This window comes from Strongylocentrotus purpuratus, unplaced genomic scaffold (genome assembly GCF_000002235.5).
Source record: "Strongylocentrotus purpuratus isolate Spur 01 unplaced genomic scaffold, Spur_5.0 spur5_scaffold_18, whole genome shotgun sequence".
Classification (NCBI taxonomy): Eukaryota; Metazoa; Echinodermata; class Echinoidea; order Camarodonta; family Strongylocentrotidae; genus Strongylocentrotus; species Strongylocentrotus purpuratus.
The window spans coordinates 22,019,803-22,091,891 of NW_022145603.1; the positions used below are offsets into that span (position 1 = coordinate 22,019,803).

Genomic DNA, 72,089 nt, shown 5'->3' on the forward strand with positions numbered 1-72,089 from the left:
GAACCCAGCATTAGATTTTTGTAATATACAGCTGTACATGTATGGCAAAATTTTCTTGCAACAAAAAATGGTTGAAATTGAGAAAATAATGTTACAAATATATCAGGTTTTACAACACTTCTAGCGTTCAAGGTTCCATTTAATACACCTGTGTGGAGAGTGGCAAATGTAGATTAATGTCATGCCGAAGGATATTAGAACCATAATGGGACTTGAACCATCAAGCATTTGATCTACAGTCCTGTAATTTTACCAATATACCACGGCACCTCTACACAATGCAGTTAAACCACAAACAATATTTATTTTATTTCAAGTCTGCTAGTGCCAGAAAAAGGTCTGCGACCACAGACTAAACGCCCAGCCTGTATCATAATTTCCCAGGGGTGTCTGCAATAGGACAAGAAGCCTATTCATGTTTCATATCACCAATTATTCATTGTGTGAAAATTAATCTTTGAGGGAAATCTGAGACATTTCCTGAAGGATCATCATCATTTATTATTGAATCCTCTCTGGTCTTGTAATGAAGAGGAGAACACAAAGAGGAAACAGGAAAGTCTTCAAGTGCCTGCTTTTCGTCAGAACAAAGGCCTAAGGATAACTTGAAACCTTCGATTTCATCTGTTAAGAGCCAGAAAGGTGCTAACTCCTTTAATTTTGTTGTATAGAGTTTAAACTTTCTTCTGGCTCTCTGGAGATGAGATGATAGTCATAAAAGTTTATTTCTTTCTCCTTGGGAGTGGTTATAGTTTTGATTGACAGGAAACAATATAATCCATTATGTTCCTGTTTGGCACAATACATAGAGGGAATATATTGAAGCGTGATGTAATTTTAAGATATTTCCACTTTAATAGGCATGACTACCGGTATTGATATTGAAAAGGCCTTGTGGAATTAACATTTTTTTCATTTAATTTTTTTTTTTTTTTTAATACACCAATGTACCATAAAGCCAGAATTTGATAGGCATGACATTTTTGCAAATTTAGTAACTGGTTGAGATTTGCTAAATTGTAATGTTCCAAAGATTTCTAAAACTCATGTTAGCTTTGACTTACACTGTATATGCTCTTTGCATAAAATTCTTGCAGTGAAAAGAGCTATCATGTAACAATGAGCAAACAAATTTGAACATTCAGAACAGTTGCTGGTCTAATAATAGCAAGAATCTGCAAATTTGTTTGTGTTTTTTATGAACCGAAAATCTGTACGTTGATATAAACATGTATCATTGATTCGTTGGTTCATAATATCATTTACGAATCGTGCATAGAATTCAGTTAGTGGGACTTGAGCTGTATGTTCAAATGACTTGCATCTTGCACACAAATCTCATCAGGGAATAAATTACCACCCTAAACAGACCTCAGAAACAGGCCTCATTTGCTTCATGCAATTAATTTCCAGACCTTCAATTTGTGACTTGGAATAGAACCAAACCAAAGATTTAGAGTATGTTGTCTTTTAATTTGTCAAGAACCCTTGACTCACGTGATTCAGGCTCTCATTGAATTAATGACACAGCATGCGGGAGACAACAGCTTTGTTTGAATATAACGTAACTTCATTACGACAGAAAAAACAACTAAAGATTAGGATAGAAACTTGGGGATCCGATAGGTTTTTTTTTGAAGGATTTGTAGATGTGAGACGATGAGCATATTGCATTTTAGAGGTGTTGTGATCTACAGATAAGTCACCCGACTGTGGATCATGTGGTTCGCATTTCGAGTCCGGCTGCGGCACCAATGTCCTTTGGCAAGACATTAATCTACATTTGCCACTCTCCACCCGGGTGAAGTAAATGGGTACCCAGTAGGAAATAATTTCTTGAATGCTTTAGCGCCTTATTATGGCAGCTCAGCTACAGCCGGGGTAATAATATGATACCTTGATACGTTGCAGAGTATATTCATAATTTCATATAGTGACTGCGCTATATAAATAAACCTTTTATTATTATTATGGACTGGGTTACCCAATCAATCATCCAAGCAATTCGTCGCTGTTTTCACGAAGTGACGGTAGTGAAAAAAAATGGCATTCACTTTGCGTTACGATTTTTCTCACTACCGTCACTTCGTGAAAACAAGGACTAATTAATAAGTAATAAGTCAGTATCATAAATAAACCTGTCAATGACAGACAGTCAATAACATTCTAGCGTTAATGAGAGTAAATTGACCCTATTCTAAAGAGTACAAGACATATATTTCCTCATTATTATAACTCTTTTATTAAGAATCATATTACATGACAGCTACATGTAAGGGCCCCCGAAGGCATATGTTCAGAAGAGGAATAGCATGAATTTTAATGTTCAACTTAAAGGCCCTAGTCATATGGAATTAAACTATCCTCTACCAGTAAATAAGATTTTATACAGCCATAGTAATAATAATATTCCACTTTTATATAAAGCATCAACAATGTGCTTTTATATTATTACCCAGGTCATAGCATTCAGGTTTACCCGCACACAATGTATGCACATTCTCCACTCCCTGGGGAACATTCCGGCCAGGCGCCATTTTACAAGCGCACACTTGCTCATTCAACCACATTAACTTTCGCATCCTACCGGGTAAAATATGAGTTTTTAAAATGTGATAATTTTTCATCTGGTTGCATTTTTAAAAAAATCTCTGCATATTCATTCATTTTGTTTTTCCTCTCATAATGAACGTAATAAATAATGCATTTTGATCCATTACAAGTACTAAATAGACTTTCACAAAAAATAGATGGAAAATCACTTCATAAAGTTGAGTTGAGTATCTCTTCTAATGTGGTTCTTTATGAAGGGAATTAAATTTAGTACCGGTAATAATTTGTTTTCCTATGAATATCACATGATATATGAAACTTTATTCGTAAAGACTACGGTACTTTTCTTGTCACCCTTGAGTGGTCTTTATATGGTTTCACTGTACATGACAGTACCAGCCCTTTTAATGTAATTTTGTTTAATACGTTCCCCTCTCGGCTTAACATTATTATTAACTCTCTGATAAGTTTAATCATAATAATGAGGTTTTAGAGATTATCAGCAAGCTTGCTTTCTCATTTGCGTGGCCTCATTAACTACCTATCAAAAAATGCCTCCAATATATCAGCTTTTTTATGACAAAACCGTGTGTTCCGTGAGTCAAGTACTTTTTCATGCCCTCTGCCTCTGGTTTGCTATGATTATGGCTGTACATGAATTTCACCCTGCAGATATGCACTTTCCCCATATATATATATATACATGTAATATGGTAGTACAATGTATGTTTACATTCATTATTTTGTAAAATATGCGATTTGATTTGATTTGATTGATTTATTTCTGTTTGATTTTCTTTTTCTTTTGCATTTCTACAAGTATGTAACAAACAAACATTGCAAATTTACACATGACAAAAGAATATATGTAGAATAAAGTAAGGCTGGCTGTAACTAATCAAAAACATCAAACAGGAGGGTTGACAAAGTAAGCAAAGCATGACTACCCTCAATGGATATATAATAATACAAACATGGAGGGAAAAATATTGGTAAAAGGGGAAAATGACAGAAAAAGAAGAAAAAAAGAAAGAGGGGATGCACATCAAGATTCACAGATGTATGTGGTACCGGGTAGTTGGATTTCAATTTGATATATATAGGAATTAAAAAAAGAAGATGCAAATATAAATATTGAGTTGTCAATTTTGTTCAAGAAGTCTCTGTTTGCATCGTTGATTTGCTTTTCCGAGTGATATATCCAGACAGAAATTTTAAATACTTTTATTGTTTTTGTATCACATCTCTTTTAATTTCTCAAAAGTACTTTTGGACCTTTCCAGAGCTGAATAGCTCTTAGGTAAAACAAACAAACAGACAAACAAACAAACAAACAAACAGAAAAACGATCAGACAATTTAACTGCTGATCATTTACTTTACATGGTCATATTGCCAATGTTTATTAAATGACAACAAAGATAAGAGTTGTGATTTGTGAAAATCTTTTTGGCTCGCACCCAGCAGATAACAGAGATCTGATTTATATTTGTCCTTTCATACTGGGTTGCAAATAGGCGGTACCTGACATGAACAGGTGCCTGGGATATATAGACTCCAAACCCAAAACTCTAGACCCCCAACAGGGACAAAATTACTTTACAAATTTGGGGGGGCTACTTTTCAAGCTTGCTTGCATGAAAATAACACTCTTTAATTTGTTTTGCATTAAACTCTATGCAAAATTTGGGGGCTCTTTTAAGACTTTTTTTTTGGGGGGGGGGGGGGCATTTCGGGGGCTAATTCGCCCCGAGCCCCCGTGTATTTTTTTCCCTGCCCCAAACTCCCAACATTTTATCAGGGGGCTCATTCACACATACCCTGAAATTTCCTGTCTGGACCCTGTTTCATAAAACTTGTTATCAATGATAAGTTACAATAACTGTTATAAGCTACTGAAATCGTGGCATTTGATTGGCTGAGAGCAAATTTGTCATAGAAATTTAGCATTTGTTATTGATAACAAGTTTTATGAAACAGGGCCCTGGTCCTCCTGCCCCCCCCCCCAAAAAAAAAAACAACAACAAAAAGTTAGTGTGGATACTGGAGCCCTGTTATAAATGGACTATAAAAGGTCTATACACTCACACATTACTTACATTCTGTGTGGGTAAGCCTGAATCCGATGACCGGGGTAATAATATATCTGTAAAGCGCTTAGGCACATCGTTTGATCAATGTATTGAGCGCTATATAAAAAACAGAATATTATTATTATTATTATTTTTATTTTTCTTTCTTTGTAGATACTTCGCAAGTTATAGCATCCACACAAGCTGAGGGCAAGTATGATAAGGTTTTGCCTGCTGTTACCATGCCAACCAAACTTTCAGCCAATCAGCATGCTTCTTACATGGCTAAGCTTCATCCATCTTCTACCCTGCTTGCTGTTTTGAGTGCCCATCATTTCAAACCATCTTACCTCTCCTATGATTGGCCTGATTCTGCTAGAGTTGCATCGCTTCAGCCAATGACTGCAGTTCTTTCACAAGTTTCTAATTTGCATGAAATGCTTGGCTTGGGACCTGTCTCTAAACCTGTTTTGCATGAAACTCTTAAGCAACCTTCTGCTTTTCAAACTGATTTGAGTTCATCATTTCAAACTGACTTCCATATTAAGACATTGAAGTATGACAGCCATCCAATCGCCTCAAGGCTACCATCCTCCCCTATGAACTATCCAATCAGGGCTGCTGTTACAAACCTACATTCTTCAAACCAGACAGTCACAACACCAATACAAGCTCATGCATATTCAACACCACATTCAAACATACACAGACACACACTCCTTCATGAATATTCATCACCAGTCTTCAGCAACACCAGAAAACAGAAAACAGCACTAGAAACAAACTCACTAACACATGACCCATCATTACCCTTCAGTATTGGTTTTACCTCTGATTTTTCATTAGATAACGTTCTATTTTATTCGTTAATGGAAGATAACCCAATGCTAACCCATTTTTCTATTTTTTCACCATCAAGTTCTGAATGCTATCATAACCAGTTTTCTGCTTCTTTTCCTGTGTGTGTTGCTGTTACTGCAAAAGGAACAATTGTATCTACTAACTTAATAACCTCACATAGTTGCTTTAGATTGTCTTATTCCACTAACCATCACCCTATCTTCAAGCTTACTAACATTTCACCTGCGGGTGCGTTACTCAACCCCCTTTATTTGAATTATTCTACCGGTAAAGTGGTATCTATTACCCCTATCTATTCTAAGAATACCCTCCTCCTCCTAGATCGATTGCAACGGAGCGCATCTTTCGTAGCTAGAGAGAATGGATGTGTTATCTGTAACTGTATCTTCTCCCCTCAGTCATTACCAGTCAGAGAGGTAATGATGGCGACCCTTGACCCCTTATTAGCGATAATTGCCGCTTCAATGACAAACCTAGATCACAGCCAATCAATCTATGTCGCAATCCAGACACCTGCTCTTCTCCCTACCGCTTTGGAGTCCCAGGGCAGTAGCTCTTCTCGGTTGTCATCAGCCACCACTTTGCTGCCCGACCTTTCATTGGATCTGTCACCACCTTTAAGCTTGTGCCTTTTGACTTCTGTAGTGTCCGGTCAAATCCTGCCACAAGCTCTCCAATCGAGTCTGTCTCGTTTGCCAAGTTTTTGTATGGATTTAGACCCTGTGCCCCTCGGATTGAGGTCGCACCTAAACACCAATTTGTTAGCTAATTTCAATTCAGGACAGAGTGTGACCCTGTTTCCTGAATCAGTGTCATCCCTTAAAAGGACTATTTCATTTGGAATTATCCCAGGGGACAGCTCATTACCCCACCCTAAATCCTGTCCTTCGTTAAAACTTACGAAAGTTCTGGGGAGTGCTAAAAAAACGGCGCCCCTTGGTTTTGAAATGGGATTAGAATCTAACCTTGTGGCAAAATCTGTCCAGTCATTGTTTTGCTGTTCTGACCAGGCCCAGGGAGTGTTGTTCCCTTTTGGTTCAGTCCAGACCCTCTCACCCAACCCATCCAAAGTTTCATGGCCATCCTCTAGAACAGATCACTCTATGATGTATCCCACTCCTGACGCCAACTTAATGACAAATCTGACTAATCCCACCGCTGCCACCGACTGTATGACATGCACCATGTCTTTGCATCTTATTACACAGAAAGTAATCAACCCCGATTGGCCAGTAGGTGTTCATAAAACTGCATTGCTCACCAAGTTCTGTGATCGACACGGCATAGTCGAGTCATTGACTTCAAGTACATTCACTGCGCCATCTTTTGCGAGATCTTATGCGCGTCTCTCGATGCCAAGGAACATGTCACGGTCAGGGCAGTCGGGTCTGTTATTCCAGTCACCCGATCCAATCCAAACTTTCCGGCCTCCAATCTCTCCCCCGTCAGCCCTATCTCTCTTCAATCAATCACTTTGGTATTATTTACCTGGAGAAGTTTCCGTGGCAACCGAAGCTGTAGTCGTTTGGGAAATCGTTCATTCCGTGTCAAGTGTATTCAGCAATGATGGGAGTTTGACAGATGCAAACCAGTTTGATAAAAGAGCCAAGAAGGAGATAAAAGTGTTCAACTCAAAGGACGACCATATATCTAGCTGTTTTGAACTTGATATTACCTTTAGCATATTAGCACTTTTTTTCTTCTTCTTAATAGTATACTTTCTGGCTCATTTGTCATCAAGTGTACCTTTTTCAATATTTTCTTCCTTATCTCCTCCCATGCCCTTGTCCTCTCTTTCTTTTCTTTCTCTTTTATTTCTCTCTCTTCCGATACTTTCTTGTCTCCCTCTCACTTCAGGTTCATCATCCCTGCATTTTGAGATTTCCACTTCATCTTCCCCAACCCCAGTCCCATGGTAGTAAATTCCAGTCATGTACCTTCTTCCCCTGTTTATTCCAACTCTTCTTCCACACCGACCCATCTTCTATCTCTATCCCCTTATTCATTACCAAGCGACCCTTCCACATCAGGTTACTCACCAACCCCTCACACGTACACGTTTCACACTCCAATCTCCTCATTGTCGAATTCTGGTGTGAACAAACCCCTGAGGAGCCACGGAATACCAAGCGACCCTTCCACATCTGGTTACTCACCAACCCCTTACACGTACACGTTTCACACTCCAATCTCCTCATTGTCGAATTCTGGTGTGAACAAACCCCTCAGGAGCCACGGATTACCCCAAATTACCTCCGTAATTGCAACACCTTCCCTCCGATACCCAGGTGGAAATTCAAGACCCTTGTCTATGTCGGCTTACACGTCGATAAGCCTCGTTTCCGCTCGGCTTGTAGGCAGAACCACAGAGACATCACTTTACTCATCCATGCGGGATTTTTCTCCATTATCTATTCCTATTTCGAGATTAAGTTTGGAATCCCCTGGCCCACTCGTCCATGAAACTTCTTCATTACATTTTGCTTCACCAGTCCCGAGTTCAAGTCGAGATGCGGCGTCTCATCTCTCGCAGCTGCCGGCCATCTCGATGTCCACGCCCCTAACATTACTAAGCAGCATAGCTCCTACTTCAACTCTCTCTTCCTCTTCTGCTTCGCTACATGCAAGCTTTAACAGTGACTTCTCTGTCAATAAAATACCTTCTTCTAGCTTAGTTGCACCATATCTTCCTGAAAGCTTCAATAATGTCTCTTCACCATCCCTTATGCATGTAGAAAATCAGATTTCCACGCCCCTAACATTACTAAGCACCATTGCTCCTACTTCTTCTCTCTCTCCCTCTTCTGCTTCGCTACATGCAAGCTTTAACAGCGACTTCTCTGTCAATAAAATACCTTCTTCTAGCTTAGTTGCGCCATCTCTTCCTGCAAGCTTCAATAATGTCTCCAATTCTGCTTATGTTGAACAAGACATATCATCTGCACCAATGAAACCACATACTGCATCATCTTTAATAGGGATGCCATCCCTATTAAGTGATGCACACTTTCCCTCTGCAGCTTATTCTGTCACACCAAGCAGTTTCTCTCAGTTTATATCAAAAGAAAATGTAGATGCATCACGGTCAATGCATCCTCCATCCTTCACACATAACGAGCTTTCATCCCTTGCTTCCTCCAAATATAGCATGCATGCAACATTTGTAGCATCATCCCTGTTGCCTAGCAAAACTTCTCCATCTCTCACCCTCTTTTCTTCATCATCATCATCATCATTGTATGCATCTATGGCAAGTAGTGAATATCTGTTGTCTTCATCTTCATTTAATCAGAAATCGTTTGTCTTGTCTATGTCTCCATTATTTACCTTGTCTACCTCGCCTCGACCTCACCCAACACCTACCAACTCCCCGGATCGCATCACTCCAGTTACTAGCTCTCCTTTCTCCTCTCTCCCCCCTGTAGGACCAGTTGCCACGCCCTCATCCAGTCTCACGTCCGCATCTCTCCCATCACCTTCACCTTCCTTTCAGACTGTATCTAACGTCGCCTTGGCAACCAGTACGTTAATACCAACATCCGCATCTTTTCGATCTACCACTCCAGTGGTTGCATCTGTCTTGAGCTCCCCAGCTTTTTCTAGAGCACTGTCCAGCATGGCTTCCGGTACGCCTAGTGCCATGTCAGAGCTCGATGTTGTAGGATCTAGTGTAAACTTGTTAGATGCATCTGCTTTGCTTGAAACCCTTCTGCATACTCAGACCTCTTATGACTTTGTAACACCTTCTGATAGTGCTAACACCAATTTGGAGAGTAGAGAAATGGATCTCACTAGTACAGATCTTCAATCGTTTGATATAATGACACATACTTCAACCATGTTGTATACCTCTTTTACACCTTCATTTGTAACACCTTTCTCTCAGACTTCATCATTAGTGCCTCAAGACCCTTCATTTTTTACCTTAACACAAACTGAACACCTTACTTCAGTGTATAACTTAGACACCTTGATACCAACACCTAATTCTGTAGAAACCATAACAATCAGTAATACGCTAACACAATATTTTGAAGTGTCAAATTATGACAGTGTAACATCTGTGCATTCTAATTCAATAGGAATAAATTCTACCCAACTTGTAAGACTAACACCAACACCAGTTAGTGAACAGACTCAAACAGCCTACACTACATCAATACCGATACATGAAACACTGTCACTTACACAAACACTACATGTATCTGCTCAGTCAACACCTTTGTCTCAAGTGCTTATCCAAACACCAACACCAGTTAGTATAAAGACACAAACACCTTACACTACATCAATACCGATACATGAAACACTATCACCTACACAAACACTACATGTATCTGCTCAGTCAACAGCTTTGTCTGAAGTGCTTATCCAAACACCTACGTCTGAAGTGCTTATTCAAACACCAACACCAGTTAGTATACAGACACAAACACCCTACCCTACATCAATACCGATACATGAAACACTATCACCTACACAAACACTATCTGCTCAGTCAACACCTTTGTCTCAAGTGCTTATCCAAACACCAACACCAGTTAGTATACAGACTCAAACACCCTACACTACATCAATACCGATATATGAAACGCTGTCCCCTACACAAACAATATTTGCTCAGTCAACACCTTTGTCTCAAGTGCTTATCCAAACACCAACACCTTCATTATCATCTTTCACAATTCAGTCCTCAACCCTGCTACCCCCCAGTGTTTCCTTAACGCAAAGCATGCCTGTCATCGTAGCATCCCCATCTGTTAGTGATGCTGCATCTATGCAAATGACTTTCACATCAACATTCCTTGACAGTTCCCTGCTGCTAACCAGCATGTTGACGGAGAATACGAGTATGTCATATGGAGTTACAATAACTAGCATGCCAATTGATGTGTCTGTCGATAAAACATCTTCATCTTCTGCTGTCAGCTTGACAGATGTTTCACGTTTTGACTCTTTGGATAATCTTTCATCAACAGATGGTAACTTAACCTCCACCTCCGTACTGTCACCGACGGCAACCGCATCACTGGTCCCGCTCCAGACATCAGCTCCCTCAACAGCTTTTCTTTCTTCTGTGGTATCAACAGAACTGCTGAACATGAGTGCTGAAGTTACGCGAACGTTGTATAGTACTATGTCGGCGATCGTTCAAACACCCATTCTTTCATCATCAGTGCAATCATTTTCGAGCAGCGTGCAAACAAATGAAAGTATGCCTTTATCATCATCATTGACGTCTAGTTCAAGTGCACATCAGGAAGTCATATCGTCAACCTATGCAATCATGTCAAGCGAATTTATCTCGCAGAGTATGATGGAAACTATGAGTAGCTCTTTTGTAAATTCATCTATTCAAAGTGTAATCATGCCATCTTCCTCGATTTACATACCAACAAAATCATCGGTTCCTAATTCAACAACAATGCAGTCATCATTAATAAAATCCTTGTCAAGTTCAGAAGCTAATGAAACTGGTACTATGCCAGTGCAATCATCAACTGTTGTAGTCGAAAGTGACTTTATCTCAAGTACAATCATGTCATCAATTGCCGTGTTGCCAACATCTTCTGCAGGTCAGTCGATTATGGCGAGTTCTGTCGTGACGGAGTCATCAATATCTCTTGTAAACCAGAGTGTTTCGTTGTTCCCTACGCTATCATCTGGTTTTGATTCAGTATCATCCGGTATAGTTCCCGTGACAACTGAAATGCCATCATCATCCTCTTCGTTGATGATTCTCCCAACTCCCAATAGCTCAATCTTATCAGACTCTCCTGGGGTTAGTTCAACAATGTCAACCCCAAGTCTTCCATTTATGCCATCTTCAAGCTTCATATCCTTGCCTCCCAACTCCACGCTCCATGCAGAGGCATCCGCAACCCCTGATACCTCTTCTGCCCCACCGGCAACTTCTATTTTGCTGTCTCCATCGCTCTCTCTTACTCCCTCAAGTGTCACAGAGACACAAGTTATGAATTCAACCTCTTCTTCACCTACACCTACAGTTTCTGTGGGCATTCTATCAACACCCCTGGTTTCCTTGAGCACCCTGTCCATGTCAGTTTCAATGAGTTCAGTGTTTTTGCCCACATCACCACCCTCCCAAGTAAATTTGTCCACCATTGCTACAACTCCTGTAGTTGTTTCTACGGCAACCTCATCTCTTTCAACAGAGCCAGCAACAAGTGCAATGAGCACATCACAGGTGACCCTTCCGACAAGTACAGCTGCAGCGGGTAATGCAACAGCTAACCCCTCATCGACAAGTGCAGGAGTGTCTCCGGAGACTTCCTCAGCCACTCCTGGACTGTCCACTTCGGCTTCCTTGAACCACACTATGGCACCTACTCCTGCAACCGAGGCAACATCTTCAGTGTCATCTGCAACACCAAGGACCACTCCCATGGTCACTACTGAAGCAACAACTACAGGAGCAACAGTTCCACCAACAACCTCTGCCACAACACCTGTAGAAACAACAACACCACCAGTGGTTACCAATGCTTCAACTGAATCCAGAACAACACAGACAATGACACCAACACCATTTGATACGTCTTTTGCTACAAGGCCTTACTGGCTTACAATGGGTAAGTTATTTATAATATTTGTTGTTGTTGTTGTTGGTTTGATTCACACATTAAATGGTCGGACATATTACTTCTCTAGAATCAAAGTTATTTCATGTTAAATTTAATCTAGAGGTCGTCTTTCCTTTGAGCCCTTTTGCCAAAAGATTGATATAGTATTTAATATTTATGGACAAAGAACAAAGTTGTCTTTTTTAGTGAAAAATGGCTCGTGAGTTTTGACAATGTTTCTGTTATGATGCATAAATCATCATATTTATGTTAATTTAATAATTGGTTGGAATATACGAAGGTAGGTACAACTAAAATAAATATGCTTATTTCAGAAACTTTTTATATAATATTGTTTGTTTAATAGTTTAATCTATAGTCTCATACTGATTCTAAGATAGAGAACCTGTCATTGCCTGTCCACTGATCGTATTGTCAACATTTGAAACATCAATTTCCTGAGTTTCTGTATTAGTTATAAATAATGGCTAATCAGTAGACCATCTCCAATTTATCTGCCCTCTCAAATTGTTAAACAATGATGATTTTAGAGATGTGAGTCAGGTATTATAGTCATTCAAGTTTCTTAAGAAAGTTTTAAGGTCATTTGCCAGCGGGAAGTCAAAAGGACAGGAAGTAATTCTTGCAAACAATCATGTCTCTTGCAGGGAGGGAGAGGGCAGGGGGCATAAGGGAGATGAGAGAGGATGGCAGACGGAGGGGGAGGGAGGACGAAAGGAGAAGAGAGATTTTTTTAAACTCCTCGTCAAAGAATAATTGTGTTTTTTACAGCAATCTTTTAATAGAATAATGATTCATTTTGAAACGTGACTTCACTTTGAAGTTCTGTGTCTGTCCAGATGGTTCTCTAGACTATTTTAAAGATTGCTTTATCTGTCAAGATAAGAAGACAGGTTAGCATTAAAGGGGAAGTCCATCCTGATATTAAGTTGGTTTTTAATAATAGAAGCAGAAAATGAGAGGGACAGGTCCATGAAAGTTTGAGAAAAATCAATGTAAAAAAAAAAAGAAACTTAAGAATTTAAAAATTGTCATCAGTGAAAAAACAAATTGTTAAACTTTCATTTTCTTTCTTATTGCTGACTTATTGCTATTAGTTTTGTACAGGGTTGTATAGTAAAATTTTTGCAATAATTTTATTCAGGGTGCATGTATGACTGAAATTTCACCAACCACGTTGGGTCTTAGTATCAATGAAGGCATTGACATCAAGACGCCCTCTTACCGCATATTGAGGAAATTGAGGGTAACTTACAGGTAGCAAGGAGGTAACTTGAGGCTAATCACCATAGCAACCAGATGAAAATGGAGGTTGAGGACGTGTTGGAGCAACTAGACCCAGAAAATCCTTGTTTCTGTTAAAAAAAAATTCATGTTGAGTATGGAAGGTATTAAAGCCCATCTGTACTTGTTTGGCCAGGAGGGATTAGACTGCCCAGCGTGGTCACTGACAGGTGGCTATCTCATCAACTCGGCTCTCAATTAACATAAGAAAAAGAGGATCATGGGGGACCAAGGAGCACCGCTTAGGCATTGTTTTCTATATAGAGGGAGCAAGTACAGTAGCTACAAGTAGTACAGTGGGGCTTTAAACCTAGGCGGGATGTTCTTTGAGGCAATCTTTGTATTAAAAATGTTGAGCCTAATCATGAGCCATCTCATCATTATCATTGATGATACTACTTTACATGTAGGTCTGGGCATAGATGAGGATGTCGACATCAAAGCGCCCTCGTATGTTGAGGAGATGGAGGGTAACGTGGCTAGGATGTACGTGGAGGCTAATCGCCGTAGCAACCAGAGGATGGTGGAGGTTGAGGAGCTGTTGGAGCAGCTGGATCCTAAGAAGAATCCCGCCGTGGATCCAGCAGCTGGGAGGAGAAGAAGATCAGTGACAGTGGACGCGATCACGGCACAGGTAATACAGTTAAATCTGGGGAGTGTTTCACAAAGACTAAGATCAACTTTAAGTTGAACTTAACTATGGCATATTTTGTCTTTACCCAAGCATTTTGCAAAGGTTGCGTGCATACTCTGATTGTTTTAGCCTTTGCATATTTCAGTGTGTATTCACCATTTTACGCGATTGCTCACCGCGAACCTTGAGATAATTGAAACAGTACTGCATGGTAATCTGGGGAAATGTTTAAAAACCATGAGATATTCTCAAATTGCAATTTTCGAACTATTGTTCTAAACTGTCAATTTCGTCCATATCTATGGCAAGCAATACTTTTTGAAAGTTTGGTCATACCTCATTTGATTTCCTTCTATCAGTCTTTCTGGTCATTTATTTTCTTTAGCCATTGTCCCATGCTCTGAACGTACCTGGGATCTGTCCTTGTCCAATTTGATGTCAGATATGATAATGATCAAGAAAAATTAAGTCTCCTCGAATTTGAAGATGTAATCTGATATCTGTGGCATGTTGCCAGTCATAAAAAAGAATTGACATTGATATGATTATAGGTATGAGGCATATATTAATTTAAAAGAAAGATGGTGGCCAGACACTTGCTCCACAGACCATTGCACCAGACTTTATTTCATCAAAGACATAGTTTTTAGGGTTTAGGATTAGGGTCATAAAAAAGGACCTATACCATGTACATGTAGGTACTATAGAAACATACATTGGAGAGGACCTGACATTTGTACTGTTTTAGACATTTACTCATTGCCTTGTTTTTTCAAAAATGTTAAAGTTACGGTTAAGATTTCAATTTGGTTTTAGGTTGGGTTTAGGATTAAGTAAGGCTGGGAATCAGGGATATCTTTTTAATTTGGGTACCCACCAATATTTTTGGTAGTTACCCGAATGCCTGTAAAATGTACAATAGAAAATACCTGCTTGATCTACTACATACTGTTGTTAGATCTAAATCTCTCTATAAACAAGCTTAGATTTGACCTTTCATAGCAGCCAAATACCTGTAAAGATACATGCATACCTTGGCTAATATCAGAATACCTAATGTGAAGTTATTTTCATCCATATTTGGCAATGTTTAGTGCTATCATCATGACTCTGAAAATAAAAAAAATTGGGGTAAAAATAGAAAGAAAACATGCAACTGCCATATTGATTCATACGGGATGAAAGAATAATTTTTATACAATTCCACGTTCAGACTATTGCGGGACCCTGATTCTTTATTGAGTTTTTGTTTGAAACGATGCTTAAGCCGTCGTTTTGCTATACAACACGACAGTCCGATTAGGAAAAGATTGATCACTTTGCGTATAGCTATGCGATAAATTCACTTCAATTTCAATTTATTATTCCATTAAAGACAGGATAATTACATAACAAATACATACAAAATATACATCAGAAGTACATGGACCCCTATGAGACACAAAGCTTACTTATTAGGAGGGCCACTTTACAAATGGACATACAATGAAATTTGAATAAAATTAATTAACAGGCAATAGTAGAAAAAAAAGCAAATTATATTGGTAGTCTGAACATGGTTAGTATTTGAAGACCACCCCCTATTGTATGAAGAACAGGTGGTGTTTCTAGGCGCCTTGCCAGAGCTTCCCCTGAAATTCGTCATCCTAAAAATACTTCCCAGAATAGACCTATCAGATGATGATTAATGGCATCATTAAGCTCTTTATCGCCACGGTAACTGGCTAAGCTCATAATGCTGTGTACTTGAAGTGAGGGATTAAAGGCTGTGTTGTAGTATTACGGAAGGACAAGAACTATTGTCCTTGCCAACTATGTTCCCTGTAGTGCCTCAGCATAACTTGGATGGGGTGTTCCTTCTTTCTTTCTTTTTTTCTCTCTCTCTCTTTCTCTCTCTCTCTCTCTCTCTCTCTCTTGTATCTTTTTTCTTTCTTCTTGATTTTCTTTCTATTTTTTATTTTTTTATCTCACTTTCTTTATTTCTCCTATCTATCGTCTATTTTTTGTCCTATTTTGCCTATATTTGTGCAGTTATGAATATATTGTGATTAGATGTGACAAAATTTAACCAATTATCCATTATCCATTCATCAGTAACAGTATTACATTATCAAGAGATAATGGTAGACTTTTCTCCAGTATGTTTCTATTTGTTTTTGTTTAATATCGCCCATACATCATGAACAAATCTTACTCACTGATAATATCCATCTTTCTATTTTCACCCCTCGTGCAGATAATCGACTTGACCAGACAAACCAACCCCTCTGATGTTGAACTGACTTTCTACATAGTGGAGGAAGGTACCAAACTTCTCTCGGGGGATGCCAAGATGGTGTTGGACGAGCTCACCCTCCAAGAAATGACCCTTTATCTTGATGAACCAGTGAACAGTCCTCCTATAGGTAATTGTAGGATTCTAGTCAGGAATTTTTGTTTTTTTTAAATCCTTTTTGGTTCAACTTGAGTGACATAGTAGGCCTGTCATCATCAGCTCGAGATTGCCAATTATCCCGCTATTTGAACTATCCCGATCGCAAATTAATTATCCAGTTAACTTGCGTCTTCATCAGCCTGAAGTTGCAATTAGCGGGATATTTGGTCGAGATAATCATCTCAAGATATCTTGGGCTAGTTTGCAAAATATCCTGCTATTTGTCAGTTGTGGCTTCACCAGCCCGAAGACTCGCACTATGCGTGAACGCTGAGCAAAATATCTGGAGCTTGAGTTTCAAGTTTCGAGGTCAAGTCTCGAGCTGATGAAGACGCGATTTGTAACTTTGGGATTTCCCAAATCAGAAATAGCAAGCTATTTGGCAATCTCGAGCTGATGAGGACAGACCTATTGTATTTTTTTTTTTTGGGGGGGGGTTTGAGAGGACCGCATCCAATTTTCAGGTTGAAAGTATGTAGAGTGAAACCTGTCTATAAAGACCAGTCAAGGGAAACAGGAAAAGTGGCCACTGTAGACAGGTGGTCCTTCTAGGCAGGTTCTATTACACAAGTTTCTTCCTTGAGGGAAACGTGATCATAGGTCACCACTAGACTTTAAAAAAATATATTTATTGATATTTCAAATGTAATGGTTGGCTGGCAGGTATGCGTAAAGCTAAGGTGGTGAGGAAAATTGCTTATAAGAACTTGGGCCTTGATTTCCCAAATCAAGAATTCAAGCTCGCCCGAGGCTTAGGCCTATCTGTGTATTACGCAGCAATTTTCATCACTTTGAAAACTATTTTCGATCAAGAAAAGGAGAAACTGAAACTATGTTATCCTCATTGGATTTCCCAAATACAGAAGTTGTGCCATCGACTACAGCCATGCCCACATCAGCGCCTCCGGCCCGCCTTTGGATCATCGCGGCAGTTCTCGTTCCATTGGCTCTACTGTTCTTCTGTTGCCTCTGCTGCTGCTGTTGCTGCTGCGGTCGCAAACCAAGGAAGGAAGACGGTCCCATGGATCCTGATACGTTCAAGATGCTCCAATTCAAGGCAAAAGTAAGCTACAGCCGATTGTCAATTTATATATTTATGAATATCTTTATACAGTCAAACCTGCTTTAGCGACCACCTTTCTACAAAGACCACCTTTTTTGTTTCCCTTGATAATGGTTTCTCATTGAAAAATATACTAATAGTCAGGTCATGTACTAATAAAGGAACCTGTCTACAAAGACCACTTTCCTTGTCTCCCTTGGGTGGTCGCTATAGACAGGTTTCGCTGTATCCTCATTCAGGGCAAATCCCATTTTTTTTCTCAATATTTTGTAAAACATATCCCTGAAAGTATGCCATATGAAACAGAAGGAGTAAAGCATGTTTGTCTTTTGTGCCTATTAGATTGCATTTGCACAGGAAATTAAAAACAAAAAATGGCTATTAGATTTGTTAATTTGGCTTTAAAGGGATCGTTTAACAATGTTAAATCTGAGATACACGGCCCTACGTGTTATCAGTGTCTGTGATATGGTGTAATATTGAAGCCCTAAAAAAATTGCGCTTCAAAATATCAAGAAGTGCCTCAAAAAAGTGAAAATCTTTGAGTGACCGGTTTTACCATACTCGTTTTCCCCAATAGACTGTAGTGTTATGAAAAACGTGAGGCAAACGGTTTTCAAAATTTGTAATTCCAATCATAAATATCTTGATAATCAGACAGGCGATCGGCTTGTAAAAGTCATGGGGTTCCTGACTGACCTAAAGGTTTATAATTATCATTGCATCATGAGCTAAATCCAGAATTTTGTTTCAGAATCTGAGACAAAGTTACTGGATCCCTTTAAGGGCTCTGTCAAGAAATACTCAGCCAGCGCACATATATGCAATATTCTCTCCATTTGAAAAAATAGAAATGCCTACAAAACTTCTCCTGCAAGAGTCGATTTATCTTTAAAGTCATCACACATTCACATGACTGTATCATTCATGTGAATGGTGAATGAATAACGCCCTCTATTTCAGTACCCTCACAGGCAAGCCACAGTGCATTCCCTTCTGTTTCATTGGAAAAGGCATAGAATATGAAACAACTCCTACATAAAGTGTACAGTCTATATACTGATCAAATAATAATAATAATAATGATAATAATATGTCTTGTTTACCCAGGGTAGCCTCATCAGTATTCATACTGTTCTCCCTGAGGGCCCTGCAATCATATCATTACCTCGGCTGTAGCCAAGCTACCATGAAAAGGTGCTCAAGCATTTAAGGAATTTCTTCCTATCGGGTACCCATTTACCCCACCTGGGTAGAGTATGGTAAATGTAGATATATGCATGTACCTGTATGACCCTTGCAAATAACAAATGACTGGCGCCCTCTATTTCAGTACCCTTACAGGCAATACCCCGCCAGCCCTCAGGACCAGCATCTGCAGCCTGTACCTCGGGGATTCGATGTGGTCAAACAGGATTACGCCAACAATGCGTTTGGTATGGAGGCAGGCACCATGGAGCGGAAGCAGCAAATTGAGGAAGAAGCCGAAATGATGATACAGAGAGAGCTGCCGAGAAGGTGTGGTTTGGTTTGATTTCATTTGATTTCATTTCATTTGATATGGTAGGATTTGATTCTAATGGTTCAGTAAAAATGTTTTCTCTCTAAACAAAGAAGAAGCTAACTAGAGTGAAAGTGAACATTGTTATTTTTTGTGATTCGGGGAGGGGCAAAGAAGAGAAACTTTATAACTTTTACAAACTTGATTTAAGATTTACATTTGTTTTGACTCTTACTCAGGTCATTTTAATAGATGATTGTGAAATGCACATGCCAGTCAGATTCTCTTTGATAGTTGTAATAGGACAAGTACATATATATGTGAATCCGCAGACACAGTGCTTGTGACAAAGAGTGAATTTTTAGGTTCTTTTCTCCAAGGACTTGATGATCCAACCAACAAGTAGAAAATGTAAATTAACTATTGAAACTCTCATTTTTCTTCTTTCCCTCTAGAACTGTTGAGGGCCACGTTTCGCCTGTTTTACACTCTTCAAGAAACCATTACCCTGTAGGTCAATCGCCCACCCCCAGCGGTTCATCAAGTTCTTCGCTAGTACCCCCTCTACCAGCAAAGGTACGTCTGGTCCAAGTGGCAACTCCCTACACTCTCCTTTTTCAAAATTCAAATTTACTTCAATACAAATTGGTTTTTATTTCCAAATCATAGCAACAAGCAAAGCTTGTTAGTGATGGAGCTATGTTTGCCTAACTGTGTATATGCATATAAATGAAGCACCCCCTCTAACAACAAAGGTGTATTTATAATGAGGAGCAATCCCCTGCTGCCAGGAGAAGAATTTATGAGTAGAAACAATGCATTCAGGGCTAATCTTTCGACGTCTCCTCCTCCTCATCTTCTTCTACCTTTTATTCTTCTCTTTCTCTGTCTCATTTCTCTTCTACTTTTACTCTTGTTATTTTAATTATCTTCATCATCATCATCAATCATCATCAATTCTGTCATTGTTATTGTTGTTACCTGCCGCAACCGAAAGGTCATCAGAGGGCAAGAGATGCGAGTGCAAGGGATAACGATACTCAATATGATATGTCAATCATCATTATAATTATTATTTTGTACTTTCGTCATGATACAGTCAAACCTGTCTATAGCGACCGCCCAAGGGAAACACAAAGATTGGTCTTTGTAGACAGGTTCCTTTAATACATGTTTCAATGAGAAACCATTTTCAAGAGAAACAAAAAATGTGCTTGTTGTAGACAGGTGGTCGTTGTAGACAGGTGGTCACTAAAGCAGGTTTGACTGTACATGTATCTATTATTTTGTTATCGTCATCTGCAGCAAACGAAAGGTCACCAAAGGGCGAGAGATGCAAGTACAAGTGGCAGTGATACCGGAGAGGAGCTCTACAAGCAAAGGAGAGACTACATGGCAGCCCAGGAGGAGATCACTAGAGTACTAGAACCAGAGCTATACTCATCACAGGGGAGAAAAGGTAAGTCACGGGGTAACACTTGGATCGTAAATGCCATTGGTTTTACTGGTCCTATTTGCCATTGGTCCTGTTGGGCCAAAACACCTGTGGTCCTATTGGTCCTACCCATCCCTCCTCTGTCAAGGCATATTATGTGCGTGAGAGGTCAGTAGAGTACTAGAACCAGAGCTATACTCGTCACAGGGGAGAAAAGGGTAAGTCAAGGGGTAACAAGTGATGGGTCTTAAATGCCAGTGGTCCTACTGATCCTGTTCACCTTTGGTCCTGTTGGTCAGAAGTACCTGTGGTCCCTTTGGTCCTACCTTCCATCAGTCCTGTGCATAATTGGTCCTTCAACAAGGCATATAGTAAGCATAAGAGATCAGTAAAGTACTAGAACCAGAACTATACTTATCACAATGGCAGTTGGTGACATTACTGACCCAATATTTGCCTTGATAATAGTCGCTCCGGGCCTGATTTTATCTAGATATAGGGTCAGAGTTATGCTGGAATATAAAGACCGCTAATGGCAGAAAAGAAAAGTGGTCTTTAAAGGTAGGTGGTCTTTACGTAAAGATTCCATAAGTTCAGGTTTCAATGAGAAAACATATCCAAGGGAGATTAAAAATGTGGTCTTTATAGGCAGGTGGTCTTTCTACACAGGTGGTAGCAAATCAGATTTGACTGTACCACCTTCCCTTTGAGCTGGAGTTTAGAATTCAACTTGAGAAAGAACAACATTCACTCGGGTCATTGTGAAGAAAAATTGTTAAATTTATTATTTTACCCAAAGCAGGAACAATCATAAAGGCATTATAGATCTATAAAGTACAATATTTCAAGGTTACAGTTAAAGAGACATATATATATGTATGTACAAGCATATAAACTACATTTATCGCCTTCTTGGTTTTCTTCTTTCTGAACATTAGTTTCTTACTAATTTTCCACTGTGAGACATGCACCCATTCTCCTCTGTGCTTGAACCATTTGAATTTTGACTCTCACGGTTTACCAAAGTTTTGATCAGAAATAATGATAAGAATACAATTTTTGGGAAATCAATAACAATATACAATGTTTTGTTTGAAAGCCGACATGTAATTAATTGAGTCCTGTGAGGGATTGAGACTTCATTTCATATGACGTTTAAAAGAATTTAAATTGATTAATAATTTTAGCTATCTAGATATAAAACATGCTTCAAGCGTCCCCTTCTCCCCCTCCTTCCTCATATTTTGTCCAAGTAGAAAATGTGTTTAATATGAGAAATATAGACTTTGTAATATACAGGTATATATACATAATATATTGATATTAGGATAGTTCACATATTTTACATTGCTTTTATAGATGCTCAATATGCATTGTAATTGCTACATTTTATTTCACAAAGCTATTTTGAAGAAGTGCACAATTCACCTATTAATTTCAGCTTTCATAATGCTATAAAAAATATCTTTGAAATTTGAAATACATTGTAGCTTATAGGGACTTTTTAGAAAAATAAACGTTGAAAAGAGCACACACAAAGAAAAAGGAACATGGGAAATCTTTTGAAAGTGATATGTTTTATGAAATAGAGGATGAATAGTAGAGAGGGGTAGAGAAGGGGAGAGAGGGAGGGAGGGAGAGAGAGAGAGGGAGGGAGGGAGGGAGGGAGGGAGGGAGGGAGGGAGGGAGGGAGGGAGGGAGGGAGGGAGGGAGGGGAAAGAAAGAGGGAGAATGAGAGAGAGAGAGGTAGTGAGATAGAGACAGGGAGAGAGAGAGAGGGGAGGGGGAGAGAGAAAAAGAGAGAGAGAGAGAGAGAGGGAGGAGGAGAGAGAGAAGAGGGAGGGAGAGAGAGAGAGAGAGAGAGGAAAGGAAAGAGAGAGGGGAGGGAGGGAGAGAGAGAAAGATAGAGGCGGAGGGAGATAGAGAGAGGTGGAGGGGAGAGAGAGAATGAGAGGGGGAAGGAGAGAGGAAGAGAGATATTGAGGGGGAGGGGAAGGAGGGAGGGAGAGAGAGAAAGATAGAGAGAAGTAACTAGGGTTTATATACCACCCCTATGGCTTTGAATGGCCCTGCTTATAATCAACTTTTGCACTAGTATTCTAGTACAATCCTTATGAGAGAATTAGCCTTTCCTCTTGGAGTAAAAATAGTTTCATTGGGTAACTGTAAGGCACGAAGTATTAGAGGAAATGCTTATACACATAGGTTATGTTTATACTTGAAATTTGTTAAAAACCTTCAACATGATCCGTCCAAAAGGTTATTGACTATATATATGTACATATAACAGGTGCAATGAGAAAGAAATTTTCAGCAAGGTTGTTTTCCTTAACTTGTACCTGCGTCCAGACTCTATGGCCCGAATTCACAAAGGCGGTTTGTAGACGAACCTAGGATTATGTGCGTCATATGAGGCGTTTCAATGCGTTTCAGACCAAGGTTCAGACAAAGCTTGGTCCGAAACGTGTCAAAACGTGTCATATGATGCACATAACCCTAGGTCCTTCTTTGTGAATTCGGGCCTATGTGTATAAAACTGCCTGTTACTGCCGTTATATAACTCCTTTTTTCCCTTCGTTCTTTTCTCCATTATTTCATCAAGTAGACATTGTTTTCATTTTCAATTCTTCTGTCCATCATTACAGTCAAAAGGGGAAAGCTGGTGGAAAGAAAGGAGGGGTCCAGAAGATGAAGGAAAGGAAAGCAGAAGGAGAGAAATCAGGGAAGAGCAAGCTTAAGAAGATGGAGTCCCTCCCAGATAACCACTATGCTAGAGCTGGTGTGGGTGCGCAGGTATGTTACCGATTCTAACCAAGTTCCTTATCTTTGTAATAGCTTGTGTTTGTTTGTGATGTGTTACTTGACAGGTATGAAATGCCACAGGTGATAGAAACACAGAAGTTCTTTTTTTTTCTCAAAGAAACATTAAAAAAAACATTTCTTTATGAAATGCTAGAGGTGATAGAAACACAGAAGTTATGTTATCCTCTCACGGCACATTTCTTCATAAGATATGTTACTCCGAAAGCACAGATCGTCAGCTTTCCCCTAAGAAGACCATTCTGAAAGTTGACTTATCATAGGTACACCTTTTGAATAAGGTCACTATCATTCCTTGGTAATGGATTATGTCCTTCATATTTTTTCTCCCAATGATTGTTTCATTCACCATTAAGTTAAAAGAAAAGTGAAAGGGCTTTCATAGAGGGGGTCCATAGATGGTAATCTTGTAAACTCTGCTGTCATTTGTTAATGTAAAACTCAAATGAGCTAGTTATGAACCCTGCAATGTTTTAAAATTCACACAATAGAAAAGTCTGACATGATTTATGGAAGCATCTCGGCTTCAAAGTGGATTGCAGATAGTATTCTAGATGCATCTTCTCAATTCATCTTTGAAGTTATCACTCCAATGGAGCTAGTTATGCACCTTCAGCGTTTAAGAATGCACTTGATAGGCTACATTTAAGATCAACAAGAGTTTTACTAAACATCTGGGCTTGAAGTTGGACCAGCTTCGTAATGTTTCTTTGAAGTTCAATTTGATTCTTTGTATCCTCGAATGTATTTATATGTTGTTTGTATATGTATGTCACTTGCCAGTGGAGGACAATTTTTGTTTGTATTTTTTAAATCACACAATAAATTATCTTGAATCTTGATAAAGAACAGCTACGCTAGAGGTGGGCCATAGATAAATCTTCTCCACCTGCCTGACATTGTTAAATGTAGAACTCAAAGTTAGCAAGTCATGCACCCTGCAATGTTTTAAGGGGAGTGGGTCGTCAGTTTCCATGTACAGAAAGCCATAATTCGCTGACACCAGACTTGTTGGAAATACCATTTATGGGAATACAAATCCGCACACAGCAAACCCGTAGCCCCTTCAAGAATTACCCGCTAGTTTTTCGGAGAGTCTTTGGGTGAGGGAAAAGCAAAGCATTACAATAAGGTCTAATGGTCATAAAACTGAAGGCTATCCCTGGTGATTGACTTCTATATGTCTTTAAAGTGCACTTGACAAGATCTATGCAATGTCTGGGCTTAGAGGAGGGCCATGGATGATCATCTCAATCTCCTCCACGTCATCAGGGAAAGGTCTCATCCCTCTCTTGTTCTCGTTGTTCCTCACCGTCTCCAGCATGCCCTGCAGTATCTGCGAACACGACGACTCGCGGATCAGCCGCCTCACGTATGGCTGTGAAATGTTCCTAAGCATCAGCACGAGCAGGGCCAGGTCCTGCTTGTCCAGGTCCGGGTTTGACGCGATCTGGCCCAGATTGATCTGGATCTCGTTGTTGTTCATGCTCCGGAAGAAGTTATAGAAGGCCTGGGCCTTGGTGGAGGAGCTCTTCTGGCATTGCGATTCCTCCATGATCCTGTTGTTGTTTCCTGTTGTCCCACTCATTTGTTCTTGTGTAGTGAAAGTCAGTCAAAGTATAGCACTAACTGTCCTCTGTGAACTATGTTGTGCAGATATCAATGTTTATTGCACCAGACAGACTATCTTGATCATCTGAACAAATGGCGAGGTTCTGAAAGCGTGGTTCTTGCGTCACAAAGCAGCTTCGCAGACAGTCGCTATTCAATTAACCTTGTGTTCACTCAGTCAAACATCAACATGGGCGGCTGTTCCCTTAGCAACACACGTCCGTTGCCAAAAGTTGGAATTCCCCGGTATAGTGTAGATGTTGATGTACATGCAGGAATGTATGAATAATTAACTCTATTTCAGTACAGATATGGAATGTGGAATTCCCCAAAGTTATCTTGCATCAGGAATAGACAGTGTGTGTTATTTGTTTGCAATAACTGCTAATCTGAGGCAAGTTGGAACAAGAAGTAGTTTGTTTCTGCTGCCCTTGATCCTCTATTTGCAATATTTTTGAGAAGTCATCACTTGGTCTTGTAGTATAGTTGCTTGATATATCAGTTCTGTCAGCTTTCTTTTGAAGAAGTTTGGCAGTCCTAGGTCAGGGCTCTTTTAATCTGTTGGAAAGAGGAGAGAATTTATAAGAGTTGGTTAGACAATCTGATAGACCAATAGATCAATGCATTTATGTGTATAGGTAATTTACTGGGATGGAGGGAGGGGGAGAGAGAAGGGGAAAACGAAGAATAGGAAAAACAAAAGACAAAGAAGATGAAGAGAGAGAGAGAGAGAGAGAAGGGGAGGGAAGGATGGAGGGAGAGAGGGAGGGATGGAGAGAGAAGGGAGGGAGAGAGAGAGAGAAAGAGAGGGGGGAGGAAAAGAGAGAGGGGAGGGAGGGAGGGAGAGGGAAATTGAGAGAGAAAGAGAGGAGAGGGGAAGGGAGGGGGAAAGAGAGTAAGGGGGAAGAGAAAGAGAAGGGAGGGAGAGAGAGAGAGAGAGAGAGAGAGAGAGAGAGAGAGGGAGCAAAAGGAAGAAAGGGTATAAACATATTAAAAAAGGAGAGGACATAGAGAGAAGAAAGGAAGAGTAGTAATATACCTTCTATCAAAAAATATTGACAATATGGGCCATCATAGATAAGTTGTTTTGAAATTTGTTCATATTCTGTGGTCTAATAGCTAATAATTTATCAAAATTTGTATTAACCTATAGCCTATTGAGTTTTTCCCCTGCTAAATGGCCACCAAAAGAGCAGACTTTGTTCAGTGTGCTAGCTTAACTTGAAATTTACTTGCCATTTAAAAAATATATATATATCTCATGAAACACCATGATGACCTAGAATTTAAAGATATACATGTAGTATGACAGTGTCTATTGGGCTATTGCAAACAGATAATGCTCCCCTAATTAGTTCTCAAAGTATTTGAATAACATTCCATACCAAATTCTAGGTTAAAGGTAAAGACCAGTTAAGGTCATGCTATTGCATTGTGAAAGAAACGTTGTGGAATCGATCAGAAAAGGTTGACCATCTAGCATCTAGCATCTGCAAGGTTCTGGAATCATCAAAATGATAAGAAATTTGGCCCATTCTTTGTAAAGTTACAAGCACTATACACAGAAAGATGTATATGGGACTACCCTATATCTCTCACAGACCATGAGAGAAACAAATTTACCAAATAAATGAATTAGTAGGCGGTTTCCCGGCAAATTTTTTATCATCATGTATTAGTCAAAACATATTCTTTCACATGATTGGTAATGAGAGCTTCCATTTCATTTTTTGAAATTGGGGCGTTTCCAATACTGGTCTTTACCTTTAATCGATGCTGTTAATAGTGGAAAGCTATAATTATAGCAGATGATTCATCATTGATAGATTTTCACATACCGGTATAGTATAACAATTCTTGAATAGAAATGTGTTTTAGACACATTTAGACAACCATATTCCATTTGATTTATAGAGTAGCACTCAAAGTATACCCATCGGACCATATTGTTTGAATTCACTTAAACCTGACCCTGGGTCTTATATCACATCTAACGAGGATAACCCTTGACCCCAAACTAGCTTCCTTTGTTCAGCCTGATTTTTTAAACAAAAAATCTTAAGCCCAGCATTCGGTTTACATTTTTGTAGGATACAGATCATGGTGTTAATCTCCTTAAAATCGAGGAGGAAAAACAGAAGACAAAAATCCTCTCAGAGAGAAGACGAAGAGGGATAGATTAAAAAAAATTACACAAACTCCAAGTGCTATTTGCTCATCATCGGATGTCATTTTGTTCAGAAGAGAGATTGAATCAATTAGTAGTGATGGTGATATTAGAATAATGGTCAACAGCTCTGGTTACCATGGCAATAGGCAAAACACTGCCTTTTATGCTTGTGCCATTTTCCTTCAAGTTGGGCATGCAGAATCCACAGGCCTACCAGCATGAAAAATGCTATTTGTTTTCCTTCACAAAAGCTCATATTGCAGATATCCAGCAATACATGTGTACATTATGTGTTATTTTGTTTGTGTGTGTGGGGGGGTGGGGGTGGGGGGGGGGCAGAGGTTTCTTTTATTTCTAGAGCATTATTTTGTTTTACCCTGTGGCCTATCATTATTGAATTGAACTTGAAGGCATCGCAATTTTGATGCCTATTGTGATTGCATAAAAGCAGTTAGCCATTTATAGTTGACGCCTATTTATTTTCAATCAATTGAGAGCTTCACTGCCCACTGCACCCTGGTATGTTTGGGACATTTGTTTGTTTATAATATGTACTTTTTTCTGTTTTTGCATTCTGGTATTTATTTTTACCCTGTGGCCTATCGTTATTGAACATTGAAGGCGTCGCAATGCTGTTCCCTATTGTTATTTCATGAAAGAGCCTGTGGCGCATATGGTTTACGCCCTTTTTTTATTTTCAATTGAGAGCTTCATTGCTCACTGAACCCTGGTATGTTTGGTATATTTTTATATTTGTTTGCTGTTTGTTTATGTACATTTTTTCTGTTATTGCATTCTGATATTTTTGTTTACCCTGTGGGAGTGTGGCCCCATCATTATTGAACATTGAAGGCGTTAAAATGTTGTCGCCTATTTTGAGTGCATAAAAGCAATGAGTCATTTATGGTTGATGCCTTTTTACAAGTATTATGTTTGTGATATGGAAATTTATTAGCTAAAAGAAAAAACATAAATAATATAAACTTATTTGGACAAGTTTTTTAATGGATGCTACATGTTCATGAGTATTTGCATAATCTACTCAGTGAGATTAAATATTACCGCAGAGTACATTTTGCTTGGCTCAATGTGGGATCCTTAACAGAGGGCTTTTTTAATGCCAGATTTATGGGGCACAAGGGGGGGTGGGGGATACCCCATGCCCGCTCCCCTTTAAACCCTATTTGGCATAAAGTATACAAAACATGTATGTACCCCACTAATTGTATGTTCTTGTGCACTGCCTTTACATTTTTGACCGAAGTAATATGAAGAAAAAAAAAAAAGCATATCTTTTTTTTTGTCAGAATTTTTCAAAATTGTATGTGACCACTACCTCCCCCACCTGAAAACATCCTGGATTCACCCCTGGTTATACCCTTAACAAGAAAAGCTCCACGTAGTTCTAAAGAAATGAAAATCTTTATGGCAATATTAAAGCCCTATTCATTCAAATATATATGCCATGATGGTAATGGTATGCAGAGTATTTTAAAGTGTACTGCTCTTTCACATTTTCTTATCTTATAACACAGAGGAATTATAAATCAGAAAGCATAGAGATTGCTTTTTTTACTGGCTACTTTTATCTCCATCCCCACTTGCAAACCATTTACGCATGTAGTAGCTGGCTTTGAGTTACACGTACCAAAGAAATTTGTGGCAGTTTGATGTGGCATACTTTTAACAAGCCTTTGGCTTTGTACCTGCAATATTCTCGGTTTTAAATACCATATCGCATATCCTTAGTTGTACCGGAAAAGATTAAAGGACACCCATATCATTTAAGCGATCCAGGTACCAGTATGAATTAAATTGCATCAGTTCCTCAAGCCAGTTTTATGGAAAAAATATAGAGGAAGACAGGATGCAGTTGCCTGCAATGATCAAATTACCTCAGTTTTAAACACAATTTTGGTGTTCTTTTGATGAATCAGGATGAACCTTAAAGCCCCACTGCACTACTTGCACCCTCTATGTAGCAAATAATGCCTTAGCGGTGACTGTTGGTCTCCCATGGTCCCCTTTTTCTTACCACCTGTCAGTGACCATGCAGGAGGTCTAATTCCTCTTGGTCAAACTAGTGTAGACAGGCTTTAAAGGAAACCATTATAGCAAAAGTAATAGAGGTACCAGTATGAATTTGATTGCTTTGGTTTCACAAGCCAATGGCTAAGGCTTTCAGATATATTGGATATTTAATGTTAGTGTAAAGAAAAACGTTCATGTACAGCACCTGCGGATATTAAAATGCCTTTGTTACAAAAGCCATCAATATGCAGCATTACATCGTATGTCAGTGGGTAATTAATGCAGATTTTCAAGACCTTGAATTTTGCCTTCATTAATGATGAAAGCGTGTATGGAAAAATATGAAAAAACAGGAAGCAGTTGCCTGCAATGATCAAATCGCCTCAGTTTTATAGTCCATTTTGTTATTAGCCCTGCATTGTTAATAATGAGACTTGGCATGGGATTTTTCTCCTTTTTATGAAATAATAGAGGTACCTGTACGTCCCAGTATGAATTAAATTGTTTGGATTCCTCAAGCCAGTGGTAGATGTATTGTTTAGATTTTTGAGATATTTAATGTAAATTTGAAGGAAAACATAAAGCAATTTCGGAAATTGAATTGCCTTAAAATTATTAAGCCATCGATATGCAGCATTGTATGTCAGTAGCTAATAATTACAGGTTTTCAAGCATTGAATTATATTGATAATGAAAAAGATGCAGATATTCAGATATTAAATTGATATGAAGGAAAACATTAGAGTTGCCTCACTTGCCTGCAATAATTGAATCACCTCGGTTTTAAAGTCCATTGTTACAACTTACAATATGGCCTTTAAGAAAGTAGCCCTTTTTTTCAAAAGGAGCCCCTTGGTTTTTTGAGGCAATGGGAGAAGTAGCCCCCATTAAAAAAAAAAAATCCTAGTCTGGTTCTTTGTATCAGGATGAACTTTATAGAAAACCATTAAATGTCATTATAGCGAAAGTAATGCAGGCACAGTGTAAGTACCAGTATTAGTTAAATTGCTATGGTTTCACGCTTTCACGAGCCAGTACTAAATGCTTTTTTCTGTGATCGTCAGATAATTAATGTAAGATTAAAGGCAAGCATAGTAGCTATAATTAATCACTTTACCTGCCAAAATGAAGTGCCTTTTGGTTTCACAAGCCAATATTTATTTATTCATTCATTTATTATTTCTGCATGGTTCAACAGTTTACATACTCAGTATGATCATGACCATCACGGTAGTAAACACTAGATTACGATTGTAAATAGTACAGAAGCATAAAGAGGTATGATAATATGACAATATGGCAATGTTTGTTTGCATTTTCGTTTTTTTTTTTTTTTTTTCTTCTTTTCTTTTCTTGAGATGTATCAGCTACTTAAAGACAGTTGAAAGGAGAACATACATAACATGTAGTAGTGAGCACTTACACTTAATGCACCTCGAAGAATTGAATAAACTTAATGATAAAATTTAAAAAAAGAGTTTTTCTGCAGTGTATCAGATATCAAAGTTAATTCAAATAAAAATGAACGCCTTGCTCAGATTTCTAAAAACCTTTTTTTTTTAACTCTCACTATCACTCCTGGACATTGTAATAATTTCTAGAAGTAATACATTTATGAGCAGGAGCGAACTTACTTGGTTCCGAAGTATTCATATCCATAGTATTCTCAGTATCAAAATAATGATAATATCCATCATATAGGCCTACATGTATATGGCATCATATATCTGTTTTAAAATTACATTCAAAGGTGCAGGCTCTTCAACGACATCAGTTTTACACATTCGCCAATAAAGGTATCGAGACAAGATTTGAAATATTGTAGTCTGTCAATCTAATGAGGGGAGGAACAACTGCTATTAGAATCAAATATTGAGGAAAACATTAACATTAAAAATAAATCATTAATATTGACAACATACCCGCAGAAACTGAAAACCAATACGCAGTTGTTCTCTTTAGCTCTCAGCTACATGTAAACAAAGCACAAACCAGATGTTGATGCAAGTGGCTCCAGTTGTAAACAGCAAAATTGATTTAATATAGTTGTACAATATTTTCAGTGGAGAGTAGTGTAGTGCACTGCACTGCATGCTAAGAGCATAGAAAAGGCCAGAAGTGCTGCTGTGCGGGTCTGCCTGCAAAGTGGGATGGGCTGTGCATTGTGTTGTTATTTAAACCATGTCTAGTCGTGTCCTAGTCTTGCGAATTCAGACCCTAGGTGAGAAACTCATGCCAGCAGAGTGCTAAGTGCTAGTCTGAGTGCAGAACTACATTTGCTGTCAGCATTATCTTTTGGTTTCTGGTACAAGGTTGAGAATGACAGCGTTTGTTTCAAATTATTTTTGACAAATGAGCTTCAGGGAAATGTTTGAGGATGTTTTGATATTGAAATATCACCTGTAAGTGAACAGAAAGGTGAAAAGGAAAAGGGAGGTATACCATTCGATGTATATGGAAGAAATTGTATTTTATTTCCTCTAAATCTTCGCACATTAACATGTCAATATTTGTTGTCGTGAGAGGTAATTAATTATAGGTGAGTATTTGCTCTGTTTATGATGCTAGCTCATAAAGATATTAATGTATTTGATATTGGGCAGGGTAGGGACACTAGATGGAGGCACATTATGTGATCATTTATCAAAATCTATTGCCCTTGTGGCAGCTAAAATTTGTGTTTGTTCAATTTGCCTGTCACAGATGTTTTAGGGACTTACGCCCCCCCCCCCCCCACACAAGAAAATCTGTGATATTTGCTACTTCTGAACTATTGACTTGCAACACAGTACACCCCTGCCTCCTCATATAACTGAGAGAGCAGACCTAATGGTTGCTATGCACCTGATTCAAAAATTCAATAGTTTGCCAAGGTTTCATTGTAAAGCTTTCTTGAATGATTCTATAATCTATACAATTTACGAATGCGCTGATGTCTGCTATTTTGATGGTTGACTGGTTCCTTTTCAGCTTAGTGATTTAGAATCTTAGCTTGAACTGTGTGTTATCAAGCCCAGCAAACAGATCCCCCAAAACATGTATATTATACCACTTGATGAAAGCAGGTGTAATAAGCCAGTTTCGTAATGTAACCAAATTTAATGCATACGTCTTTGTGAAGTGCCTCAATACAAATTATTTCATTCACCTGATAAGAATAATAGTATTTCAATAGTCAGAATGCAACTGCATATATTAAGTTGTTGCCAGGTTGGACAAACATTATGGCTTGACCTACCTAGCAACACTTAATATATGCAGTTGCATTCTGACTATTGAAATACTATTATTCTTATCAGGTGAATGAAATAATTTGTATTGAGGCACTTCACAAAGACGTATGCATTAAATTTGGTTACATTACGAAACTGGCTTATTCCTGTAAGTGGATTAAAGGTTATTAATGCGATCAAAGGGGCATCACAGTCCCCCTCCCACCCCCCCCCCTATAATATATCGAATTTGTTTATCTTTCATGTAAGCCAAAACGCAATAAAAGCAAGACATGATATCTTCATAATACTTCTCTTTGATTAATAATCATTAAGTTTATTTTTTAAAATCCCTTGTTTTACATGTAATTTCCCTTTCTTTTTTTGGAGGGGGGGGGGGGCTGTGGTTGTTAGAAAATTAACTCCATGGCAAAGGCTTTTCATTGTTTTTAGTATATTTATTTTTGTCTGATATATATTTCATATTCTAGTGGAGAAGAGTGTACTAGAACAGAGCTGTATGAAAAAATGTTACAAAAAATAGTCCAATCAACAGTCAAACTGAGAGAAGATGATCGATAGAAGATTCTAATATTGTGCTTGATAAATAATTTTGCCAATATTTCATTAAAATTTGACTATTCCTTCCATGGAATTGATCCATTGAAGCAAATAGCTTTAGTTTTAAAAGGGTCTGCACATGTAGACTGTAGGGTTACATCCACCATCACAAGGCAAAGTTCAAGTCTTGTTAATCTCTTGAACAAGCCCCTCAGCTGCAGCCAATCAGAATCGAGATCAAAGGTACAGTCATGAATATGCATGAAGGATGCACATGCTGCCCAATTAAAAGGCAGATGCATGGCCACTATCATGCATACTAATAATTTAAAAAGCTTATATGTAAATACACCCCCACACTGGGTATTTCCAAAACAAATGTGGCAATACGCAGTTAGATCATAATAACCTGAGATTGGATTGCGTATGATATACTCGTCAGAGACCTGGAAATGCTGAAATTGTAAAAGCTCGAGAATAATCACATCTTCAAAATGCTCTTAATGCAAGTGTACTCCTTCTCTGGGTTTTTTCCCGAAACAATCATTGACAAAAGAAATTTTTATCAAATTATGTGACAGGATATGATACACTTTTGGTGGCAGCACCAATAAAGCTTTTGGCTTCCCAAGCTGTCTCCACATTCATTTGACATTTTTGTTGTTGTTAAATGTTTTTTCTTTAACTTGTACACTATGTTTTGTATTTTGTATGTTTTTTATGATGAATGATGAATTCAAGATCAATTACAATACTTATGAGGGATCATAAAAGTGCATTAAATATTGATGATTTTAAAAGGCATGTATGTTATATAAAAGCCTTCCCAGGGATAATTTTTTTTCTTCATAAAATAAACAGTGAATGGAAGCAAATATCAAAATTAGAGATAAGATTGCGCCATGATACATTTATGAGGGATAATGATAATTATAAAAACGTTACTGGCCTGATAATTTCCTGATTTGAATACCCTGCCTAACGGACAAACCTGCCCTGGGGTATTGAACCCATGACCTTTCATATAAGAGTCAATCACTTTCACCAATAATGCTCCCACTTGATAATCAATATTCAACTTTGATACATTGATCATGTATTGTTATGGCATTGCATGTTATAATTAGACTCATGTGATCTCATGATGCAAGCATTGTTTTGTAATTTAATCCAGTAGGAAATTCCTCTCAGCATGTAACATAAAGAGAGAGACAGAGAACTGTCATCCTTCCTGATACGTGATAGCCGGTGCAAAAAAAAGAGGAGAAAGACAGAAAAGAAGAAATTAAATAATATGATAGGGTTGGATAGTCTTTGGATACAGACTTTTTGATGGTATGTTGAAACCAAAATGTTTCTTTATAGACTGCTGTACATGAAGGCGTGGCATCTGTCTATTTCAAGTCCTAATCAATGAAATTCAAAGTGTTGGTAAAGCGTCACAGCTCCATGGGTTGTCTAGAATCTGTCTGTTTTTACATTTTTTTTTCTTCCTCAATCCTTTTATTTCACCCCTCCCTTACGTCCCAAACAGAGCGCAAAGTCTCGACTAATTGCGCGATCCCCATAAAATGCATCCATTGGAAAAACAGAAGGTAAGAAGACTAAAGGGGGCGTTGCAAGAAAGTTGCGATTGATAACTCAACATCCTTGCAACTAGCCTCCTAAATTTCCGAAGCTTTAACAATTAAAAAAGTTAACTAGATCTAGTTTTTATTCCCCCACCCTCTCTCTCTCTCTCTCTCTCACTAATGGGTATATTACTGTAAGAAAGTTGAGACGCGATCAATTGCAAAATTTGCAAATCAGCGCAAGACTTGCGCTTGATTTTGGGAGTTCGTAATTGATTGCAAAAAATTAGAGCTCTGTAATAGCAGCCGTATAAAAGCTGAGGTAATAACTGTGTCAAGTATGACAAACATGACTGCCATTCAAGAACCTTCTATTATTTCATTGAAAGGACATAGTGTACATTACATTGCGCAATACCACTCAGTCTCACGACAGTGCCTTGATGTTAGCGACCCTGCGACATGCATGTTCCTGAAATAGATACATATACATCCGCTAATAAAAATGTCACGCACAATTCAACTTCCATCCCAGATTTCAATGAGGAACATGAGAGAATGTCCTTTTTTGTTTGAATAAAATGCTTCTTTATGAAAACAAAATGTAGTTTAAAGAGATTCCCTTTTAGTAGTGTTAAGGTGAAAGTGGGGGCAATTGTTGTTCTTTTGCAACACCAACACATGGCACAAAAATCCCCTCTTAGTCATGTACTCTGTAAGGTGAACGTGGGGGCAATTTTTGTTCTGTTGCAACACCCAAAATTTGGCACAAAAATCTAAAGAACACTATATATGAGAACATCATCTGCCAAGAACCAAAAGGGAGTTAGATCTGTGTTTAAGGCACGTTCATATATGTCACAGACTTTTTTCTTTCTTTTTTACTAAATGAAAATAAATATCAAGTGAGAATGAAAAAGTTAAGATGTTCACAACCAGGATGCTACTGGAGACGAAAGGCTTCGACAGACGGGGCTGTCACGACTGGCTGGGAGGGTGTTCTATTTTACCCATTTAACTCATTTAACTTATTTAACTTATTGATTTCCTGTATTTTGATGCAGATTTAACACACTTCTGACTCCAAACTTATGATATATTGTAAAGGCTAACTTACCCAAACTCGAGTACTGGGGAGAGGAACGCTTTCCCTAAAGTATGTGTTGCTCTCTTGGAAGATGCTGATCAAATGAGGCGGGTCGAGCTGGGAGGGGCTATTGTAATCATTTTGTCTACTTATAATTTGGTCTAATGAATACCACCATCCACATGGTCCAATAATCATTTTGTCTTCTTATCATTTGAAAGATGCTGATCAAATGAGGCAGAGCTGGGAGGGGGTATTGTCCCCCTCCCCTCCACTCTACTATGCATGGATTAGGAATGTGGATTAAACACCCTAGAAACTCCCTATTCATTACCAAAACAAAATGGTCCCCATACAATGCCAATTAAGTGCAGTGAAGGGGATATTTCAAAGAATCTTAAGTAATGACCCAAGGTGAATAGAACTACTCACACATGCAATTAAGCCACGTCAACTAATGTTCACCTCACATGCATTTCAGGTTTCACAGTTATAAAGTTTGAAGTTTGTCATTTTGTCTTTCCTTCAAAATCCTATATACACAGAATTGGAAAATGGAGTCATTTCTTCTCACTTAGTTATTTGAGCATACAAGTATAGACAGTGCTAGTGTTTAACATTATTAACTCAAGTATTAAAGTTAAAGACCAGTTATGGTCATGCGATTGCAGTGTGAAAGAAACGCTGTGGAATCGATCAGAAAAGGTGGATCATCTAGCATATAAGTATTGGTGTGTACTACTGCAAGGTTCGATCTGGAATCATCAAAATGATAACAATTTTGGCCCAGTCTTGATAAAGTTACAAGCACTGTACACAGAAATATGTATATGGGACTACCCCCACACGTGCGTGACACGTACGTTATATCTATCAGGTCCAAATAGATATAATAATTTACCAAATATATCAATTCTCTGCAACATTTGTATGATCACATATTAGTCAAAACACAATTCTTTCACATGATTTGTAATAAGAGCTTCCATTTCATTTTTTGAGAGGGGGGCGTTTGCAAAACTGGTCTTTACCTTTAACTGAGGCAGAGCTTGGAGGGGGTTTGTGTCCAGCCCCACTCCTTTCTGAAAATGGATTAATACGCCCTGGTAACCCACTATTCATTACCAAAACAAAATCTACCATGTTCATTGTCAAGTGCAGCATGAGGGATATAACAAAGGGTCTTCCTTAATAAGCCATGATGAATAGGCCTACTCACGCATGCAAGCCTCACCTCACTTGCATTTCAGGTTTCAGAGTTTTAATAAAAATATGGTGTGTGTGGTTTATCATTTACTTACAAAGATTTAGTCATTTTTTCTCACTTCGCTTTTTTATAATGCTCATAGACAATACCGGCTTTTATCATTATGAAGTAAATTATTCTTTTTCTCTGTCTCTCCCCCCCCCCCCCCATTTCGTCCAATCTTCTCTGCAACTGTCCCTCTCTATTTCCCTCCACTTCCTCACTCTCTCTTTCACTCTCTCTCTCTCTCTCTCTCTCTCACTCTCTCTCTCATTCTCAATCTCTTACTCCCTTACCCCCATCCCGACTCTCTCTCTCCCCTTTCCTGCATTTCTGTTTGTCTCCCTCTTTTCCTATCTCTGTCTCTCATTCCCCCTCCCCTCTCTGCCTCTCTGTCTCTCTCTCTCTCTCTTTCTCTTTCTCTCTCTTTTCCTCTCCCACTCTCTCTCTCTCTCTCTGTAACTCAGGATGAAGCTGACAATCGACCTGAGCCTCTGCAAGAGACCAAACAGAAGATGCATGCCCTGATAGACGAAGCCTTCTCATTGGTCGGAAAGACAAGTCCATCCAGAAATGCTGTTGTTCCATTGGGTGGAGGCCTCTCAAATAGTCAGGTGAGGGATTGGAATCACATCTATTAACCCTGACAGTTCCACCTAGTTTCCAAATGCAATCATATTAATCACCCTTTATGGAAGTCAGCTTTTCCCTCTTATGAGAGCTAACTGACTTTCGGGTCCTGATGACACTCCCTCTCTCCACTTCTTGTCTCGAGCACCCTCCTCGGGGATGCCAGTTTTCAGGCAATAGCCTGTATTCAGGCCCTAGCAAGTTATTTTCAGACCATAGTTTAGACTTTTTTGTGTACCAAATAGCTCATTCTAGGTGATTTTCAGGCCCTCTGATCAATTCTGCGGGCATCCCTGCAGTTACTGCTTTCTTTCTTCACCACATCTTTCCATGAACTCTTCGGTCTACCTTTCCCTCCTGTGTCTTCCTTTACCAGATCCCACACTCTTTTAACAGGGTCATCATCCTCCCCCTCAACACATGACCCATCCATCTCGATCCACTTCTCTTTACCACTTTCACCACAGTTTATTTTTCTTCTGGACCCAACCTTTCCACAAGCTCACTTGTGTACTTTCTATCAAACTGTTTCTATCAAACATCTTCTGTATCAGCATTTTCTGTTCTATTCAAGATATCTTCTTCTTCTTTCTTCACATTCCAAGTTTCTGAATCATATACCATTGCTTTTCTATTTTCAAACATGTTGAAAAATTGATTTTCCTGAGATGACTTGTAAATGTTATTACCTTTTATTCAGTGCTTCCATTATATCATGTCTAAATTTGATGTAAAGCTATACACAATTTGAACATTTGGAAAGTTAAAACCACTTTGCATCATAGTTGAGAGAAAGAAATACATAGATTTGAAATAATTTTGTTTTTAATTCTTATGGATTTGAAGCAAACATGAAGCATATGGGAAGAGAGATATACATTGATAGTAGAAATTGATAAAATTCTTAAATCTTGTGTCATGAAAATATCTAGTATATGACATGTTTATTACTAAGTACATATATCAGATTCTCTTGCAAAACTTTCCTTATTACATGTATTTATCTCATATATCTATATGATATACTCGTAATTTATTGGGTAATATTTCTACATTATTTGTTCTTCATTGTCATTGTTAGAATTATAGCGGCAGAGAAGAAGGGAAGAGAACTCCAAGGGATCATGCACAACAAGAGTAAGTAAAATCACATGTGATTCTAACTTTATTTTTGTGTTACAGGGCCCAGGGACCCGTCTCACAAAGCCTTTTTCAATGATAAATGACAAAAATCAGTGACAAATCTGCTGATAACCAATCAGAAGCAAGGATTTCACTAGCTGATAACAAAAAACTTTCATTTGTCACTGATAACAAGTTTTGTGAAATGGGGCCCAGGACTCAACACTTTTCCTTATCCTATCCCTCATCCTGAACTTTACCTTAAACCAATTGCAATTCTAACCCTAACCCTACTCATTTGATAAAATAAAGCCCATATCAATCGTCGCCAGAGCAAATTTTGGAGCACCAAAAGATTATGTAGGGATAGTTTAGAGTGCGTCTGTTCCCCTTGCAGTGACATTTCTATAAAAATTGTTTCGGGTTTATTCCTGGTCTAATGCCAGTGTATTGCTGGTGTATCTGTGTGTCAGTTGATTATATTTGTTGTTGTTGTATTAATTGATTTATTTGGTCATAAAACAACATTTTTTAAGAAACTTTTTTTCTCTTTTTCATTATGATTTAACTAATACATACTTTTTGTGAACATAGTTATATAACTGTCAACATTACAGGGTATATAATCCTATATATAATACAAACCTTGTTTCTCTTTTGTTAAAGTATAACATTAAGAATAATATTCGCATAAAGAAGAAAAAAACCTTGGACCAGTTTGATTATTGGTCTCAGTTGATTATATTGGTCTCAGCAGTATAAATGAGCTTTGAGTTTGATATGTCCTTTGTTTTTATGGTAGAGTACCAAGACAACTCTTTGCTCCAGTCATGCCACCTATACCAAGGAGAAAACCCAAAGACGCCTCGATAGGTAAGTTCTTGAAATAACAGTGATGCCTCTTTTCGGTAGTATGAAACAAACTTTTTGAAATTTCTATTGAAAGCTCTTCTTTTTTAAAAAGATTTTATTAACAGTGAGTTACTTTTTACAATGGCCAATCCATCACTTCCTTCCTAGGACCAAATATTTAGTCTCATTTGAAATGATGAAATGACATCTATTTCACCAAATCTTTTCCCTTTTAGTGCATGTTTATCCTGATATTCTGCATTTTACAATGGCTAATCCATTACTTCCTTCCTAGGAGCAAATATTTATGTGTTGTCTCTCGTCATTTGATACAATGAAATATATTTATTTCACCAAATATTTGTCCTTTAATGCATGTGTCTCCTAATATTTTGCATGTTCTTCTATTTGTTACGATATGCGATACCAGAAGATCAGGTATCTGTCGCAGTTGAATAAATAACATGTCTTCCATAACAAACCAGTCTGCTGACTCAATAGGCCTGTCTTCACTAGCTCGAGATTGCCAAATATCCTGCTATGTGAACTATCCTGATCGCAAACTATCCAGCTAATTTGCGTCTTCATCATCCCGAAGTTGCAATTAGGTAGGGATTGTCATCCCAAGATATCTTGGGATAGTTTGAAAAATATCCAGCTATTTGTCCGGTGCGTCCTCACCAGACCGAAGACTCGCACTATGCATGAACGCTAAACAAAATATCTCAAGCTAATTTCTCAAGGTCGAGTTCAAAGTGTCGAGGTCGAATCTCGTGCTGATGAAGACACGATTTGTAACTTCGGGATTATTTCCCAAATCAGAAATAGCGGGCTATTTGGCAATCTCAAGATGATGAAGACGCGCCTAATGATGAGTTTGAGAGGCTTGGTAATGGTAGATATAAATAGAGATTAACATAGATGATCAAAATCAGAACCATTTAGGACATAAATTTGTAAATGATCTGGCTGTTTTGTTGTTGTTGCAGCAATAGACTTCTGTGATTCAAAAGATTTAGTGTTACAATTTAAGATTTTAATTCATAAAAGTTTACTATGCTACAGATTTTTTTGGTATAGATTTCCAGGGAAATTCTATTCCTGACCTGTTTATTCTCTTTCTTTTTCTTTTTCCACTGACCTAAATAGATGGCGGTACTCAGACCTCTGAGATGGGGCAAACAACTCGCGTGGTTGTTGTGCCTGTCACTAGACCACCACAAGAGGGCAGCGGTGTCATTTGGAGTCCGTATACAGCTGGAGATGAGACGGCCATGTTATCTCCATCTCAAGAACCAGTAAGAACTGTTAACTTCTTTCATTAACTCCTGGGGATTGTTTCACAAAAACTAAGATCGACTTTAAGTTGGACTTAACTATGGCAGGCTGTTCATGCCACTAGTTGCTCTCACCAATATGATCTTGAGATAACATTTTTTCCTTCAATAATGAAGTTTCAAAGAATGTAAATTCTATAGATTTGGGACCATGATCCCTTGAGAGACCAATGCCAGTAAATGGTGAGATAGAACAGTGGCATGAACAGCCTACCATAGTTAAGTCCAACTTATAGTCCATCTTAGTCTTTGTGAAACACTCCCGTGGAATATTGATGTAATCATTGATGATGATTGGTGATTTATTTTGCCCGACTCTCAAGAAAGCCATAGATGTATGCTCTTTCTGGCAAGAAGCCAGATGGGGTTGTAGGGTGCAGGCTTCTGCAACAATCGCTCTGCATCAATTTCCTTCATTAACTGAATCCCTCACCACAGCAATTGATAAAGTGCTATCCATACCTTTATCCTAAACTTAAAGGTAAAGACCAATTCTGGTCATGTGATTGCATTGTGAAAGAAATGTTGTGGAATCGATCAGAAAAGGTTGATCATCTAGCATATAAGTATTGGTGTGTACTGCAAGGTTCAGGAATCATCAAAGCGATAAGAAATTTGACCCAGTCTTGGTAAAGTTACAAGCACTGTACACAGAAAGAGGTATATGGAACTATGCGATAAATTAGTAGACGGTTTCCTGAGTATCCCCCAAGATGGACATGCACACGATACAATTATAAAGAAGTTGCTAGTTTTATTACAATTTTTTTCATGACTGGTTTGAAATGATTATGAAACAATAACATGATGGCACTACTTTAAAAACTTTTGAACCCCCTCTGCTCTTTTGACAGGCATCCCTCCCTGGTGGTATAAACCCGTCACCGATTCCTAGCCCGAGAGGACTGAATCCGTCACCGATCCCTAGCCCGAGAGGAGTAACAACCAATCATCAGCAAGGCCTCAGAGAGCGAAGACCGGACGGTGACAGCCTCCGAGGTAACAAGCAGGGCGTGGTTGAGCGCTACGCTGACATGCTTCAGGAGATGCTGACGAGCCAACTCCCCCTTCCACCAGGGGAGGGGGACGATGTTCCTTCCAAGAGCACCCCCCAGAAGCGAAGCGTCACGCTCCTCGAAGGGGAACCCGACTACGATTGGTCGTTCGATCACCAGAGCATCAACGGCTCACAGAGGCACGGGTCAAAGACACGATCACCACTACCCGACAGAACTAAACCAAATAAAACTGAAAAGGACTCTGCGTCCACGTCTGCACCATCGGATGGAAAGATGCAGTCGCTTAGCAACAAGGAAAAGGGTGTTGGAAAAGCCGTGGATAAATTTTACGATGAGCTGGATATATCTACTAATCTGAAATACCCAACAGGACAATATTCCCCTCAGGTCGCGAATGCAGTCAGAGAAGAACTGATCAGACTGACGAGAAAAATGGGCGATGGAGAGGAAAGTGGGCTGGTTTGAGTTTTACCCCCCTTTAAACACCCTCATTATTCCCCTGTGAACACCATTATTATTCATACGACACCATGGATGTTCAGATTTCCAAGTGACAATGCAAAATCATAATTTTACTTTTGTTAAACGTGCAGTTTATTGCTTTCCAAGACTTTCATTATTGTGAAAATGTCTTTTCATGTATTTTCTTATCAGATACATGAATACATGGTATATCAGAATAAATTAAAAAAGAAAGAGAGAAGTTATTAATTAGCCTTGCAATTAAACAAAGTTAGTTGAATTATTTAGGCTTGAAAGCCACATTGTTTATGATACAAAATAGCTGGCACTATTGAAATTGAATTAGCTCTTCATGCAACATCTTTTTGAAGATGTAGGAGTGACACACTGACAGTGAGAATATTCAAAGAAATTAAAGTTCAGTTATGCTCGTCACGATATATTTAAAGAGCAAGTTAGTCTGAAGAATGTCATTTTTACAAGGCTTTGGGTAGATGCAATCGCCAAGGTATCTTGATTTATATATGCTTTCAATGATATACATCTTAGAATAATATCACACGTAATCCACTTTATTCCTTTTTTTTTCCTGCTTGTTTTATTACTTATTTTTTACTTTGTGCACATTACAATGCATAATGCAGTAGTTGTGCATAGAATATTAGCAGAACAAAACATACATGAGTGTTATATATAAACATATATAATTCAAAAGATAACAACCTTATTAGGACCAAAGCATAATTTGTTGGATGGCTCAATTATTTTCAGGACAGATAATTGAGGTATTCCTCTATATTACCAAGTGTATAAATTTCTTGTTAGAATAAGTCCAAGTAGAATGTGACATTTGACTTTATATTAATGCAAATCTACACCCAAATATGTAGGTGTTTCAACTATATACCCAATAAACCACTTTGGAGAAAGCACTTGTACAACTGGAACAAAATATCTACAGATCTATTACACATGGAAATGTTCTACTTCATGCATTTTAGAACACTTATTGAATAAATGATGGAGGTCCTTTGTGAATATCTTTTTTTGCCCTCTTGAAACGAATACATGTACTCTCACCTGTGTATCATCAAAGGTACCGTCAGTGCATTAACAAATATTGATTACATAACTTTCATGAACATGTATCCGGCAGTTGTCTCGATGGGTTTTACAGTCTTGTATGAATGACCTTTCTCTGGGGCCATGTACAGATAGTATCTCTGAAGTGGCTCATTATCAAGAAAAAGTATGAAAAGGCCTGCCTTCATCAGCTCGAGTTTGCCAAATAACCCGCTAGTTTATCTCCTCATCAGCCGCAGTTGCAATTAGCGGGATATTTTGTCAGGAAAATATCATAAGAAATCTTGGTCTTGTTTCCAAAAGATCCTGCTATTTGGGAAATAGCGGGCTATTTGCGCTCGTCCGAGCTAGTTTGTGAAGAGCGTATCGGTCTGGTGAAAACGCGATTTCAAGCTTCGGGATAATATCCCAAGTCTGAAAATAGCGGATTATTGGCAAACTCAACCTGATGAAGACAACCTGATGTGCATTCAAAAAATGTAATCAGCTAGATAATTCCTTTTTACAGTTTTAGTACTAATGACCTTTATCTGGACATGTGCAGATGGTATCTCCGAAGTAGCTTTATAATATTATCAAAGAAAAATTATCAATGTCCATCCAAAAATGTAATCAGCTAGACAAAATTGAAAAGTACCTGTAACTTTCCCCACATTGTATATGTTTGCAGAGTTTATGGCATTAAACATTCCACTTGCAATAGATTTAAAGTTAGGTGCAATGTTTTGAAATATCATGAATGCAAGTGAGACCATTATGCTAGCCTAAAGCCTCGCAATTTCGCTATGGTATTTATTAACGTTATTATTAAAAATATAAAGATAGAGAGAGGAACAGGTGGTATATTTATTGGTCTTAAATTCATTCATAATTTCTGAGGAGGAAATACTTAAGACAAGATATTTTGCAAAGAAATAAGAAAAATGTGGAGGTAGTTTTGAAAAGTCCTTAGTCCATCCAGCTCTTTTTCTTGCCTTCTAAGCTGAATTTGTTGAAATTAAATATTGTATCGAGGTAGATAGTAGTTTTTTAGATTTTTAATGGAAATTAATATTACCATGAATGACTATGACTTTATGCGAAATAAGAAAAATTATTTGCTGTTGGAAATGCACACCAATAGAACTATTTAAACAAATGACTTGGATAAAACAAACTGACCTATTATTTTATTTATCTACGGGCCATTTCGAAGGTACTAGTATTTATCTACAAAATTTGATGTGAGCTATATATTCTTATGAGTCACTTCAACAACAATCACCAGAAGTTTTACACAATTGCTTTGGTTTTTAAAAGTCAAATATCATTAGGAGGTCATGCCAAGTGATGCCCTATTTGATAAGCTCTTGGTAATGGGCGATAGAACATAGATTTATTTGTAGAAAAGCCCTTTTAAACGTGAAATATTTGATTTTTCAGAATGATAGTTTGGTATAATGATTGCCAAATGTACCTTTTCTTGCCATATTTGTGAATATATGTACTTTTGAATTGAATCTTTTGTATTATCTTAATTTGTACAGGTTGTATATATCCCAGAGTTCTGTTCTCCCATAACCAGAAATTTCAGTTTTAACATGAATGTTAGAAAGTTACAGATTATTTAATATTTATTATTTCAAGAGTTGTGTTCATGTATCTTAAACATTGTGCCAAGATGGGACATGAAATGTTTCGCAAACTTCAGAATTTGCGAAAGGAAAGGGAAGATGTTAGAATCACTAAGGTGTATGTATTTTTGAGAGAAAAAAAATAAAGCTAACAAATTTTTAGGCAAAATGAATTTGACAGTACTTAGATTTTATTTTGTTAATCCTTTGTTGAATGCAAAATGTGGTTTTTTGAGGCACAACAGAATGTCAGAATTTGAATGAATAATCCTTTCATTTTGAGTGTAAATTTAGCAATCTAATGATGCGGTAGATTATTGATTGACAACATGAGCCATCAGGTTGAATGCATGATTGAGCGTTTTGGCTCATTGTCGAATGCTTGTTCGATTTGAGAGTATTTACTGAATGTTCGATGAAAGCAATATGGCTGATGAATTCAAAATCTATTGTAAAGTGTTGTTGGTTTATTTCTGATTGGTTGAATGAGTGATCACAAATTTTGATGGCGAATAATGATGTTATGTTTGTTTGAAATCACCGGCTGATATTGAATTGCTTGATGGACAGCATTCATTGATATGATTGATTCTTGAGTGAGAATATGGATTGCTGAAATCACTGGCTGCTGATGAAATGCTTGATCAAGATCCTAATTGGCCAATACTTGACGAAGAACATTTTTGATTGGTTAAAGATGTATTTGCAACCGTTGAAGATTACACTGGTGGAAAGCTTGTTCAAGAGCATTGGCTGAATAGTTGAATGTTTGATAGCATTCACTGAAAAGTTGAATGTTTGAGAGCATTCACTGACTGGTTGAATGATTGTGAGAGCATTGACTGAATAGTTGAATGTTTGAGAGCATTCACTGACTGGTTGAATGATTGTGAGAGCATTGGCTGAATAGTTGAATGTTTGAGAGCATTCACTGACTGTGACTGGTTGAGTGATTGTAAGAGCATTCACAACAGGACTGTTAAATGTTTGAAAGTATTCACTGATTGACTGACTGCTTGTTTGAAAGTATTTTCTGATTCGTTGAATGCTTGTTTTTAGAGTGTTTGTTCAATTTTTTTTTGTTTGAAATGCTTAATGGGCAGCATTCATTTAATAATTATGAGCGAGAATGTCTTAATACTTGATCGAGAGCATTCAACTGATCAGTTAAACAAGAAGAGTAGAAACAAAAAACGTATGACTATAAACATTTTCAACATTAAAAGGCAATGCTTTCACTTCTTCCGCTACAGCAAAATCAGACTTATGGGGAGAGGGCCAAACATCCTCCATTTCGATTTGTTGTTGTTGATGGGTGGGGGGGGGGGGGGGGGGGGACTTCGCAATACTTTGCCAATGTGCCCTCTTCGTCCTCAAGGTCAATTACAGCTGATCGGGATAAACAGCGAGGACCTTAGCCATGACCGTCGTGTATCTCTCCAGGTGAATCACACGCAATGAGCTTATAAACTGACAAAACATGTTGTTTGTCAGCGCCCTGACCGTATAGGGTAAAACGCTGCGCAGATTCCCTTGGGCAATCAATAACACATTCTGCCGCCTGGGGTCCGCCCGAACTCCGGGGACCAAAATATTAACGTCCTGGTACGGCTTAGAAAGGTTATAAGCGACACGAATGCCGTCTGTGTTAACGAAGTTTGCGTCGTGTATGTTAGAGTTGGCGACGATGAAAAATTCCTCACTATCACTGTCGCTGTCGAAAGTGTCAAACTCGTAGATGGTGATTGTGGGGACTGTCCCGTTGGGCGTGGTGATATACCACATGATGGCAGCCTCGCTTTTGCGGAGTTCACAGCTGGTGGAGTTGACGAGTTGAGAGACTCCGAGATAGAACTTGTCAAGAACCGTGACATTAAGCTCAACGGGTCTAAAATCAGAGAAATAGGTAGATGATGTGTCTTCATCGGAGAACGTGTATATGTCATACTCTGTCAATATAAAGACAAGATTATTGATGGTAATAACAAGAATAATGACTTTTTAAACATATGGTAACCGCAACACAGTGACGCTCCTGGCGATTCAAAATTATTTCCCCATTCATAACCAAACGGCTTAGTATAGTGCTCTAGCATATTGGGTACCCATTTACACCTGTGTTGAAAGTGGCAAATGTAGATTAATGTATTACGAATGTAATGATCTGTTTTATATAATCATATATACACAGTATTAACTCATTATCTATATTTTCTCAGTTTTATTATTTTGATTTTAGCAACATAACTCAACATATACAAATGCTTTATGTTGTAACACAAATGATAAAACTATGATGACTGGGGATACCCCAAAACTAATATTTTTACTAAAAACATTAACAATGACGGATTCTAAAACAAGTTATATCTGCTTTGTTTGAAATCGGGGGAGGGTATGGATAAAATATACTTATAAGCAATAATTCATGTTTGTTCACCTTGTTCACAGAACTCTCCAAAAAAGCAGGGATCACATAGACAGTAGAACCCTATAGTTGGATCATCATGACATGTTCCTCCATTAGAACAGGTATTATTTTGACACATAGGTCCTGCATACAAGGATAAAAGATTGTGAATACGACAGTTGAACCCTATAGTTTGATCCTCATGATATGTTTCTCCATTAACACAGGGATTCTCTTGGCACATAGGTCTACAAGGTTAAAATGATATGATTCAGAAAGCACAAACCTTAGGTTGGATCATCATGGCAATCTAAACGGGTTACTCCATTTCGACAAGGATCTTGCACACAAAATAAACTTTAGCGTAGCCTGAATTTTTAAAACCTTTTAACTGAAATACTCCAAATAATTTAATTGAAAAAAAAACATGGAACTTTAACTTGAATAATTAGCCAAGACTAACAGAAACTATTTTGCCATGCAACGATTTGAAAATGAATTTAGGTATTCTTAGAATAGTTGTCTACAAAACGACCACAAAATGAGGGAGCTCAAAAAGTATGGATGAGAAATCCTGCCCCCCCCCCCCGCGCGCCAACTACACTGGCGCTGTGCTATAACTTTGTCCGTCTGATTAGGGAAAGATATAACCATTTTTTTTTTCTTCTAATATAAGATTCCGGATTCTCGATCTGCCCATCACTTAACTCTTATCATGCCACAGGTCTAATCCCCATTGTGCCAAGTTTATATTTAGATAATCTGATTAACGCGATGGTTCTATGAATAGCGAATGCAAAACACATAGCACAGTCCAATGAGCATGAACAATAACTGCTACTACGTAAGTGTACACGCACGCACATGGCAGCGTAGCAATAGCTTGCTCGCATGTACAAAGCACTATAACGATAGTGTGCATGCACCCTCATGGCAGGCCATGAGTTAACATGTACCTACAAAATAGTAGTACTAGCTTTTGTAATAACGGTTAGTAAATGGCAACACAATAACATACTTGTATTATTTTCTTACACTTACTCTTGAGTTGGCAAATGTCCCCCACGTAGTCTTCCTCACAGTCGCATGCAAATCCAATGAGACTCTCTGTGCATTGTCCTTGGTTCATACAAGGTGATGACAGGCAGGCTAGAAGGAAAACAAGTAACTTTTGTCTGTTGTCTTTTTCAAATAAGTAAAATCGATCGAGTGCATTGTCAATGGTAATACAGCACGGCGCTAATGCACTTTCGTAGCCAGAGTGACTGACAACACCGGTTATAGGTAAAATAATAGTGTCATATTCCCCATGACAACTTAATAAAATGACGCCTGACTTGAATGCTTCCCAGGGAGTGGAGAATGTGCATACATTGTCTGCGGGCAAGCCTGAATCTGATGACCGGGGTAATAATATACATGTATCTGTAAAGACATCGTTGAAACATTAAGCGTTATATAAAGGAGGGATATTATTATGATCATTATTACTAAATTAAGTTCAGGTATATTCTTACCCGCAAGTGTGCACTGCAGATTGACAGTAATGCGGTCCTTTGAAAGTGAGGATTTCAACATGCCGCCAACTTGTTTCGTCATGTATTTTAGGACCAAGGGGATGACGTCACCACTTGAGTTCCGAAGCGAAGGACACGTCAACTCAACATGTGGGCATATCACATCATCCATGTTCGTCTGAGCTAGGGTAACCCCTACAAAATATGAACACACAAATAATAAATATACTTGCTTATATACCGCCTAACACTTACTTTATCAGAAGTCTCTAAGCGCTCTACAATAATGCAGCATACTTACCCTGGCTTTAGCAGTGCAGCTGTTACGCGCGCTGCGTTTCAAGGAATAAATTCCTACCAGGTACCCATTTACTTCGACATTGTTTGTCTTGCCTTTTCAATAAGATCGCAAAGATTTCTGAACTGAAGGGCAAATTCAAAACTCGATGGTATGCTCCAGGCTCCATGGAAATCATCATCGGATTAATGTGTTATTGTAATGTTCACACTTAAACGAAAAGTTGATATACAGTCAACAAGTCAAGTCAAGTCAAGTCAACTGAATTTGGCTTTGGTTGACATCCGAAAGTACTTGCGATCGAGTTAGGACCTGTCTTAAGCAGGGCTCCCACTTAGCCGAGTTGGAGCCTCGAGTTGTGGCGAGCTGGCGCAAGCTTATGGCAAGCCGTTTTATCATTAAAACATATTTCTTGATATATCAAGAATTCAATTCTTAATATCACGAAATCGAATTCTTGATATCAAGAAATCGAATTCTTGGTATCACGAAATCGAATTCTTGATATCAAGTTTTAATGATAAAACGGCTTGCCATAAGCTTGCGCCAGCTCGCCACAACTCGAGGCTCCAACTCGGCTAAGTGGGAGCCCTGATTACCTCTACTGTGGCGAATCTAGAAATCGCATCAAAGGACCAGATCTTCTCTGGACGGAAGAGACAGAGAGTTGTACCCCCGTTCCTTAGATAAACACATCAGAATAGTTCATTCCCTTTCTTTCCTTAGGGGATAAGGCGTATCCATCTCATGCTATTCGCTCAAAGCACGATCGCACTGACTTTAACAAAATTAACCTCTGGAAATTCCAAAGCCCTAATTGTGCGGCACCGATCTAAATATGCGAACATTTGCCCATCAGGCAATTCGAAAATGTGTTCTTTACATGCTATATACAATCAAAAGACTAAACTTCATATCGTCAGCTCTAATAATGCAGAGTATATTAAAGGTACTTTCTGTCGTATTCTAATTAGAGAAGTTTTCCGGGAAAAAAAGTAAAGACTCTATATATAATTTAAAAAAAAAAAAACATATCCAATCACAAATAGAAAATAAACATTGTCAACAACTTAATATCAAGCGTTGGAAGATTAGCGAGAAGACAGGGGTCTTTTGGAGAAGGGGAGACAAACTCAGGATTAATTTCAGTTAGACTTAATCTAATCTTAGCCTACCCTTGAATGCGCCCATGAAGATCAGCATTAATGCAGTCAGTGAACACTGTTCCATGTTGATTCTACGCAGGTTTCTAGGCTGGCCCGGACAGACACCATCGACCAGTACGCACCACCACCTGATCGTAAATCAAGTCAATTATCCGTGATAAACGATATAAGCGTTTCCTTGCCTGGTTTCAGAAAAAAGGAACGCTGAGTGACCAAAGGCGCAATACTTTCATATAGCGGAAATACAAGATATAGTTTTTAAAATCAGGCTTAGAGCACGGATTTCGTTTGAGTCCTGCTTGTTAAGAGAGAGAGAGATGAGGAGTGAGAGTGAGAAAAAGAGAGGGGGAGAGGGTAAGATGCAGAGAGAGAGAGAAAGAGTTATTATTAAAGAAACATTTCAGTACTAGCCACTCACTTGCTATGTGATAAAACTTGCTAGAAATGATTAGGAATGGTCGATAACATAAGGCTTTAGTATCATTTACATGATGAAGATTCAAACATCAACATTTTACAAAATTGACCCAGTCGTGCTGAAGATCACATTAGAAAAAAGAATTGTAAACAGGTACATGGGTATATGGGACTACATGATCAAGGCGTCGAACTTTGGCTATTTTCAATATATTCAAGCGGTTTCTAGTTATGTTTAGTAGTATATGAAATTAAGATAATTTCTTATCAATGACGTTGCTAAATGATATACTTTAACATTACGAACACAAAGCACTATAAAACTCAATAAGCTTTTGCCATCTTGACCAGACCTCAACCTTCTCTTTAAGGGTATACTAGGGGAAGAAAGGAGGACATATCTTTTTAGGGAAAGAGAGAGAGAAAATATATAAATAAATAGAGAGGGAGAAAGGGTATGCTTTTGGGTAAGTATGAAACAATCACGATCTCACGCAATCGCTTTGCAATGGTCAATAAATCAATGAATATAAAGAAGATCGCCATCACGTCCGTGGTCAGGTGGTGGAAAAGTACAAATGAGGCATATATCTACAGGACTATAGTGACTACAATGAAAAAGGAAGAAGGAGCTACATGCAGGAGAGGGAAGGGCAGGCAAAGAGGCAGAGAGAGATATATAGCATGGAGAGAGGGGGGGGGGGCAGTGAGGAGGATAAAGAGAGAGAAAATGAAGAAAAGTGCAGTGAAGATCAAAACGAGAAGATGGAGGTGTGTGTGGGTGTGTCTGGTTGTGTGTGTGCGTGAGTGCGTGTGTGTGTTTTGACAGAGAAACGGGAAAGGCGAGGAAACATCTGCTTATGCATTTAAATGCTTCTTTAAGTGGAGAAAGCGTCATTAATTTCATTCATTTTTTTTTAAATAGAAAGGTGTGGATGTTCAACACGTCTTCAGAAGATCCAAAATACATTTATATCCTGAAAAGAAGACAACATTTCAGATTTTGCGAAACTGATTATTCTGATTTCTTATGTTTAGCTTTTCATGTCATCTCCACACACTTTTGTTTCGTCTTGTAGTTTCTATATGTGATGTGATGGTTATTTTACCTGACTGGTAAGAAAGCATAAATGCTTGTAAAGTAAGCAACCAGACGGTCGACGGCTTAAGGTCCTCTCCGATGGACCTGGTAGTGAGGATTAATGCCTTACCAAGGGGCACTAGCCCATCGACTTGGTTTCGAACCCGGGTCACCGGATTACGATACCACTGCTCTACCGACTGATCCATCGCGCCTCCTCAACGTAATGGCCAAGCGCTTCGAGAAATGAACGTTTATGCAATTTCAATGCCGTGTTGCATATTGCATAGAAATTATGTTCGAAATACGTAATAAGTCACTGTAACATTTGCAGATTTTCAAAAGCCTCTGCTCAGGTGGATTTGTCGAAAGCCTTTGCACGAGGATATTGAAATTGCCTACGGTTCATTTTTCGAAAGTCTTTGCGATCGTGTTTCTTGAACTACAGAATATCCATATTTAATATATATCCCGCCTGGACACGCAAGACAACGTCGTGAGACAAAGGGCGTAAGAACACACTCTACCTTGGTGTAAAATCGGTCTTATTATCAATGCATATCAGGATCACTTAAAAGTATTGGACTTTTAATTTGCTGCTCTCTATCGCCATCCTTGGCTTTGCTGTCTTTTCTATCTTGCCTCTTCCCCTATCTCTCTGTGACTGTCTCTGTCTCTCTCTGTCTCTCTGTCTCTCTTTCTTTCTCTCCCCTCTGTCTCATCCTCTGTCTTCTGTCTTTCTTTCTCCCTCCCTTTGTCTGTCTCTCTTTCTCTCTTTATATATATATATATATATATATATCTCTCTCTCTCACACACACACACACACACACACACAAACACACACACGCACACGCACGTTTAGCTCCGTTTAGTCTCATTTGACAACGCCCCCTATCGTCAGAGTCCAGCAGCCTATAAACATGTTAGCCTATAAAGCAATAGCATACAAGCGTGACGCATAGTTGGAGTTCAATTATACATCATGATCATGAAATATTCAGACTTTTTTCATGCCGGTAATATTCATTATGGTAATGTGATGAGGCTCGATATCGAATTGTCCTTCTTAACTTTTTTCTTCTCTATTTAATCAGCTTGTTTATATGGTAACTTCAACAACAAAAATGGTCGGTGCTTTAAATATCTATCCCTTAATGCCATATTTTCGATCTATTCAACATGTTTATAAGATAACGCGTGTTTTCCCCAAACAAAGAAAATATACAACCCACCCCTCTAAAAATCATTACCGCTCATGGATAATCCAATGAAGCTGTCTCATAATGTTTTATGCACTTTTAGCATGTTATTAGCGCAACTTGTATTTTCACAAACAAAATTATGGGCGTCCAACTCCTCACATTAAGTTCATCGGCGCCAATATCAATATTGCTTAAAATCAATGTTCTAAACCAAATTCTAGTACATAATTATATTGCCCTTGTATATAGTTTAAATAACAATTCGTTTGCACCAACAATAGTTGGTTTTGCATTTTGTCTTGAAATCTCAAAGACAACCAATGCCATAATGGCTACTTGTCAACCCAGTTACGGCGTAGCCTGGTGAACTCGTTTTTGAAAAGGTTCACTTTCTGAGGAAGAATAATTACGAACACCCAAACTTTATACTAGTGCGTGCATTTCTCTTAAAATCGAAGAAGGTTTATAACCGTACTCCGAAAGCTAAGTGTTTTGCTCCGAAGGGGTGGGCGTGGGAAATGAATTTCCATTTTCGTTTATGATTTTTTTTCTTCTTTCTTTTCCGCACGAGAATCCAAAGGTTCTTCAATCAGAAATATCTCTTTATTAGGACTGTTCATAATTCCAAAGGTTTGTCTTTCCGAATGCTCGTCATTTCAAAGGTTCATAATGAATAATTCGGAAGATGAAATAGTGTTCTTACTTCAGAAAAGAAGAGAGATTTTTTTCATTTTCACAATTGCAAACCTTGTCTAGAGTAGTGAACCCTATTCTATTATCAGAATTTGAATAAAAAATCTTTAAAATTACCAACGTGCGGGAGAAAAAGTTTGTCATCCATCTTTCTACTATAAAGCGAGAGCATTTAAGTGTGATGATGATGATGAGTTCGATATCAAATTGTCTAATTGTGCATAAAGTTCTGGTTCCGTTTTTCTTGTATCATACCTATCAATATTTAATCAGCTTGTTTCTATCGCGAAACGTGCATTTTAACAATTTGTTTCTCTCAATTTAACCAGCTTGTTTCTATGGTAACTTCAACAAAAAAATGGTCGATACTATCCATGAATGCTGTCCCATAGTTTCGATCCACTCAACATGTTTCTAAGGTATTCGTGTGTTTTTCCCAAACAAAAAATACAACCCTACCCCTCTAAAAATCATTGTCGCTGAAAAGTGTTCCAATGAAGCTGACTCATTATTTTCTATTCACTTTTAGCATGTTATTAGCGTAATGTTTTAATGCACTTTAATTATTGGAATTCAATTATACATAATACTTATTAAATATTCAGACTTTTTTTTTCATGCCGGAAAGACTCTGTAAGGTAATGTAATGAGGCTCGATATTGAACTGTCATTCTTAACAGAAGTTTTTCCCCCTCTATTTAACCAGCTTGTTTCTACGGTAACTACAACAACAATATGGTCGATGGTATCCATTTATGCAATCCCATAATTTCGATCCACTCAACATGTTTCCTATGTAACGTGTGTTTTCCCCAACTAAAAAATATAACTCCACCCCTCTAAAACTTATTGGTGCCGATAGGTGTTCCAATGAGGTTGACTCATAATTTTCTATTTACTTTTAGCATGTAATGAGCGTAACATGTATTTTTGCAAGCAAAATTATTTACGTCTCGACCCTTCATCGGCGCTAATATCTATCAGCTATCCCCTAAATTCGATCCAAAATGTTGATGTTTCTGAGTTAAAGTGCGTTTTCTCAACAAAAACAAAGCAAAAACAAACGAACAAAGAAACAACAGTCATCGGCGTTAACAAGTATCCCATAATTTCGGTTCACTATTAAAATACAACAAGTTGCTATAGTAACGGGTGCCTTTTCGAAGAAAAACTAAACCCAAATAATCGTTATATTAGCTACACATTATGTACATTTCTTGTAAAGATCTGCCATAATATATCCCATAATTTCAATCCACCCAACGTCATCATAATTTTTGATCTACCAGTTGGCAGTACCCCCCTATTATTCTATCTGTTCATATCGATCCCGTTCTCATTCGAGCTTACCGCCTGCAGAGAAGGAAAAACGTACCATTTACAATTTTGCAATTGGTCGAAGGTAGATATCAAATCATTATGACTCCTGCGATTTTAATTGATATCAGTTGATTGATCGTTATATCCTACTGTTGGAATCTTACGATTAATCTTTCCCTCCTTCTGTATTCAAGCAACTGTTTTCTTCGTGGCCAAATTTTTTCTTTTTTATGCGAAAAAGACGTAAGGTTATCATCGCGCCGTTTGATCATTTTGGAAGCCTTTGAAGATTGATCTGTAAAATGGTAAGTATTTTATGTTTTTGTTTCAATCATAGTGAAATGGACACATGGGTTTGATTTGATTTGATTGCCATTTGACTAGTTGTCCGTTTCAATATGATCGTATACATGATATATTTCGAAATAATAGAATGTGATTAATATGTACAACGAACAAGAATAAGAGACCACTTTTTGTTATTCAACATATTTTAAATAGCATGCTTTATAAAACAGTGTGCGTGTGATGAAAAGGAGAGTTACTTATGACTAAATGAATAATAGCTGTGTGGTTAAAGTTTAAAGAAATATAATTGTACATACGACCTCAGAAAAAGAAAGCAAAAGCTTGAATAAGACATGAGTCTTCGTAGTTAACATTCAATACACATTAATTTAGGGTAGGTGTAGGGAATTGGAGACACATTTGCATAATTTACATAAACATGAACAATGTTACGCATACAGAAAGTTTTGTATTCTCTTCAGTAACTTCTTCTCTTTATTTGGTAACAAAATTGTGGTCAGTAGGTAACTGATTAATAAGATAACAATGATTAATGACGTCTTCACCAAAGGTCTCTCATTACCTACATGTGCAGGTAATAAGAGACAGTTAAAAATCAAGACATTTAAAGTACAATTTGAATGAAAATGGGATTGTTATATTTAGTTCAAACACTTTTTGAAAGAGATACATGCAGCCAATAAACTTACTGTAATTTTGAAACGATTTTAAAACAATGTGGCCTACTTGGGATACTCCCAAACCTGTTTTGTATACAAACAAAGGTTTACAGTCTATATAAACCAGCACGCTGATCTGATATTTCTATTCATATTGTCCAGAAACCTCGTGAGTCTTCTCATTATATAATACATCCCAAGTTGGCCACCCAATATTCAAATGTGCATCTTCTTTCTTTATCTTCATATATCAAATTGAAATCCAACTACATTGTACCACATACATCTGTGAATCTTGATGTACACCCCTCTTTCTTTTTTCTTTTCTCTCTCTCTCTCTCTTCCCCCTTTTACCAATATTTGTTCCACCATATTCGTATTATTATGTATCCATTGAGGGTAGTCATGCTATCAAGCTTTGCTTACTTTGTCAACCCTCCTGTTTGATGTTTTCGATTAGTTACTTTATTCGACATTATATTCTTTTGAAATGTGTAAAATTTGCAATGTTTTGTTTGTTATATATTTGTAATAGGGCAAAAGAAAAAGAATTCAAACAGAAATAAATAAATCAAATGTGGCCCAAAATATTTATGTGCATGGACAATTAACCAACCAGCATCGGGTCATTGACTGTCCTCGGCATACTCGACATTCACAACAAACGACCCCCATCTTGGACCTGGTGTCGCCCATTGCCTGTACACATTTCTGATCAAACACCATTCATAATGTGCATTGCAACACCCATTCAGAACACACAATGGCCTTAGGTTTTCTGTGATGGTTGGCACACTTCCTAAACTTCCTTAAAACTTCTTGTTAAGAGTCACCTCTAAATATCTGCATACACCACAACATTCAGTGAAAATTGTGTTTTTATATTGGAGCAAAATTTTACGATCAAAATTGCTTACTTAATCTACGCCACTTTATTGCGCGACCTCAAGGGCCACCTACACCTACTCAGCAAAGGTCCTACGCTGAAGTTGTTGGATCTTCAACGCAGGATTTCGAGATGATTGCACCGAGAGGGAGGCTAAAATCTGCACCTGCTCTTCCAATGTTTCCACTGACAAAAGCTCAACAGGGGTGGCACGAGCATCTACGTCTCGTCATGGCAACATGCTGTTAAACTCTGTCTCTGGTACTGGCATACTACATCATAATCTTCAGGAACAATCTCATATACTGAATAAGAGTAACATTAGGGACTTTTAGATTCGCACGAAGACAATAGGTCCATGCCACGATCGACGTCCTTTTAATGCACTGCCTTGAATAGACGTCACACGTATCAGCTAGTCCACGCAAATCTAAAAGTCCCTATTAAACAATTGGAAGGTGGTTTTAGTTCCTCCGTTTAGAAACAGGGGCTTAAAATTTGCTCATTTGAATATTCATAGCTTAGTTGCTAAGATTGACGAACTTAAATTACTTCTGAGAAATGCATCATTTGATGTTATTGGCTTAAATGAAACATTTTGCGACTCCATGATTGATGATTCTGAATTGTATATAGATGATTTTATATACCTCACTTAAGAAATCCAGCCATCTGATTGGTCGAATTGCATTCATAAACTTCAACTGTTCCTGTAAAATTCTCGGTAACCATGCATAAAACATTTCAATATTTTTAATAACCATGGTTATTAAAAACAGTTGGTCAGCCTCCATGGTTACCCCATAGGTTTACATGTTAAAAAATGGTTTGAGCGATGGAGGATGCCGTATGTGTGCGAAGGATTGGTCGGTAATTTCAATACAATTGAATCTCGATCGATCTTACCGACAATTTTATCTTGCATTGTTGACATGAAGACGAAAATAAACTTCCAAAAACAAAAAAACAACATCTGCCGATAGATCTTGATCTAAGTTCGTGCCAATATGCATTGCAAAAGTAAAAGAAGAGTCCGTATATGGAGCTTTTGCGAAGCATTCATCACACGCGAAGCCGGTTTCAATCCATTTTAATGTATATATTGGAGAAAACTGCCAAGCATGTTAACGGCGGGCCATAGCCGAGTGGTCTAAGCGTTGGTTTTCGGTACACCTCTTGTTGTACGCAAGGGTTCGAATCCCGTCTTCGACAAAATGATAAATATTTTTAATTTTTCATTTTTTAGTCTATTTTTTTTCGGCATATAAAAGTATTAATGACTGCTTTAATATTCGAGAAATAGTTGTTTTCATACGCTCTCGGGAAGGTTACAATTGGGCTATTCCCCTCGGCAAGCCTCGGGGAATAGCACAATTCTAACCTTCCCTTGAGCGTAATAAAACAACTATTTCTCTCAAAGCAGTCATTAATACTATAATATTTTATTACGTAGAGACCGTACGAGACACGGTGGTGGTGTGGCTGTATATATATATATCCAAGAGGTTCAATTATAAAAGAAGGGATGATATGATTTCATCTACTTTAGAATGCCTTTGGTTTGAATTGCAAAAAATTCAAAAGAGGGCCGCAAGAATAATATTGAACAAGACATATGACACACCGTTGGCTGATTTGTTCACTAGTCTTAAATGGATGACACTAGACAAGCGGTTTGAGTTAAGTCGCGTTATGATGATATATAACGAGGATACGGCGCCACTGACACGGTTCCAGGATACCACTGCAAATTTGCAAATTTTGTCAGCAGGCTGCCCCTCATCCTGTTTTGTGTGATACTTTCTGTGAGTTTGTATTGTGCTCTTCGTATACAGGTATATTGCAGACCAATTAGTGTGCGAAATTGTGGATATTTTGATATTTTACGAGGACAAAAATCTCACTGTGAATCATTTACACCTATCGGAAGATTACCTTCCATTGCGCCGCTACGTCAGGCGTGCTTCTTTGTTAAGACTCCGCTTGATATATAGGCCTAACCATGGAGTTCAGGTACGTACTCTCAATAGTCATTCTCTGCATTGCTGCCATTAAAAGAACAGAAGGTAGAAGATTCACTATCCCATACTTGAGTGATTCTGAATGGAACGTTCACAACCTAGCTGTGAAAGATCGCATCGCCCCCCTTCATTATGATCTTGGCTCCAACATTGTTAGCCCTAAAGTGGCAGCAAACTCTTTTGTCGATATCGTGACTGAATATTTTCAGGAGCAAAATGAATTTCTGGAAAATCAAACCAACCAGATGTATATTGAACACGAACCAAAAACGCTTACTCAGGCTAGGAAACGGAAAAACCTACTACGAAAAAAAGCATTCGGCAAAAATGCAACCAAAGAGGACCGGGAAGCATTTAAACTTGCAATAAAAACAATATCGTACTTAAAGAAAAAAACAAAGGAACACAGGGACGAAAAATCTAGAGCCCATTTGGAGAAAAGATTTCGGGATAACTTCTATGATTTCTCGAAGAAAGTTTGTAATGGCTCGTTACATGAAAAGTCACCTCGGCCAACGTTTTCTCAGATGGAAGCGGACGAATATTTTTGTACAAAGTACAGCGTCCCCAATGTTATTGATCTTACGTCGTTGTCCTGGTTCCCGTACGTCAACGTGAATTCGGAAAACTACCAAAGCTTCGATATGAACTCGTTCAAACCCAAGGATGTTAAGAATGTTCTGAAACGGAAAAAAGCAAGATCAGCACCCGGTGATGATGGTCTGATGTATGGAATGCTAAAAAACTTGTACTGTACCCACCACTTCCTGGCAACATTATATAATAAGATTTTGGAAAGTGGTGATCCCCCCGAAATGTGGTCCGAATCAAAAGTTGCCTTAATTTTCAAATCTGGTGAAACAACAAAACCAGAAAATTTCCGGATGATATCTTTGACGTGTTGCATTGGTAAAATATTTAATCAGATCTTATCGGAGAGAATGTCAACCTATCTCACAGCCAATGAATTCATAGATAAACGGGTCCAGAAGGCATTCATTAACGGAGTGAACGGCTGTATAGAACACAACCAAGTCGTACATGAAATTCTGAAACATGCTCGATGTAAACAAAAAACATTGCACATCACATTCTTCGACCTGGCCGACGCGTTTGGCAGCGTGAGTCATCAGCTGATCTCTACGTCATTAAGCCGTTACGCAATACCTCAACCAGTAGCCCGTTACATTGATGTTCTCTACTCAAGACTAAATGGCAGAGTATGCGGTCCGGGGTGGCAATCGGAACGCTTTGCTTTCAGGAAAGGGGTTTTTCAGGGAGACCCTCTATCCCCAATTGTATTTCTCATGTGCTTCAACCCAATTATTGAATATCTTGAAACCCAGAAGCAGCAATATGGCTACGATTTCGCCGGCCAGAAATTAATAACTACCCCGTATGCCGACGACTTTAACCTGATAACTGGAAATAAAAGGTATCATCAAAAACTTGTTCAAGAAGTAGATAAACTTCTCAGTAGTATGGGCTTAACAGTCAAAGCTAAGAAGTGTCGTTCCTTATCAATTTCAGGCGGTTAACCAACAGTTATTGATTTTTGCTTAGCTAGGGAACAAATTGCATCTGTACAAAATAATCCTATTAAATTTCTCGGATCTCAAATAACTTTCAGGATGAAGACTTCAGAAACATATGATTTCATCAGAGATAAGGTTGATAGTACCCTCACGAATATAAATAGTGTAAACATAAAAAACGAGTAAAAGCTAAAAATCCTTAATGATTATGCTCTCTCTTCTATGAGATATATGTTAACTGTACATGACCTTCATGCAACTCACCTTGGACAACTAGATACACTTCTAGACAAATACATTAAAAAATGGATGGGCATCCCCCGGTGTGGTGCCAATATTGCTGTAGTTCATGCCCCAGCGGGGCTTAATATTCCCACTATCTCTGAACTCTACCAAACATGTCATTGCCTTGCCTACAGTAGATCGAAAGTTAAAGGCGACGAAATGGTAGTTCACGCCCTAGATCAACAACTGGCCAGAGAGGAAAACTGGACCAGAAAGTCATCTACAATTCAGGTTGCACACCAAATTCATCAAACCAGTTTACAAACGAATTGGAAAGATACTAAAAAATCAGTCAAAATGAACCTGAAAGAGGAAAGCAGGAAAAAGTGGAAAAATGAAATAGAACCTCTCCTAGTCCAAGGTGAATTCATGAAGGTACTAGAAATAGAAAACTGTGACTTGTCCTGGAAGTCCATCATCTTCAATCTACCACAAGGAGTTATGAAATTTGCAATAAATGCAGCGATTGATAGTCTGCCGAGTAATAAAAACTTGTATAGATGGGGTAAGCGAATAAATGACTTGTGTAGTTTATGTCAAGCCAAAGGTACTTTGCATCACGTATTGAATAATTGTCAGGAAATGTTAAATAGATACACGTGGCGCCACATTAACATTGTACATAATCTGCTAAAGACCATCAAACAGAACGGCCTTGATAGTGATCACCAAGTATATGCTGACGTGGAAGGGGAGACAATCAGTGGAGGGACGGTTCCCCCAACCATTGTTCCAACACAACAAAGACCTGATTTATGTTTCATTAATTTTAGAAAAAAGGAAATACTAGTATTTGAGTTGACAATTCCATTTGAAACCAACATTCAACAGGCTCACCAAAGAAAGCTTGACAGGTACGCCGGACTAACACATGATATCTCAGAAGCCGGCTGGACTCTCAAATTAATGTGTATAGAGATAGATTCCCGAGGTTTGATAACTCCTGACAACAAGAAAAGACTTATAGATATGTTGAAAACATGTAAATGCAAAGTAAGGTATCCACAACTGAGAAATGAAATCTTGAAAACCGTACTGTTTGGGTCGTATGTTATTTTTCACAGCCGGTCGGAACGCACCTGGCAATCACAACATTACTTGGGAGTGTAAGTGGTTTAACTAATTTGTATGACTTGCAATAGCGAGGCCTCTTTCTCTCCCTCTCCCTCTTTCTCTCTCTCTCTTCCTTTCCCTCTTTCTTTCTTTCTCTCTCTTCCCCTCTCTCTCTCTCTCTCTCTCTTTCTCCCCCTCTCTCTATGGGGACAGGTTCTCGTGGTGTGATTACGCATGCTACTATATTGACAGATATGATGACGGTACCTAAATGTAAGGTGTGGCATAATTATGTAATTGGGAAAAGTAATATTTCAAAAGTATATTCTGTGGGTTTATATTGTTTTTTACAGCCTATCTGAGCTCACTTGGCATTGCTAACTAAGAAAGTAATAATTATTTTTGTTTTTGTTATTTTGTTAGGAATTATTAATGTTTTCATTTAAAACACTGACGTTATGATGTTCTCTTTTCCGTTTTGTTTTTGTGTATTGTAATTGTTCAACCCTGCATGAGATGCATTTAATGTAATACAAATCTCTGTCCTGGGTTTTATGTCACATCTTTATTATTATGTTATATGTATACCTTCCTGAATAAAGATGAATAAACACATATATAAATGCGTTCATAAATTAGCACCTTCTTACCTTCAGGTAGGCTTAATCAATCCTAATGATGTATATGAGCATCATACAAGGCAAATAGACAGTGCATGTTTACGTGTGCCTAGATTTCACACTGATTGTTATTAGTGTAGCCCATTATTGTTTCTTCCATATTTGAATGGAATAAGCTTCCTCTGTCAATTCATTTAAGAGATTGTTTAAACAAAGTTGTAATTTGTGAATGGCTCAGCCGAACATACACTACGTGCATGTTCTGTAATATTAACATGACTTATTCACATAATTGCGACTTAATCAATATTTTCCTATTGACATTACTGTTTACTAGGTTAATGATATATGTTTATTTTGCAAACGAGTATTATTATTATTTTTGTTACTGTTCTGTATAAATGTTATAAACGATGTAAATATGTTCATTCAGGGCCCCATGGAAGACCACTACTTGTCGGTGAATGGGCTACCCTGTCAAAAGAATAGAAATAAATAAATAAATAAATAAAATTCACTGCGGTCTCCAATTCCCTGCGCCTACCCTATATCATATTGAAGTTCATTGCTTTTGTAGCAAAAAGTTATAGGGCTCTAAAGTTAACACTGTGATATGAGCTAAAATAACTACTTTGGTTGCTAAGGGCCGTCTGTTCCTTAGCAACGATAACATACTAGTAGATACAAAATTGAATATATTGCGAGTAGATGCTATCATCAAGCAGATGAACATTTTGATAGGAAGTATGATGTCAAATGATGCGTTGCTATGGCGATAAATATCCATAGCAACCGATAAATGTGTTCTCTGAAACCAAATTAGGCTATCGGTCAAATGATTAATAAAATAACTTTATTCCAAGTGGCAGGGTATAGTGTATACCTATACCCTCCCTCCTTTGAAAAAAATAAATCTCCATTTAAATTTTTCTTTTTTTTCTTTTTCTTCTTTCTTTTTTTTTTTTTTTTGGGGGGGGGGGCATTTCAAAGGAGGCAGGGGGTATGTGAAAGTTGTGACCAACACCAAGCACTATCAAATCATGTCTGTCACTTGGAATGATGATCCTCCCATCAAATATTCTTCAATCATATTGTGAAAAATTATGAGAAAAATTCAAGTGAGATCTCCTTCACAGCTGCCTTCGGTGAAGGTGAAAGAGACAGATTTATTATCATACATGTTTTCGTCGAAGATAATGTAATATATATTTTGTTTTTATCTTATAAATAAATGAAATGAACTGAAATTAATCAGGCCTAATTCAATGTATTAGTTTAACCGAAAACCTAATATTTGGTTTCTGGGAACACATTGGTTGTCATGCATATTATAAAAATAGCATATATTATCAGTATTACTATTATCATCCGTATCAATATCATCATCATTTTTTTCTGTTGTTGTTAATGTTGTTCTTGTTCGGTTCTTGTCGATTTAAACAATATTATTATGTCTTTCTAAATACAGGCTAAATACCAAAAGATAGGTGTATTTTGGAAGTTGCTGATTGGGACCGTAACCTGTTTGTCCTTCGGTAAGTACTATTTTGACTTAACATATCAGCCATATTTTTATGATTTCCCGAATGTTGCTGAAAATAGTTTGCTTCATGATGGGACTGTGATTAAACCGTCAAAGAAGCTGCGTATTCTTGGCGTCGTCTTTGACAACCTCATGCTGCCAGATGTTCACGTCTCAAATGTAGTCAGGACTGTCAAATATCATATCCGGAACTTATGCAGGATTAGAAAATATCTTGACGAAAGTACCACTCATGCTGCAGTCCGTGCCTTAGTTTTATCTCGTCTTGATTACTGTAACAGTTTGTTGAGTGGCACAACAGCAAAGAACATTCACCGTCTTCAGCTTCTCCAGAACCAGTCTGCACGCCTCATCTTCAAACAACCAAAGAGCACACACACCACGCCCTTGTTGAACTCTCTGCATTGGCTTCCTATTCAACAGCGAGTGCTCTTCAAGACCTCCACCCTTGTCTTTAAGTCGTTACACTATCTCTCTCCCTCATATCTTACTGATCTCGTTCATGTTAGGCACTCCAGTTACAACCTAAGATCCAACACTCGTACAGTTTTAGATACCCCAAGGTGTCGAACCAATGCTGGTAAGCGGGCATTCATAGCCACTGCTCCAAAATCATGGAACAATCTCCCCAATTTTGTACAAACTGCTGATTCTCTAATGACTTTAGAGACGAGGAGGAGAATAGAAGGAGGAAAAAGACGAGGAGGAGAATAGAAGGAGGAAAAGGACGAGGAGGAGAATAGAAGGAGGAAAAAGACGAGGAGGAGAATAGAAAGAGGAAAAGGACGAGGAGGAGAATTGAAGGAGGAAAAAGACGAGGAGGAGAATTGAAGGAGGAAAAAGACGAGGAGGAGAATAGAAGGAGGAAAAAGACGAGGAGGAGAATAGAAGGAGGAAAAAGACGAGGAGGAGAATAGAAGGAGGAAAAAGACGAGGAGGAGAATAGAAAGAGGAAAAGGACGAGGAGGAGAATTGAAGGAGGAAAAAGACGAGGAGGAGAATTGAAGGAGGAAAAAGGCGAGGAGGAGAATAGAAGGAGGAAAAAGACGAGGAGGAGAATAGAAGGAGGAAAAGGACGAGGAGGAGAATAGAAGGAGGAAATGGACGAGGAGGAGAATTAGAAGGAGGAAAAGGACGAGGAGGAGAATTAGAAGGAGGAAAAGAACGAGGAGGAGAATTAGAAGGAGGAAAAGGACGAGGAGGAGAATTAGAAGGAGGAAAAGGACGAGGAGGAGAATAGAAGGAGGAAAAAGACGAGGAGGAGAATTGAAGGAGGAAAAAGACGAGGAGGAGAATTGAAGGAGGAAAAAGGCGAGGAGGAGAATAGAAGGAGGAAAAGGACGAGGAGGAGAATAGAAGGAGGAAAAAGACGAGGAGGAGAATAGAAAGAGGAAAAGGACGAGGAGGAGAATTGAAGGAGGAAAAAGACGAGGAGGAGAATTGAAGGAGGAAAAAGACGAGGAGGAGAATAGAAGGAGGAAAAAGACGAGGAGGAGAATAGAAGGAGGAAAAAGACGAGGAGGAGAATAGAAGGAGGAAAAAGACGAGGAGGAGAATAGAAAGAGGAAAAGGACGAGGAGGAGAATTGAAGGAGGAAAAAGACGAGGAGGAGAATTGAAGGAGGAAAAAGGCGAGGAGGAGAATAGAAGGAGGAAAAAGACGAGGAGGAGAATAGAAGGAGGAAAAAGACGAGGAGGAGAATAGAAGGAGGAAATGGACGAGGAGGAGAATTAGAAGGAGGAAAAGGACGAGGAGGAGAATTAGAAGGAGGAAAAGAACGAGGAGGAGAATTAGAAGGAGGAAAAGGACGAGGAGGAGAATTAGAAGGAGGAAAAGGACGAGGAGGAGAATAGAAGGAGGAAAAAGACGAGGAGGAGAATTGAAGGAGGAAAAAGACGAGGAGGAGAATTGAAGGAGGAAAAAGACGAGGAGGAGAATTAGAAGGAGGAAAAAGACGAGGAGGAGAATTGAAGGAGGAAAAGGACGAGGAGGAGAATTAGAAGGAGGAAAAAGACGAGGAGGAGAATTGAAGGAGGAAAAAGACGAGGAGGAGAATTGAAGGAGGAAAAGGACGAGGAGGAGAATTAGAAGGAGGAAAAAGACGAGGAGGAGAATTGAAGGAGGAAAAAGACGAGGAGGAGAATTGAAGGAGGAAAAAGACGAGGAGGAGAATTGAAGGAGGAAAAAGACGAGGAGGAGAATTGAAGGAGGAAAAAGACGAGGAGGAGAATTGAAGGAGGAAAAGGACGAGGAGGAGAATTAGAAGGAGGAAAAAGACGAGGAGGAGAATTGAAGGAGGAAAAAGACGAGGAGGAGAATCGAAGGAGGAAAAAGACGAGGAGGAGAATTAGAAGGAGGAAAAAGACGAGGAGGAGAATTGAAGGAGGAAAAGGACGAGGAGGAGAATTAGAAGGAGGAAAAGGACGAGGAGGAGAATTAGAAGGAGGAAAAGGACGAGGAGGAGAATTAGAAGGAGGAAAAGGACGAGGAGGAGAATTGAAGGAGGAAAAAGACGAGGAGGAGAATTGAAGGAGGAAAAAGGCGAGGAGGAGAATAGAAGGAGGAAAAAGACGAGGAGGAGAATAGAAGGAGGAAAAAGACGAGGAGGAGAATAGAAGGAGGAAAAGGACGAGGAGGAGAATAGAAGGAGGAAAAAGACGAGGAGGAGAATAGAAAGAGGAAAAGGACGAGGAGGAGAATAGAAGGACGAAAAAGACGAGGAGGAGAATAGAAGGAGGAAAAAGACGAGGAGGAGAATAGAAGGAGGAAAAGGACGAGGAGGAGAATAGAAGGAGGAAAAAGACGAGAAGGAGAATAGAAAGAGGAAAAGGACGAGGAGGAGAATTGAAGGAGGAAAAAGACGAGGAGGAGAATTGAAGGAGGAAAAAGACGAGGAGGAGAATAGAAGGAGGAAAAAGACGAGGAGGAGAATAGAAGGAGGAAAAAGACGAGGAGGAGAATAGAAAGAGGAAAAGGACGAGGAGGAGAATTGAAGGAGGAAAAAGACGAGGAGGAGAATTGAAGGAGGAAAAAGGCGAGGAGGAGAATAGAAGGAGAAAAAAGACGAGGAGGAGAATAGAAGGAGGAAAAAGATGAGGAGGAGAATAGAAGGAGGGAAAAGACGAGGAGGAGAATAGAAGGAGGAAATGGACGAGGAGGAGAATTAGAAGGAGGAAAAGGACGAGGAGGAGAATTAGAAGGAGAAAAAGGACGAGGAGGAGAATAGAAGGAGGAAAAGGACGAGGAGGAGAATAGAAGGAGGAAAAGACGAGGAGGAGAATTAGAAGGAGGAAAAGGACGAGGAGGAGAATTAGAAGGAGGAAAAAGACGAGGAGGAGAATTAGAAGGAGGAAAAGGACGAGGAGGAGAATTAGAAGGAGGAAAAGGACGAGGAGGAGAATTAGAAGGAGGAAAAAGACGAGGAGGAGAATAGAAGGAGGAAAAGGACGAGGAGGAGAATTAGAAGGAGGAAAAGGAGGATGGAGAGGAAGGGGAGAAAGGGGAGGGTAGGGAGAGGATGAGTAGGAGATGAGGAATTGGTAGGAAGGAAGGAAAGAAGGAGCAGAGGGAAATAAGGATCGAGGAGGAGAGGGAGGAGGAGCCACAATGGGAGAAGAGGCGTACGATGAGGAAGAGAACAACTAGCAATTAATTTGTAATTGTATTTCTCACAGCCTTGCCTGTGTTATCGGATCGGTCCAAGATGGCGAAGACAACTTGTCTAGACGAGTTCGGCCTAAGCTACACTTTGCCCATGTCCCACAAGTGCGAGATGAAGCGACTCCAGGATGGCAGCATGGTGCAGAGCATCCCCAAACTCATTCCTCTTCCTTCTGTCATCGGCGGGTGCCACCAAAGGAAGAGTAAAGAAGGGATCTCGAGCGGGCACAGAATATGCAGAATCCAGCGTAGGTTTCATGTTTTATTCATTTTTGTTCTCAAATGTCAAAGTCAATTCTTGGGTTAATCAATAAATCTACATGTAGAAAACAGGTTCTTCAATGATATTATAAAAGTGTAATATCTACAACTAACTACTAATAGTGCTACTACTACTGCTGCTGCTACTACTATTATTACTTATATTACTACTACTCCGACTATTACTTCTAACTACTAACTACTACTCTTAATTATAATAATAATGATATCGAATTGTAATAATAATAATAGTAATGATTATATGATAATAACAAAGATAATGATAATTATGATAAAAGTAAAACATGTACTAGCAATAATAACGATAATAATAATACAAAATAATAATAACGATAATAATCACCCTAACCCTATAACAACAACAACAACCCCCACAACCACAATAGTTACTACTACCAGGCCTATCTTCTACATAAAAGATGTGTATATTACGAAATTATTGTCACATTATGACAAGAAGAATATTTTATTTCCATAACTATGTACAATAATATTGATAGTGACGAAGTCAATGACAACTCTCCCGTTTGTCGTGTACTGACATAATATGTCATAATATAATAATATTATTATCAATTTCTGTTTTTCTCTTTAGTGCCTTCTCCCCTGGGTCACTGCTCAAAATATAATTATTACGGATAGCATACTATCATTTTTTTTGTTTTTGTTAAGTAGGCTAGTCGTCTATACCGTGAGTACCCCCCCCCCCCAAAAAAAAAAAACTATACACTTTTGAAATGGCTGCCGAATAACAAATATATAATTCTGGGGGAAAAGTTTTATAAGTATGGAAAGCTCATAAACTCGACTACCTATGACACCAAAAAGTCCGAAAATAATTCATGCTTGGATGAGCAATGCTCACTTTTGTAAAGGGTATGAAACTTAGATTGCGCAGGATATACCACTGAGTCTACCAGGGAAAGTTATAATGCTAAAATAAAAAATGCAATTCCTGTTCGCTCATGCATAAAATTTTGGTTTAATAAACCATGAAATTCACTCAGCAAATCATGAATGTATCATATCACCCTCAATTTTTGTAAGCTCCAAAAGATTTACCTCTCACAAATTGGAAGGCTAATTCCTGCACAACCTAATTTTCATACCCTTTACAAAAGTGAGCAGTGCTCACCCAAGCATGAATTATTTTCGAACTTTTTGGTGTCACATGAAAGTTGAGCTTATAAGCTTTCCATACATATAAAACTATTTCCCCAGAATCCTATATTTTTTATTCGGCAGCCATTTCAAAAGTGTATAGTTTTTTGGGGGGACGCACGGTAAAGGCTGGGTTTTATTGTAACTAAAAGACATAATGTACCTAACCCTAGCCCTAACCCTAAATCTAACCTTTACCTAATAGCCAATCGAAACTTTAACCAAAACCATACACCTATGAACAATATACCAAAGGCACTGAAAAGTACCAGACAAAACAGTACACTTTAGAACCTACACCAATGAAATGGGTATCCGAGGGCTTTATAGTCTTTATAGTCGCAATGGCCTTTTAATTGATATATTTAAGCCCTGTTACTTGCTTTTCTGTTTTATATTAATTTGTCGAAAGCCCGAAAATATACTTTTTCACACAAAACCGAACAACATGTAATGATTATTTGTTAATCAGTATTGAATTTTATCCCGTTATTTTTTTCGCAGATTGTGGCAAAAACCTCTGTAAAAACGGCTGGTGTGAGGAGACTATGATAGGCTACAACTGTCACTGCTTAAGTGGGTTTCAAGGAAGAAACTGTGACGAACGTAGGTGTAATTGTAGGCGTATCGGGGGGGGGGGGTCAATTTATGAAAAATAGCACGAAGATACTTTCTAAAAGGGGTAAACAAAATGTCCGTGGTTGAGTTTACCGTGGATTCATGTAACACAAGAAAAAAAGGATGACTTCCATCTACAAAAATTCACTAACTCATTTTTGCAAAATAAATCAATTAGATATCTAGGTCCTCATAAATGGAACTCCATTTTAGGTCATTTAAAGGATGGTATGAACCACAAGACATTTAAACTGAAACTGAAAAGAACAATACTTGCCTCTTATTGATTTATTGACATACATAATTTTGTAGTATGTAACATTATTGGTATTGTATTGTATCGTATTTATCTGTATCTTCTTATGTTTGTGGTTGCTTGTTTTCAAGTTTTTAACTTATTTTTAGCAATGCCGGTATTTGTAATGATTTCATTTTGTAATATCTTAGTTCTGTTGAATTTTGATTAATGATCAGATTCTTGTAAAAATATAATGAGTATGGTTTGTAGATCTGTGCGCCAAGGGTGCCTCTATGTCGGCGGAGCTGTGCGAAATATAAATGTAGAATTATTTTCATTATTATCATTATTATTATTATTCTCTCTCTCTCTCTCTCTCTCTCGCGCGCTCTCTCTCTCTCTATCTATCTCTCATTCTTTATCTGACTTTTTAAAAGTCCTTTTCTATCACGGGCGTAGGTAAAACATTTTTAAGGGGAGGGGGAGGGGGGGGGTGCCGTCTAATTATTTTGTCCAAGAGTTTAACAACAGTAAACACGCCATAGCAATAAATTAGATAAATCATTTGGTAAAAAAAAATTTCCATCGATAAAACAACAGTAATCTAAAATTATGCTGACACAGATTATACCTAATAAAATAAATTAAGTGTTAAAATTGTCATGTTTTCATGGGGCTACATTTTCTTCGTTTTGGCCTTCTAATCCTGTTTAGGTGTCATTCCTAATCTCTTTGCTTTTGACGTGGGGTGTTATTTTTCAAAAACATTTCAGAGTCAAGAGAATCATCGACTAAGGACGCGACGACCAATCTCAGGACTAGTCCTACGACCACGATGTTAGACACAACGACATCACACGAAACCACCACCTCCAGTAAGAAAGAGAAACTATGAAATGACCTCATGCATTTGATCATTATTATAATGGATCTAGCCACTACCCCCCTTCACCCCCTCTCGTTGTCTTTGTCTCTCTTTCTCTTTCTCTCTCTCTCTCTCTCTCTCTCTATTCTCCCCCCTCTCTCTCTCTCTCCTCCTCCTTCACCGACCCAACCTCCCCTATTCTCTCTCTCTCTCATCTCCCTCTCTCCCTCTCTCTCTCTCTCTCTCTCTCAGACTATGAGTAAGAGAAACAATGGTCAATATTATCAATGAACAAAGGGCATGAAGAGACTCTCCACCAGGGGTAAACGAAATTTCTGTAGTTGATTTTACCTGCACGAAGCTGTTTTCACTTGCACGAAGTTTGCTGTATCTCTTATTATACATTGTTCTTACATAATTATTCTACACTGCACCTCACCAGTACGACAATGCATGACGGTGGCTGGTAGTGCATCTGAAGAAGAAGAAGATGATGGTGAAGATGAAGAAGAAAATACATCGCGGTCCTCTTTCCGAACTTTTTGATAGAATTGGAATTCCCACAAATTAATTTCAGGAGAAAAAAAAAAAAATCATTTTTATATCGTCATGTACCTCGGTTACGTTTTTTGTGTTTTTGTTTCAGTGATCATAGAGTCAACGACGGAAGCGATCACCAAGTCTACAACGAGCCCTACGACTACGATGTCGGAACGCTCAGACACAACGACTTCCCAAAACACCACTACCTCTAGTATGTCTAAGCGATATAATCATGGAATGCACTCGACCATTATCATAATGGGTCTAGCCACTATATCCCCCTTCTCTCTCTCTCTCTCTCTCTCTCACTTTTTTAAAAGTCCTTTCCTATCAAGGGCGTCGGTAAAATATTTTGTGAAGGGGGGAAGTGACCATCTTATTCTTTTGTCCACGAGTTTAACAACAGTACACACGCCAAAGCAATACATTTAGGTCAATCATTTGGTAACAAATGTCCCTATTCGACTTCGACAAATCACCTCTAAATATAAAAATATGCTGATATAGATAAGGCATATAGCTTATAAAATATATTAGCTGTTCACATTTTTATGTTTACATGGAGCTAAAATACTCCTCGTTTTGACCTTGTAATCATGTTTAGGCGTCATTCCTAATCTCTTTGCTTTGTACGTGTGGAGTCATTCTTCGAGACCCTATACCCTTAGTTATAAAATGATCATTGAATGCACTTATGTTTATTAAAAACTTTTCAGAGTCAAGAGAATCATCGACTAAGGACGCGACGACTAATCTCAGGACTAGTCCTACGACCACGGTGTTAGACACAACGACATCGCGCGAAACCACCACCTCCAGTAAGAAAGAAAAACAAT

At 38.3% G+C, this 72,089-nt stretch overlaps 4 protein-coding genes and 1 long non-coding RNA gene across 6 annotated transcripts; 3 read left to right on the plus strand and 2 right to left on the minus strand.

Annotated features, from left to right (window-relative positions):
• Window positions 1–7,295: 7,295 nt before the first annotated feature.
• Window positions 7,296–19,860, plus strand: LOC100891347 (putative GPI-anchored protein pfl2). Its single transcript, XM_030989462.1, has 6 exons — window positions 7,296–12,078; window positions 13,785–14,008; window positions 16,245–16,413; window positions 17,306–17,505; window positions 18,839–19,023; window positions 19,462–19,860. Exons 1-6 carry the CDS (start codon window positions 7,398–7,400, stop codon window positions 19,673–19,675), a joined length of 5,673 nt encoding a protein of 1,890 aa, XP_030845322.1. The 5' UTR covers window positions 7,296–7,397; the 3' UTR covers window positions 19,676–19,860.
• Window positions 19,861–22,156: 2,296 nt separating this feature from the next.
• On the plus strand, window positions 22,157–23,178 carry LOC115925498. Its single transcript, XR_004064754.1, has 2 exons — window positions 22,157–22,187; window positions 22,449–23,178. It is a non-coding gene; the product is annotated as an uncharacterized LOC115925498 (long non-coding RNA).
• A 167-nt stretch (window positions 23,179–23,345) lies between these two features.
• LOC105445933 lies at window positions 23,346–35,661 on the minus strand. 2 transcript variants are annotated; one of them, XM_011682086.2, is made up of 2 exons: window positions 35,535–35,661; window positions 23,346–25,430 (listed from the first exon to the last, which is right to left on the minus strand). In XM_011682086.2, exon 2 carries the CDS (start codon window positions 24,847–24,849, stop codon window positions 24,469–24,471), a length of 381 nt encoding a protein of 126 aa, XP_011680388.1. In that variant the 5' UTR covers window positions 24,850–25,430; window positions 35,535–35,661; the 3' UTR covers window positions 23,346–24,468. The 2 variants fall into 2 exon arrangements, with proteins under 2 accessions (XP_011680388.1, XP_011680389.1); XM_011682087.2 differs by lacking the exon at window positions 35,535–35,661 and adding an exon at window positions 30,996–31,224.
• A 1,520-nt stretch (window positions 35,662–37,181) lies between these two features.
• LOC115925499 lies at window positions 37,182–43,502 on the plus strand. Its single transcript, XM_030989464.1, has 5 exons — window positions 37,182–37,364; window positions 38,462–38,517; window positions 39,305–39,375; window positions 40,504–40,652; window positions 41,546–43,502. Exons 1-5 carry the CDS (start codon window positions 37,266–37,268, stop codon window positions 42,173–42,175), a joined length of 1,005 nt encoding a protein of 334 aa, XP_030845324.1. The 5' UTR covers window positions 37,182–37,265; the 3' UTR covers window positions 42,176–43,502.
• A 2,699-nt stretch (window positions 43,503–46,201) lies between these two features.
• LOC105445938 (probable cubilin) lies at window positions 46,202–48,452 on the minus strand. Its single transcript, XM_030989465.1, has 3 exons — window positions 48,320–48,452; window positions 47,309–47,422; window positions 46,202–46,817 (listed from the first exon to the last, which is right to left on the minus strand). Exons 1-3 carry the CDS (start codon window positions 48,405–48,407, stop codon window positions 46,252–46,254), a joined length of 768 nt encoding a protein of 255 aa, XP_030845325.1. The 5' UTR covers window positions 48,408–48,452; the 3' UTR covers window positions 46,202–46,251.
• Between the last annotated feature and the right edge of the window lie 23,637 nt (window positions 48,453–72,089).

Excerpts from the sequence above, each read along its gene's own strand:
- LOC115925499 (XM_030989464.1), top strand. The coding sequence starts at position 37,266 with ATGCATGCCCTGATAGACGAAGCCTTCTCATTGGTCGGAAAGACAAGT. Across the intron at positions 39,376-40,503 it reads ACCCAAAGACGCCTCGATAG|ATGGCGGTACTCAGACCTCT; the intron begins GTAAGTTCTTGA and ends TGACCTAAATAG. Across the intron at positions 40,653-41,545 it reads TATCTCCATCTCAAGAACCA|GCATCCCTCCCTGGTGGTAT; the intron begins GTAAGAACTGTT and ends CTCTTTTGACAG.
- LOC105445938 (XM_030989465.1), bottom strand. The coding sequence starts at position 48,407 with ATGAACCAAGGACAATGCACAGAGAGTCTCATTGGATTTGCATGCGAC. Across the intron at positions 47,423-48,319 it reads GGACATTTGCCAACTCAAGA|GACCTATGTGTCAAAATAAT; the intron begins GTAAGTGTAAGA and ends CCTTGTATGCAG. Across the intron at positions 46,818-47,308 it reads TGGAGAGTTCTGTGAACAAG|AGTATGACATATACACGTTC; the intron begins GTGAACAAACAT and ends TTATATTGACAG.
- LOC100891347 (XM_030989462.1), top strand. The coding sequence starts at position 7,398 with ATGGTAGTAAATTCCAGTCATGTACCTTCTTCCCCTGTTTATTCCAAC. Across the intron at positions 12,079-13,784 it reads GCCTTACTGGCTTACAATGG|GTCTGGGCATAGATGAGGAT; the intron begins GTAAGTTATTTA and ends CTTTACATGTAG. Across the intron at positions 17,506-18,838 it reads TGCTCCAATTCAAGGCAAAA|TACCCTTACAGGCAATACCC; the intron begins GTAAGCTACAGC and ends CCTCTATTTCAG.
- LOC105445933 (XM_011682086.2), bottom strand. The coding sequence starts at position 24,849 with ATGAGTGGGACAACAGGAAACAACAACAGGATCATGGAGGAATCGCAA.